The sequence below is a fragment of the Rhodamnia argentea genome, chromosome 5 (assembly GCF_020921035.1).
Source record: "Rhodamnia argentea isolate NSW1041297 chromosome 5, ASM2092103v1, whole genome shotgun sequence".
Taxonomy (NCBI): Eukaryota; Viridiplantae; Streptophyta; class Magnoliopsida; order Myrtales; family Myrtaceae; genus Rhodamnia; species Rhodamnia argentea.
Window position 1 is genome coordinate 21048081 of NC_063154.1, and position 72089 is coordinate 21120169.

The 72089-nt window shown below is 39.5% G+C and overlaps 4 protein-coding genes and 1 pseudogene across 5 annotated transcripts; 2 read left to right on the top strand and 3 right to left on the bottom strand.

The window, feature by feature from the left end:
• Positions 1-3710: 3710 nt before the first annotated feature.
• LOC115737248 (ras-related protein Rab7) lies at positions 3711-7748 on the top strand. Of its 2 annotated transcripts, XM_030669289.2 has the most exons (7): positions 3712-3906; positions 4522-4548; positions 4718-4817; positions 6191-6337; positions 6449-6529; positions 6626-6771; positions 7422-7748. In XM_030669289.2, exons 1-7 carry the CDS (start codon positions 3854-3856, stop codon positions 7486-7488), a joined length of 621 nt encoding a protein of 206 aa, XP_030525149.1. In that variant the 5' UTR covers positions 3712-3853; the 3' UTR covers positions 7489-7748. The 2 variants fall into 2 exon arrangements, with proteins under 2 accessions (XP_048135514.1, XP_030525149.1); XM_048279557.1 differs by lacking the exon at positions 6449-6529 and having other exon boundaries at positions 3711-3906.
• Positions 7749-9262: 1514 nt separating this feature from the next.
• Positions 9263-10460, bottom strand: LOC115737192 (organ-specific protein S2-like). The gene is made up of 2 exons (XM_030669195.2): positions 10373-10460; positions 9263-10174 (listed from the first exon to the last, which is right to left on the bottom strand). The coding sequence occupies exons 1-2, from the start codon at positions 10415-10417 to the stop codon at positions 9500-9502; spliced, it is 720 nt and encodes a 239-aa protein (XP_030525055.2). The 5' UTR covers positions 10418-10460; the 3' UTR covers positions 9263-9499.
• Positions 10461-26883: 16423 nt separating this feature from the next.
• Positions 26884-27781, bottom strand: LOC115737210 (annotated as a pseudogene).
• A 14833-nt stretch (positions 27782-42614) lies between these two features.
• On the bottom strand, positions 42615-59328 carry LOC115737228 (ATP-dependent Clp protease proteolytic subunit 6, chloroplastic). The gene is made up of 10 exons (XM_048279253.1): positions 59301-59328; positions 51912-52117; positions 51665-51729; positions 51183-51252; positions 49588-49789; positions 49435-49500; positions 48491-48631; positions 44585-44638; positions 44162-44254; positions 42615-43087 (listed from the first exon to the last, which is right to left on the bottom strand). The coding sequence occupies exons 2-10, from the start codon at positions 52076-52078 to the stop codon at positions 43040-43042; spliced, it is 906 nt and encodes a 301-aa protein (XP_048135210.1). The 5' UTR covers positions 52079-52117; positions 59301-59328; the 3' UTR covers positions 42615-43039.
• A 9063-nt stretch (positions 59329-68391) lies between these two features.
• Positions 68392-71797, top strand: LOC115737259 (50S ribosomal protein L27-like). Its single transcript, XM_030669304.2, has 4 exons — positions 68392-68549; positions 70901-71023; positions 71115-71239; positions 71436-71797. Exons 2-4 carry the CDS (start codon positions 70942-70944, stop codon positions 71670-71672), a joined length of 444 nt encoding a protein of 147 aa, XP_030525164.1. The 5' UTR covers positions 68392-68549; positions 70901-70941; the 3' UTR covers positions 71673-71797.
• The last annotated feature ends 292 nt before the right edge of the window (positions 71798-72089 follow it).

Consider the following 72089-nt stretch of genomic DNA (forward strand, 5'->3'; position numbering starts at 1 on the left):
TTTAACAGCAGCAAACCAGAGCGGTAAGGGGAGACTGCATGAGTCATAAATTTATCGTACTCGTGCCAATTCAATTATAAATATTTTAATTTTATTAATTAATTTATAAATCTTTTGATAATTTATCAATTGAACTGTTCTGACCTAAAATTGACTTGAAACCGTTGATGTAGACACTAATCGTCTTACGTGACATGACTCGTGCTGACGTTGACATTTTTATAATATTTTAATATATTTTTTAGTTATTCATATTTTTATTATTTTTATTTTATTTCTTTGTGGCTGGCAAGGGTGCGAAGTCCAGACCTAGGCAATGGCATGCAGCAGCCCTTGCCAGTTCGGGGGAGGGCCTTCGCACTCTATTCTGAGGCTGTAATGGCCTCTCCTAGGGCCATTGCGGCCTCACTAACTGCAGATGAGGGTTGCCAGCGACTCACTTGGCCAATGAAAAAAAAAAGAAAAAGGCAATACAAAAATTTTAAAAAAAGTTAAAAATTTCATTTTGTTGGAAAAAATTACAAAAAACGCCGACGTCGGTCTTGGCCATGCCACGTGTGACGAGTGACCGGCCACATATGAAGTCGGCGTCCATGTCGGTAATTTTCGGTCAAATTTAGATGGAAAAGACTCAATTGGCATATTATCAAAAGTTTTAGAACTCAATTAACAAAATTGAAAGGTTTAGAATTAAATTGGCACAAGTGTAATAGATTTGAGTTTTTTTTTTTATAATTTTAAAAAGAATCAGATAATTCTCCAAATTTATACAACTTGCTAATGCCATGTTGTTTGATGTATCTGAAAATTTTGAAGGGACTTCAATGTGATCGAATGTAGTACTCTATTTTTCCAAGTATTAAAAGGCCGTCGTTTCCTCCAATCTAGGTTCCAAGATAACGTGAATCTATCTTGAATGCTAGTCTCTCTCAATTCCATACTAATCGCAACTTGAAATTAAAAGCATAATGCATCTTACCTTTTTGGAGCCGGTACTAATCGATTATGGATTGATTAAACACCCAAGTAAAATGCGGGAGTATATTTTACTTTTGTGAACCAGAGGTTCATGGATATGGAGTGATTACACTAGATTAATTTGACTCCATTTCAATACATTTTCTCTCTATTACACAAACGTTTAGCAAATAGCCTTTTTCAATTTTAATCTTAAACCATTAACATGTGATGGATAATCAGGCGGGTATGCAAATAGTATTCTAACACTCAATAATTGAAAGCGGCAAATAAATTATTTTAAAAAGTGAGATCGAAGAACTTGGATGAAATAAATAAAATCAAACCTTCCTTCACCATCGTCTAATGCAACGGGGATTCTACAAATTTCGACTAGAAAGCAAGCAATGATGCAATTTGTGCTTGTGCTAATTATGACTTCTAAATGTAATTATGCAAGGACAACTGTACATTAAAATATTAACCTAACATGCATGTTAATCTAATGTTTTTATGAAGACCCTATATAAACATGATTTTCGTATAATTTAAGCCATGTGGAAAAACTTAGATTGACTCTTGGAATGTAATGCTAACTAATTCTTTTTGGGTTTTCTTGTTTAGACGGGGATTTATTTAAATGCTACGATTATATGAGTTCTTATTTGACACAAATAATTGGATTAGCATGTAATCTGAATGACATGTATATTATGGCTTTCTTTTTGGATTTTCCTATTAAAGTATTTATATACTTTTCCAATGCATGCCTGGAGCTGTAATCTCGTATACAAAATACTATAAGAAGCAGCGATGATATCATTTAATTATTTTAAATTTGCATTAAAGCGCTATGGCATTGACTAGGGGTGTGCATAGGAATCGGGAACTGCCCGGAACTGGACTATACCGGCCTAGAACCGCCGTTCTCATGGGGGCCAATTCGATTCCCGGGTCCAATCTACTTGAGCCAGTGAGTACTGGTCCGATTCTCAGTTCCAGCGTGAAACTGCTGACCTGCCCACTATTTCAACTTACTTTCAGTGATTCTTCCTCGCCTACTTTTTGCCCTTTATCCTACAGTCTTACTCGCATCTTGTGGTCCTCAAAATAGAACACACATCAAGATACTGCCATTTACCCTACGGTCTTTCTCGTCCCCATCACAGGTGTCTTTGTCAAGATTAGTGTCTCCCACTTGAATGCTGCTTTTCTCAATGTGAGCCTCTATTTATTTCTCTCTCCTGCCACTTACTCACAAATTCATCTCTTAGAACATCTAGTCACAAGTACTGAACATTGATGTGTATATTCTATTTTGGTTGACTCAATCTGATATTTGAAGCAAGAATATGCACATCACTTGAGATTGTGATGACAGATTTAAGCTGAAACAAATGTTTCTTCAAAGTCTGTTTGGGTTTCTATCAAATGATAAGCAAGAGACGGAACCAAATGTCCAAATGAGATCATTCATCCTAAAATTACAACATCATTTCGTGTTTGATAAGCAAGACTCTCATGCATATTTCTTTATTATTCTTACCTTTTCCCTTGCAAAAAAGTATCCACATAGAAACTGGGTTCACCATAATATTAATTGATGAATGTAATTTTGTAAAGATTGGGGACCGATCCGGTTCCTAGGTGAATCCATGCAACCAATGGCAATTTTCGATTTCAATTTTTCGTAATCATTTTGAGTGGACTGTTCCCGATTCCAAAGTGAGAATCGCCCACTTGAGCCATAGTCACCATTGGCATTGACTTTACAAAACATAATCAATAAAAAGGACAAGTGTGCAGTCTTGCACACTTGTTATCTTCCATTTTTATCTTTTAAATGTTTGGAGTCTTCATCCATGCATTATTTAAAAGGGAAGCGTCGTTTTCCAAGTGAAGTCTACGATGGGTAAGTCTAAGAAAACTTCTTTGTTTTATAATATACATTTTTTCCTTATTCCTTTTGTTCTTTGACAATTTTGTTTTTTTTTTTTGGGGGTCAGATTCTTTGACAATGACTAGGTAGTTAATAGTTATAAGTACTAATTTCTTCGTATACACAATAAGCATGCCCGATTCGAGACGAATTAAAATGTAGCAAAATATGATAAGTACAAATTTCAAAAGTAAGAATGAGTGCTCCATAAAATAAGAAGATCTATCGAGGAACTGCTCAGAAATTTCAAATTTTAATGATTAATGATATCTAATGCTCCTTTTACTTTTCACTTATTGAGAACAGAAAAGATTCAAATTAGATGCTTTATATATGCGTGTGTGTATGTATACATAGAAGGTAATTAGTTAAACCATATACGAGGTTTTTTTTTTTTTTTTGGGTCAAATTATACGAGGTTTGTTTACTCTGGCTTTCACTTGAAAAATTATTTATTGGACTTTCGTGTTAAAAATAAAAACATTTTTAAAAGGACAAGAAGGAAAGGAAAAAAAAAAAGGGGATTTCCTATAGTTGTACAATCCATGGAATATTCCAGGTTTGATGCATTATTAAAAGTCAAATCGAGTCAATCTAACTTTAAAAAAAATATTAATGAAATTGGGGGAAGCCCCTAAATAAAATCTTTTTTTTTTTTTTTGGGTCCAATAAAATAGAACTTGGATTGCCGCAAAATCACGACATTTTTACAGGTGTGCCCCAGCCGGGAACCTTCCGCTAAATTCCACATGCGGCTACTAGAAAGATCCGAGGACCAGTTAGTTAGAGCCTAGAGGAACCGACAAGCCTGCTCCTCTCTCTCTCTCTCTCTCTCTCTCTCTCTCTCTGCCTCCTCGTCGCGAGAAGTTCGAGGTGGTGTCTCTCTCCGACCGCGAAGCTCACAACTCTCTCTCTCTCTCTCTCTCTCTCTCTCTCTCTCTCGTGTGATACCGTACGATGCCATCCCGCAGAAGAACGCTCCTCAAGGTCATCATCCTCGGGGACAGCGGGTGAGTCCGTCGCTCGCTTCTGTCTTGCACCCTGTTGCTCCGCATTGCGGAACTGTCTGATGGGTGTCTTTGGGTGCTCGCACTCGTGTTTGCTTGCGCGATCGATGTCTGTGGTTGTTGGGGGGCACCGCAGGTGCTGTGCTGGTCTGTATCTCGAGAATGTAGCAAGGGGCTGTTGATTTGTCGAGGTGGGTCTTGGACTCCGAGGTGACATAAACTGGGATCTGCTTAGACAATCGTCGCGGGGAGAGAGAGGGGGGGGTGGGGTGTTTGAATTGTGTATGTTGCATTTTGATGTAGTCCAGGCGTCGCAGTGTGTAGGGAGGATGAGAATTGCGTTGGGGAAGCTCTGTTTGTCGGAGCTTTTATGGATGGACGCTGTAGCTAAGGAATTGACAAACAATTCCCTTCTCTGGTTCTTTTAGCGGGAACTTCTCCGTGGAAAGTGTCGTTCTTGATAAGAACTATGTTTATGTTAGTTTACATCAGCCAGATTTTCTAGGTGAATGTGCTCTGCCAATTAAAGTGTTTTTTTTTTTTTTTCATTTTTTTGGCCAATTACACCTTGAGTTCATGTGAAACCAACTTTGAGTTTGGTTTTCCTGTGATTTGCAGGGTCGGGAAGACCTCTTTGATGAACCAGTATCCTGTTCGTCCTGCTCCAGTTGGGTGTCAAAACGTTGGTTTTCTTTTATTTTCTTCATCTGGATCACCCTATTGTGTATTTAAGGAGTAGTTGTTACTTTATGGTAGCCAGCTATCCCGGTCTCATTTCTTTTTGATGATGTTTGCCTTAATCTGTGATTTTAAGATATGTAAATAAGAAGTTCAGTAATCAGTACAAAGCAACTATTGGAGCTGATTTCTTGACCAAGGAAGTTCAGCTCGAAGATAGGCTCTTCACCTTACAGGTCGGTGACAGGCAGCTGCTATACCTCGATAACATGCTCAATTTCATTTTGACTACAAACGATTTTGCGCATTGTTTGTCATGTTCGCATCGTTTATTGTGATTTTTGCCGAAGACATTTGATAAGTGTTGCCTTTTAAATTAGGCATGTTAGTGAGCGTGCGTGAAACTTTGGAGAGAAGAGAGAGAGTGGGGCAGGAGAAGAGAAGAGGGGTAGGGCGGGAGGCAGTCATTTTCAGCCAAACACTGTTTATCCATTAATTTAAAACTATGGATAAAATATTATCCTCGAGGAGTTTTGCTTTCTTCTTTTGTATAAACAAGTTCAAGTTCAGTACCATGCACATGAGAGAAGATATGTGCTTGAGAAAATTGATGTTCCTATGCACTGCATCTACTTAGCGAGAAGTGTCATCCCTGGGCATGTGTCCTCTTGTCCTTTTCTTTCAAAAAATGTGGAGGACAAGTTTAATTGGAGAGATTTAATCCCCAAGTTTCCGCGACGAAGTTAGTCGAAGAGATCTTATCATCAGTTTCTTTTGAGCAAGGATGCAAGGAAACAAGTGCGCAAAGAGTAAGGATGGAACCATAAACTTGAACCTCTTTGTTGGCAAAAGACATGTTAGAGCCTCTTATTGAGGTTTTATTTATTTATTTATTTTTTCATCTGATGCAGTCTGCAGAGGTAGTTTGTACACTTTGCACAAGCACCTGTGCGTGTAGAATTCGTGCATGAGAAATATCATATGTTACTAGAATGCTGCTGAGTTTCTCAGTAGTAAGTGCTGTCCCATTCCCAACCTATTGTGGTGTGGCTAAGCAGCAAAAGGTGAGAGCACCATAAGCCTGAAAGGCAAGTATATGCCCTATTTAGGAATTGCATCTTTAGAATTCCGTAGCTCGAGGTGTTATCCCAAATGCTTTGGAGTTTTGTGTTGGACCCACCTAATGTCACTTGGACACTTGCCAGTTCCCACAACTACAATGGGATGAATAGGCCAATGGTACATAAGAATTTGTGCATAAGGTTTCTGCTGCAGCATAGTCCATTAGTGCTATTTATATGCACAAATGCATGCAAACATGAATTTGGTGTGTGTTTGTTCCTTTTTCTTTCATTTCCATTTTTGTGGTTAATATGAATTTGGAGATTCATATCAGAGGGATTGAGAGAGAGAGCAATTTTTGTTTGATTGTTGAGCACTAGAATAGATCTGCATTGTGGCTTCTGCCAATCAGCAATTGTTTGTATTGCAACCGATTATTCTTGACATAATCAGTTGTTTTTCTGTTCAACACTGTGATTATATTATTTTTCTTGCCAATTTTGCGCATTCACTGATTGGTGTCATGTGTCTTCTTTTGTCTGAGAAGATTTGGGATACAGCTGGTCAAGAAAGATTCCAAAGTCTTGGAGTGGCTTTCTATCGAGGTGCTGACTGCTGTGTTCTTGTGTATGATGTTAACGTTATGAAGTCATTTGACAATCTTAACAATTGGAGAGAGGAGTTCCTTATCCAGGTTTTTCTTTAAGCTAAAATTTGATTGAGATTTGCTTTTCTTTCACTTCCCTAATAATTGTCTGCAGACCTTACGACCTTGAAATTGAAACAAGCCTCAAACCTTGTGCAGGCAAGCCCATCAGATCCAGAGAATTTCCCATTTGTAGTCATAGGAAACAAAATTGATGTGGATGGTGGAAACAGCAGAGTGGTACTTTCTAAGTTTGCTTTTTTACCTTCTCTCTTTAGCTTAAGTAACTGTGTATGGAAGTTGGGTTGACATAAGCATTCTGATGGGTGATTTCAGGTGTCGGAGAAAAAAGCTCGAGCTTGGTGTGCCTCAAAGGGGAATATACCATATTTTGAGACCTCTGCAAAGGAAGGCGTCAACGTGGAGGAAGCTTTTCAGTGCATAGCTAAGAATGCCTTGAAAAGTGGTGAGGAAGAAGAGTTGTAAGTTCCTACATGAACCTTGCTCCCTGTTGACAAGCATATTGATAATCTCATGAGCTGGGTTTGTGTCTGCCAGCGGATCCTTTGACACATTATCCTTATTTTGTCAGTTCTCTTATAAAACTGAACACAATTAATATTATTTTGGTTGGCCTTAGGGTATGTTCTTGTCTGGTCACGACACCTAGTTGCTCCACTATTATGGTAGAGTTGGCTGTCATCTATAACTATGCATCTTTCAGTAGCTGAGCTGTAACTCAAACTTAGAATTTTTGTCTATAATTCTAAGCCTGTTGATAAATGTGTCGTGCTTCCTTGATTGTCCTGACCTGCACGAATAATCTGGCACACTAAAATCTATCTCTCTAGTGTACTGTCTCATTTGCTGTCTAGTTCTAAGAGATTTCTCATAAAGTTTTTGTACCTTGTAACATGGATGAATTTCTTTAATTTGTTGTCTACTGCAAGATGGCTAGATATCAAATGGATGAATTTCTTTGATTTGTTGTTTACTGCAAGATGGCTAGATATCGAAAGGATGAAGCCATGGATGTGGATATTTTTCGATGTGTCTGCGTCAGTTGATTCCCGATGATAATGCTAACATAGTCTTGTTTGTATTGCTGTTCGAATGCTCTGCAAATTCGCAGATACTTGCCAGACACCATCGACGTTGTAAACAGCAGTCAGCGGAGGTCAACAGGATGCGAGTGTTAAGCACCGCAAGATGCTTCTTCCCAATACATGAACCCATGAAGGACTGCACAGATAATAGCAGGTTCTGCCTGTACTAAGATTGCTGGGTTGGACATTGCTTTTGCCAGAGAAAATGGTTGCCGACAGATTCTTTGTCTGGTTCCTTCTATTTACTGCCGTACGAAACGTGTTCTTGAGTGATGTCCTATCTTGATTTTGCTTTCATGACGCAGCTTTTGTCTTCGTTAGTGTTGGTTTTTGTCGGTGTTTTGGTCTTTTTTCTGTGATCTAAGCACAAATATGCCGAATCCTCTTCCTGTTTCAGACAGTTGATGGAACAAGCTTTCTCACTACTCATCAACACGTTAGGGTAGCCAAATTAAAACGTCACCAAGAAATAACTGAGACAAACGTATCTCATCTTGCAGCAGAGACTGGTTTACTCGTTATAGAGGATGGAAGTGAGAATTCAACATTTGAATTGTATCCCTTTTTGGTTTCAAACAAAGTCTCTCTCTCCTCCCATATTTTCACCAACCATCGAAGCTTTGGTTAAAACCAGTGGAGTTTTTCCTCTTCACTTGTTAAAGACATCTTCGATTTCGAAACCCCGAGCCAGCTTTGCCAAAGCTCAATCTCTTCCAGTTCTTTGCCGTGGCCATTTGTGTTCCAAGCTTTGCAGCCATCGTTGCTTATTTGGACTCTCGTGGCCATGGACACTCGATAGTCTCATGATCGCCATTGGCCTCTAGATCCAAAGTCCTGTGGTCATGGATGGTCGATCTAGAGTCCACCATTGCCACCATTGCCATGGTTGCGGACGAGCTCAGGGTAGCCATATCTCGAGCTCCAGCTCGAGGCAAACATGGCCCCTAGATCCAAGAATCTTGTTTCCTCTCATCTAGTTTCACATACAAAACAGAGCTTCTTCGATTTCTAGAGGTTAGTGGCGAGGGAAAATATGTGCAGGTTGTGTATGAAGTCGTCACCTTTTGATTGTCATATAACTCTGTTCCCTTACAGAATTTTCACAAGCTTGAAGAGTGCCACTGTCATAGAGCCCATGCAGCCTTAAAAATTGTGGCGACTTGCCTTTTTTTTTTTTTCTTAGTGTCTTTTCCTATTTTCCTGTTGTTTCTGTTGGAGTGTTAGGCGCAATTTCAGCTCTTATATATAATTTACTCCCTGTATCTTTATGGATATTAATTAGGGGTGATTGTTTCCCGGTCCCTAGTTTCGGGGTGGGACCAGACCGGACCGAAGGTGCCTAGAACCGGTCCAGTTCCCAAGCGATTTAGTGAAACTGGTTGCATGTGTTTGAAATACATATTCACATTTTAAAAGTGCAAAAGTACCCCTAATAATTAAGTATGATTTCTTTCAAGATATTTTAGAAAAAATTTAAAATTTAAAAAAGGTCGGTGCGGTTTCGGCATTGGGCCGTTTCACCTCTTGATCCGGAAACTGGACCGATAATTACCAGTTCCATAAAATTGGAAGCGGGAAACAAACAGGCCCAAATTGGTCCGGTCACCTTAACATTAATAGCGTGCATGTTGTTTATTGCTAATTACCCCTTCATCCTTTTCTTCTATTGGATTTAGTCTAGTTCAATAGCATGGTCAATTGAGATTGGATTGAATGAGCATTGAATATTTTGCCTGTAGGTTTGTTTTTCCAAATCCGTGTCAGCCTTTGGGATTTCATCTTTCTTTGATTCTTTTCTCTTTGGCGATTTGGTCCTGCATCAGTAGTCCGTACGAGCAACTTATCAACCAGAAACACAGGCCCTTTTAAAACCACGTATTATTTTCACCATATAACTCAACTTGCGCAATAGCTCAGGCCATGAGAATTTGCAAGAAGATGAAAGAGACACAACCGGAACACGCCACACTATATGTGACCGCCGCCATCGCCGTATGTCGGAATCGACAGCTTTGTTCGACACACACATTCACATTACTGCACAGAAATATTAATACATCACATAAAGCCGCCGAAACAACCTCGTTGTTGTCTCTCTTCACCATCAGTCCTGACCATAAGACGACACGTTGGGTCTCGGCTCGAAGTCTTCCGCAAACTTCTGCTCCTTGAGCCTTGTTTCATCCCCGTAAGCTGAGACATCGGGTCTCGGCTCGAAATCACCCGCGAACTTCTTCTCTTTGGGCTTAGCATCATTCCCATACGATGTGATGTCGGGCCTTGGCTCGAAATCCTCTGTGAACTTCTTCACTTTGGGCTGAGCATCATTCCCATATGCTGAGACGTCGGGCCTCGGTTCGAAGTCACCTGTGAACTTCTTTTTGAGCTTAGCATCATTCCCATATGCTGACACGTCGGGCCTCGGTTCGAAATCACCTGTGAACTTCTTCTCTTTGAGCTTAGCATCATTCCCATATGCTGACACGTCGGGCCTCGGCTCGAAATTCTCCGTGAACTTCTCCTCTTTGAGCATAGCATCATTCCCATACGCTGTGACATCGGGCTTGAAATCACCAGCGTTTCGTTTGTGGTCCTCTACCTTGTTGTCTCCGTGGCAGTCGGCCTCCTTCTTCCTGGGGAGAGACGTGAGATGCGGCTGATCTGCTGCAGGGTTGATCACGTGGAGGAGCCCTTCAATTGCTTCAGGCATGGGCTCTTCTTTCATGATGCTCACCCAGTACTCCCCTGGGTCTGTTCTTGCATCTGTTGTGGCAGTGAACTGCAAAGGCAAACAATAGAAATTTAATAGGTCATAAAAGGGTCAATCATCCATTCATCTGGAACCCCATTTTTCTGTACACATTCTTTCTCATCTTTAACAGGAAACTTCTATGGTTAGAGAGTCACTAGTTGGTTTGACAGTATTCGAGGATGTGTGATCTAAAGGAGAAGGATGAGAGAGCATGAGAATGTTTACGATCAGAACGACGACGACTATCGCGAAAGATACTTGAGAATTCATCTCTCCTTGTGTGTTTGAGCTTCTCTGTTTGAAGATGAGAATGCTGCTATGTGGGTGCTATTTATAGGAGATGTTCCAAACGATACAAGGGCATCTAGACATTACGCAAGTAATGAACTCAGGGCTATTCGCGCTGTGTTTTTTGGTCGGGAAGCTATTCGTGCTGTTAAAAGTGCTCTTTTAGAACTGGAATTAATTTGGAGGGCCCCTTTGTAATTATACTTCTTTAAAAGGGTGAGATCGTGGGTTGACAAGCCATAATCATAAAATTACAAGGACTTGGACTCTCCTTGGCGATCTCTCTAGATGAGATATCGTGCTTCTCGTTAAAGAGTTTGTAATACAAATATACAAGGAAAAAAACAAAAAAAGACCCACATAAGAAAAATGGAAGGAAAAAGTTTGGTTTAACTATAAAAACAAATATAAGGATTGTTTGAAGCGGCGGAATCTCAAATAGAGATGTCAAACGGGTGGATCGGAACGCATCGAATATAGTCCAACCTATATTGATCTATTTAATCAGTTTTAATCCATTTTCATATAGTATAAATTTCCCAACCCGTACTCAACCGATAACCGATCCGATCCGTATTACTTAAATACTTATATATTTAAACAAATAATGAAATATTTATTTATTATAATTTATTAAGAAAAATGATATTGCTAAAACACTTTCATGCCATTCAATTTTTTTTATTATTAAAACATTGTTCTTTACTTTTTAGAAAAGTATTTTTTATTTAATTTATTTTCTATTTTCTTTTCCTTTTTTTCCAGTGGCTTGGGATGGCAACCTGGTGGTGGGCGGTAGTGGCGTTCCAAAACAATTTTTACATTTTTAAGATTTATTTTTTTTCTTTTACTTATTAAAACTAAAAAATTATAAATTATAAACTAATATGCTTGAGATCCATTTACAAGTAGTGCTTGGACAGCTGCAGGCCATGGGCTAAAAATAGGTTGAAAATGGATTGAAAATAGGTTGGGTTAATACCTCTATTTGAATAGGCTTTATAAGCATAAATCCATGTTTGACCCACTTTTTTACATTTACTGAATTCATATATGACCCAAGTGAATAAAAGTGGATTAAAAAAATGAGTCAAAGACCCATATTGACACCTCTACTCTCAAGTGGACATTGCGCATTGGGAAAATCTCAAATAAGGACTTGAAGTAGACTTTGTTTCAAAGAGGGTCCGGTCAAAGGCATTTTTGTCATTTAATTTATTTTATATATTTTTTGCCTTTTTTTTTTTTTTTTTCCTTTGTTTGTCCTCTTGATCTCTCCGAATGGCCGGGCCACTAGCAAGGGCTGGGTGACCTCACTTGGGAATGTTGAGGCGAAGCCGCCCTCAATAGCCACAAGGGACGGTCTCCCCTTGCCCATGCATAATGGGTGAGGCGACCCTCGCCCGTCACAACGAGGTGAACCCTCACCCAAAGTGAGGCTGTCCCTAGTGTCTGTCGAGGGCATCAATGAAGCAAAAGCAGGCCGCGGAGAGGTTGAGGGAGGCAAGAGGAGGGAACAAGGAAGTGAAAGAGGAGGAGAAAGTCGAGGAAGAATGAGAGTTGAGAGATGGGGTTGGAGGGATGGTGAGTGGGAGAGGGACTATCTTTCCTAAAGATCGAGCGAGAGCAATGGCGAAGGAGGCCGATCATGGAGGAGGACGAGGATGACAAATTTGGGTGAGGACTCGTCTCATTGCAACCAACAAGGGTTGCCTTGTCCGCAATGCTAAAGGTAGGGCGAGGTGGTCCCTCGCCGCCATCGATGGTCGCCTCGTCTTGACGGCCCCACAAGAGGCTGCCCAGCCCTTGTTGGTGGCCCGTCAACCAGCGAAATCAAGGGGGAAAAAAGGGAAAAAAAGAAAGAAAAAAAATCAAATGACAAAGATACCCTTGATCAGGCCATTTTTTGAAATAAAGAGGGCATTTTATGCTCTTATTTGAAATAAAGTTCACTTGAGATCCTTATTTAAGAAAATGAGGACACTTCTTGCACTTATTTGATATTTTTCCTTACGCATTGGATAGGTTTAATTATATTAATCTTGACTGGACATTTAGAATTTAACTGTTCTGTCCAATTTATTGTTTGTGTAGTTCTTATTTAAAGTATTCCTTATTAAAAAAAGTAGTATTTTTGGGCATTTTCGCATTGGGAAAGTCATTTCACACGCCTCTTGGCCAAACAACTCTCTTTTATGTACTAGCATTATATTTGACATCAAGGCTGAAATTATATGAAACATGCCCTTGTTAACTAATGAACTAAAAGAAGGGATGTAGGAGCTAAGTGAAACTTTTTGGATTTACAAACGAGTCATAAACTTATTGCAATAGTATCAATTCAATCCTAAATATTTTTTTATGCTAATTAAGTGTTAAACTTTTTGCATTGGTGCCAATTCAGTCCATCCGGCCAACTTTGGCCAACCGGTGATGACGGGGATAATTTTTAATAATTTTTTTTTATAGTTATTTATTTTCCTTTTTTTTTTTCTTTTTCCTTCCTTCTTCCTTCCTTCTTCCTTCAGCCTTGCCAAGGCTAGGTGAGGCTCGACCTCGCCAATGGCCGATAGAGGTGAACTTCACTAGAGGCCGGTGAGATCGATCTCGCCGGCCCTCACTTGTAGCCGGCCTCAGGCGGCAACCGGCTGGAGGAAGAAGAAAGGAAAAAAAAAAAAAAGGAAAGAAGAAAAAAAAAGGAAAAAAAATTTATTAAAAAAATTAAAATATTAAAAATTGTCCACATCGGCGGGGAAAAGTTAGTCGGATAGATTGAATTGACAGAAATGCAAAAGGTTTAGAACTCAATTGACACAAAAAAGTTTAAGACTAAATTGACATAATTGCAACAAACTTATGACTTTTTTAGTAATTCTCCCCAAGAACTAATATACTCATAATCTTAGGGGACAAGGACACAATTAGTGCCCGATTTTGATAGACGTTCACTTTGGTACAATAATTTTTTAAGCGGGGATCTAAATGTCTCAAATTTTAGAAGCAGATCACTTAAAATTTTGTTACTTCCTATATTATAGGATCGACAACTCATGATTCACGTGAGAAAGCATAAACCCATAAGTAGGTTATTTTTAGCTTTGTCTTTTTAGATAGGAGCAAGAAAATCCCACTTGACCAATAAGGGTTAGGTTAACAAAGTGTCGATGAGATATGGTTTTAGCGATGATGAGAAGCCAGGTAATTTATAAAAATCTGTCATTTGTCATGTACAATATAAAACAATATAAATAGATATGTACATGCTGTCAAGTTTATATAACGTGAAACATGCGAGGTCCAGGTGGTATGAATTGATGAAGTATAATGGAGCCTAGTAAATCTGATCCACACGTACTTCAATTGTTATGCCTAAAATGAATGTTCCACCCGACATAAGTCGGTACTGTGAAAGCAGTTGCTAGAGTTCTTCGCCGAAACACCCTTATTACAATCCGATCTAGATCGCTAAGAAACCAAACTGAAACCATAACTCTAGTCCCAACCAAAATTCTCTACCATCTTTGCTCTGTTGCCATAGTTGGATACGATCGTTGCCCCTGGCATTAGCGCATTCGATTGACTACTCATAGTGATTGTTGTTTTCATCGCTGTTTAATGAAGTGTTCCATGAGCGATGTGCTTAGGCTTCGAGTATTCCGAAACTCAAACTCGATGACTAAAGAAATCGTATTCATTTTCCCTAAGATAGTCTACATAATCTAAGTTATTGTGTAAGTCATTTCTACATAAATGATATTTCATCCAAAATAAACAAAAAAACTGATTAATTGAGATTTTAATTTCTCGTGTTCTCATAGAATGGATTTGGTACTTTAATAAAATTTAGAAAACTATCTCAAGGTTTGGGACGGGTTCACATTCTTTTTGGGACTATTAGGTGTTTCAGTTTGAGATATAGAAGAATGATATAAATGGCCCTTGAAGGAACCGCTTCAAAGAAGGAAGCTATATCTCTATTCTCGATAGCCTGTGACGCCTTTGGCTGAATGTGCAATGTGATCATTGAACTTTTATATCGTTCAACGTGGTTCCTGAACTTATATCAGTATGCAACGTGGTCACTGAAGTTTTAATTTGTTCAAAGTAGTCCTAAATTTTTGGTACATGTTTAATTTAATCTGTTTAAGGTGTGATCAATCATTTCTAATCTGTTCGGCTGCGGTTCCTATCTCTCTTTCCTTTTCGGTTTCCCTCATGGTTTTTGGACAAGATTACAAAAGGCCCCTTCTATAAGTATGAACTACTTGACAATAACATATTGAAGCATATAACCCCTTTTTTTATATTAGAGATGAAAATGTGAAAATTCCGGACCTATGTTTATCCACAGATAAAGGACTTCGCTATGAATTTTTTTTTTTTTCCTTTTCAATTTATCAGAACTCCAGCAAACCTATCAATTACCCCGATAAGTCAACAAGATAAAGTTTCCCGACCTTACGATATTACGCCAATAGTGACTGATAAGTTGCCTTAGTGGAGCATCTCTTCAAAACCCTAATCTTGATACCCTTTTTTTTTTTGTTTTTGTTTATAGACACAATACCTAATTCTGTAGGATCAATATTGTAGGGTCGTTTGTCTGTAAAAGACAGACATGTATAATTATTAAGTAGCATGAAGTACATGCTTGATTTACCCACTTAATCAAGGGCAAACGGTTTTCCAATTGTATGACTTCTTCTAACTTTTGCTCCAACCTTAGTCTATGGAGGTATAATATGTTTCATTGGCCCAAAATTTTTAGCAGCATAGTAAATATTACCAAATCTAGAACTCATGATTCATGTGGGGAGGCATAATTAGCGACGAAAACAATCACCATCTTTTGATATGAGTTCAATTGGTTATAATAGCTACATTTTTTCCTAACTGAAAATCGATCACTTCTTCGATATTCTTCATCAAATATAAATGGTTCACCATGGCAAGTCCAATTATAATAGTTCGAAATGAATCCAAGTCTACAAAGATGTTCTCGAACTTTGTCAGACACATGAAATTTACTATTACTGCACCTTTTACACGAACACCTTAACTTATTTACATCCATGAATTTAAATTTACTACTAGCAAATTTCAAAAGTTGTTCCAACCCAGATCGAAACTCATCAGTCAATCCTCGATGTCCAAGTAAGTTCTTATTATACATCCAAGCCATGTCTTTTTGCATTGTGTTTGAATAAATATTAAAAATCTCATCAAATATTAAAACTACCATATCTACTATTTAATATTCTTAATTAAAACCATAAAATCGTAAAAATTAAAATTCTATCCATGACGCAATAATTACTTTGAAGTTGAAAAAAAAAATACCATATGAAGAAGACTTACCCAAGTATTTCACTGAAATATTTATAGTATAAAGTGGTCAATTTGATGAGAATTGCAATGTTCACTTGGATTGCGAGACCTTCAAATGAACATGTACCTTAAAAAAAAAATTACATAAGATTCATGAAGCTTATGGCAATTGATAGAAGAAAATGGTGAAATAAACGGCTAATAATTTATTCTAATTAGCGACGAAAACAAGACATTCATCGCTAATTAGCGACGAACGTGGACTTTCGACGCTAATCGACGGCATCTCCCCTTCCCCAACTAACGACGAAATTCACCGCAACCCTATATGAACAATCCAACGGAATAATGTCGCAAATATTGTCGCTAATTATGCATTACTACACTTTTTTACATAGACACCATAACTTATTTCAATCCACGAGCTCAACTTTACTTTGAAATTGAAAAAAAAAAAAGTTATAATGTCAAGAAGACTTACCCAAGTATCTAATTGTATTTTTTGTAGGAGAAAGTGGTCAATTTGATAAAAATTGCAAGGTTCACTTGGATTGCAAGACATTCAAATGGACATGTACCTAAAAAAAGAGAAATTAGTTAAGATTCATGTAGCTTGTGGCAATTGATAGAAGAAATAGTGAAATAAACAACAATTTATTCTATGATTACCATAAGGCACAAATAAGAATAGAAAAGAGAGAAGACAGAAAGCAAAATAGAAGGAAGAAGAGAGAAGAGAGAAGAGAGCAGGCGAAAGAGAAGAGTGCGGAGAGAGAAGGTAATGTCATTTTAAAGGGCGAAATTTTACTCAGCCACGAATTTCGCGACAAAAATATGTTGTACGAATTTAGCGACGACATTAGTGACGCAATTTGAAATTAGCATCATAAAACTGTCGGTAGCTTTAGAGACGAAAACGGTCGTTCGTCGCAAATTAGCGATGAACGACAATTTTCGTCGTTAAATTTTTAAGAAGAGAATTTCCGACGACAAACGTAGTTCATCGCTAAAATAGGGTTTCGTCTCTAAATGCTTAGCAACAAATTTGCGACAAAATTCGGTTTTTGTCGCTAAATGCTCAATAAGACGTTAGTGACGAAAAACACTATTCGTCACTAATTAGTTTTTTATTTTTATTTTTATTTGAATCGTGTTAGCGATGAATAATACATTTCGTCGCTAAATTAGCAACGAAAATAGTGATTCGTCACTAAATTTAACATTTTCTTTGTTATTTTTATTCATAGTTCTACTATTGCGACGAAAATAACATTTCGTCGCTAAATTGAATATTTTATTTTTTATTTATATTTCCATCATATTAGCAATGAAAACCATGATTCGTCGCTACATAGTGATAAATTTGCGATGAAATCAATGTTCGTCGCTAAATGCTTCGCAACAAATTTGCGACGAACTTTGGTTTTCATCGCTAATTGCTCAATAGGAGGTTAGCGACAAAAAACATTGTTCGTTGCTAATTATTTTTTCATATTTATTTTTATTTTTATTTATATTTGTCGCTAAATAGCGACAAATAATTTATTTCGTCTCTAAATATAGACAAATAATATATTTTGTCGCTAAATAGCGACGAATAATATATTTCATCTCTAAATTAGCGATGAAAATATTTATTTGTCTCTAAATTTAATTTTTTCTTTGTTATTTTTATTAATAGTGCTAGTTTTGTGACGAAAATAACATTTCGTCGAAAATATTTTGCGACGAAAAAAGACGTTTGTTGCTAATTAGCGACGAAACGTTGCATTTCGTCGCTAATTGGCAACAAATCCTATTTTCGTCGCAATGTTATAGCGACGAATAATATTTTCATGGCCGTTTTCATTGCTAATGTGCGACGAAATTTTTTTTGTGGCCATTTTCGTCGTAATGTAGCGATGAAATTGTTTTCGTGGCTATTTTCGTTGCACATTAGCGATGAAAAATAGTTTGTGTCTATTTTCGTCTCAAATTAGCGACGAAATTTATTTCCGTCGCTAATGAGTGACGAATGGTTTCGTCGCTAATTGCGACGCAAATAGCGACGAATATTTATTTTGTCGCTATTTTCGTTGGAAATTAGCAACAAATTTTTTTCGTCGCAAATTGTTCGTGGCTCAATCCATGTTTTTTTTGTAGTGCAAATTTACCTATTGTCAATAAATAAACTACATTTGATGGGTGTCCGATAAATCTGGGTAGTAGTGGTTGTGGTACTGTTATACAGATCGGGAAGGTGTTCAACTCAAGATGAAGTTGCAACTAAAAACTGTTAAGGTAGCAGGTGCTTGCGAGGTAATCGACACAAATGGTTCTCATAACGATATGGAGCCTATAGAGGCCACAGTTGTTTGCCAGTGAATTAAACAAGGTGTGTGTTCGATATATGTACAACGGTGTTTTTTCTTTATCAGCGATAAACGAGATTGTGTCTAAGAAATCTTGTGGAGCAATTATAGGTGTAAGTGGAGTTGATGTGTTGATGAGGTCCATGGCTATGGTGAAGTTTATGCATGGCTTGAACTTGGAAGACCTCTATGATTGGTTGAGTCCATGAGGGGCCGTGGGAAGTAGCAATTAACTTCAGATTCCAGCGAAGCTATTATAACCTAGCTCAAACATTGAGCCAATGAAGAATAAACGTTAGTTCCTATATGAACCTACCTCTTGCTGACCAGCATATTGAGAACCTCATAAGCTGTGCTTGCGTTTGCCCGTGGATTCTTTTGTACATCGTCCTTGTTTTGTTAGTTCTCTTATGAACAGGAAAATAATGAATTTTATTTTGGCTGGACATGAGGAATATTATGTTCTTGTCCTGTCATGACACCTGGTTGCACCACTATCATAACGTATTTGGCATGTCATCTACGTAGAGAAAACCTCCTAATATATTTTTAAGTTAACAAAACTATTCGTAATTTATTTCGATCTGCGAGAAGTGTTCATGTTTTAAGATAATATTCATGTTGAAAGAATTGTTATAGAGAGACGTACAGCTTGACAGAATCATTGCACGCAATAACTTGAATATGACCTAAACCTGCTTATATTCCTACTCCTACTCATATTTATCTTGACATCTTTTATTCAGTGATATTTTGTCAAAGAGTTTCGGAAGTCAACTATTCACTCTCTCTAGGTGATATTGCGGGCTTTTTTTCAAATTGCATAAAAAGATATTTACCAAATTAGGGAAAAAAAACATATTTACCGTTTTGGGGTCCGCTTGGCGGTTTTAGTGCCGAGCATGACCCGCTCGGCGCTTATACCACCGAGCGGGTACCCGCTCGGCATTTATGATGCCGAGCAAGTCAGCGAGCAGAGAGCACCTTTGCTTTCTGCTCGCTGGTCATGCGTTGGGCCCCTACGTCTACTAGCGCCTTTAATCAGGCGCTGGTAGACGACGTGAAAGGTGCTTGCAGCACCTTTCACAAGCACTACTGAGCCTTCGGCTCTGCTTAAAGCAAAGCCGAAGGCTCTCTACTCAGAAATCATGTAGAGAACCTCCCTCCTCCGCAGAAACTCATCCCTCCTCTACAGAAGTCTCCTCCACGAAGAATCTTTTGTTCTTTTTGCCCCTCCCTCCTCTGCAGAAGCCTCCTCCACGGAGAACCTTTTGTTCTTTTCGCCCCTCCCTCCTCTCGCGAAGCCTCCTCCACATAACCTCTCGTTCTTTTCGCCCCTCCTCTACCGAAGCTCTTCCTCCGTTCGCATTGCACTTCCCTCCTCTGCAGAAGCTCTTTTGATTTTAAGTGATCTGGATATTAAGTGAACAGAGTGTGGAGTCCGTTGGGAGCCCTCCCTTGCTTTGATTAACTTCGGCGAGATTTGTTCTTAATATCCCAACCAAATTTTAATCAGACTCTCTAATACCTCATTTCTTGTTTTCTTCTACATACTTTCAGCATTCTCCTCTTCAATTTTGGTTTCTATTTTATGCAACGGTTTATCGATCACACCCCCTCTCCTCTTGTACTCTTCCTCACATAGCTCACGACGATTTTCTCATATCCCCTTCTCCTCAAGTGCCTTTATTGATGTTAGTGTTTTTATTTTATTGCAAATATTTTCGTCATGTTTAAATTAAATTGGGACGTTTTTATTTTTGCAGAAGTTGAAACAAAAGCAAAGCCGACCTTCTTACTCGGTGCTTCCTCTTGATAGTTTGAGCTCTACATTCAGTGCATGATTACCCTCAATAGTTTGAGGTAAACCTCGTTATAGTTATTTTTTGCAGTTTCATAAGTATTGTTTTATTTATTTGATTATTATTTGTACCTTGAATAGTTATAATGTTTACAAATTGCGGTAAATAAAAAAAATTACCATAATCTTGTAAAAAAAAATTTTTAGGACTCATTTTTGCAACTATGTCCATATTTATTTTGACGAATTTCAAAATTAAAAAAAAGAAATTTAGGAGTGCAAAATGATTTTTTGGGAAAAAAAATTTGATCGGATGGCCCGAGAAGCGGGGGCGGGGTTTGACCCGGTCCGAAAAAATGTTTTTAATAATTTCAAAATTCGAATAATAGAAAATTAGAAAATAAAAAATTGATTAAAAATAAAGAAAAATCATAGAGACTTTCAAAAAAATGAAGGAAAAATATTAAGAAATTCGAAAAAATAGGAAAATAGCCACAATGAACTAGCCATGGCCGATTCAGGGTATTTTGGCCAACGAATTTTAAAAAATGACGATTTTGCCCTTATGGCAAATTGTCTTCCAAATTTTTTAAAAAAAATCCCAAAAATTAGGAAATGGCCACAATCAACTGGCCATGGCCGATTCAGGGTATTTTGGCCAACGAATTTTAAAAAATGATGATTTTGTCCTTCCGCAAATTGTCTTCCAAAAAAATTGTAAAAAATCTCAAAAATTAGGAAATGGCCACAATCAATTGGCCATGGCCGATTTAGGGTATTTTGGCCGACGACTTTAAAAAATGACTATTTTGCCCTTCTGGCAAATTGTCTTCCAAAATAATTGTAAAAAATCCCAAAATGTCGCCTAAGCCCTTAGGGCTATACTAGGACATTTATTTCATTTGATATATTGATAGTGGTAATATTAATTTGATAACGTATACGGGACAATGTTTACGAAATTGTAGTCTAGAAATAATTTCTAATTTATTTATTTAGCAGAATATCGTCTACATCTTTTGCAATTGTGCACTCGGGAGGTACAATAGTACGAACCGAATATGGAATTGATTATGAAGGCGGACAATCTACCATGTTCGGGATTGCAAACATATCAACATTTGATGAGTTACGTGTATCGATTGAGAGCGCATTGAATATAACAGGAAACCAGTATATTAAAACAACGGTGTATATATATCCGATTGTAACACGCAATTGTGTTACATATGACATTACGGAGGTGCATGATGATGCTACGGTTATGATGATCAAGCAATTTGCACTTCAGGTTGGTGCTACGGGGTTTTTGCGGTTTTATACAAGCGTAGCGGAACACCAAATGAGAGATGATTTCGCAGAGGAAGGTTTGAATGTTGGTGAAGATGACATTGGTCCGCATAATCAGGACGTGCAATCCGATGATAATGATGATAATGCTAATAATGCTGTTGTTGCTGATGATGATGATGATGATGATGGTGATGAAGAAGATGATCCTTGGATGGACTCCGATGATAATGATGAAGAAGATGTTGGATGTAATAATATGGAGGCTTACTATAATACACAGTGCAGCAATCCCATTTTGCAATTGGTACATCCACCGCCTTATTCGGAGATCGACTTTAATATGATGCAAGACGATACAAGAGCCAAGCCGGGCCGTATGTTATTTTATCTATCAAAAGAATTTGATGTTGGCATGTTGTTTCCATCACGGGACGCGGAGCGATTGGCTACAAAAGAGTACTCCCTTATGAGACATCAAAATTTTCACGGTTGTTTGACAAAGAAAGATGAATATGTGATAAGGTGTGGCAATCCAAACGGACCGTGTGGTTGGAGGCTCCGCGCGATTGCTAAATCGGGTGGCATATTTTGAAAAATAAGTAAGTATAATGGGCCACATACATGTAGTTTTCCGCAAACGTCACGGGATCATCAACACCTTGACCAAAAGTACCTCTGCAGCTAAATAGAAGCAATGGTCGCCGCCCAACTAGATATCAAAATCAAGCCACCGATGGCGGAGATTCAAGATAAGCTGCACTTCGAACCTACTTACCGTAAAGCCTGGAAGGCCAAACAAATGGCGATCGCCGGATAATTTGGAGATTGTGATGAATCATACGGTAAGTTGAGGACGTGGATGATCAAAATGAAGAGCCGGAATCTAGATTCATATTTTGTGATTGATGATCATATCAACCTAGATCGGGGCTGCACGGTTTTCAACCGAATGTTTTGGACTTTCAAGCGGACGGTTGAATGCTTCACAAGTTGTCGTCCCGTGATATTTCTTGATGGTACATTTTTGTACGGAAAATACTAGGGAACCCTCCTTTGTGCGGCCTCACTTGATGGAAATAATCATATTTTCCCGCTAGCATTTGTTGTAGTCCATCGGGAAAATATTGACAATTGGACTTGGTTTATGAATGCATTGCGGAGATATGCACTAGGAGAGATAATATTTATGTAATATCGGACAGACATATCGGTATTCAACGAGCAATGGAGACAAGACGGGGGCTTCATCCACATGACCACCATAGATATTGCATTCAACACATTGCCAGCAACTACAATAAACATTTCAAAAATGCCGAAGGGAAAAAACTTGTTCGGATGACAGGTAAATTCTCGGATTTGTAAATTTTAGGAAAATACGTATGCAAAAATTTGAGTACGAAGTACTAATTAATGTTGTAATGTACAGCTTACGCGAGCCAACGGCGGAAGTTTTCGATCTAGCCACAACCGCATGGTGCGATCAGATTCCAAGAGAAAAATGGACAAAGGCTTATGATGAAGGGAGGAGATATGGATCGATGATGACAAATTTAGTCGAATCGGTCAACGGGATGCTGAATGGTTTCCGTGGTCTACCAATAGCAGTCATGGTCGACAAGATATTCTATTAGTTGGTGCACTATTTTGATACGAGAAGAACGATGTACGGGATGCAGAAAGACAATCAATGGAAATATACGGAATTTGCCGGTGCCACACTCCAACACAATAGTCAAAAAGCAAATAGGCATGCCGTCACATGTTTCGACTACGATAGAGGCGTTTCCGAAGTGACAACTGGACGTGACGGATCTAGAGGTTCGGGGGGCCACAAACAAAAAGTGCACCTAGACTTGCGAACGTGCACATGTGGGAAATTTCAAGGGCTGAAAATCTCATGTTCACACGTAATTGCAACATGTCAAGCGTATGGCATTGATTACGAACCGTACGTAGATGAATATTCTTAATTAATTACACTAATAAAATAAGCTTCAAAAGAAATAATTTATAAATAAAATAATAATTATTAAAAAGGTAACAAAAATAATGATTTAAAAAAAAACGCCGAGCGTAACAAAATACCCCGAATTGTTCATGGCCAGTTGATTGTGGCTATTTACTAATTTTTTAGATTTTTTACAATTTTTTTGAGAGATAATTTGCCAGAAGGGTAAAATTATCATTTTTTAAAAGTCGTCGGTAAAAATACCCCGGATCGTCTATGGCCACTTGATTATGGCCATTTACTAATTTTTTGGATTTTTTACAATTTTTTTTAGCAAACAATTTCCCGGAAGGGCAAAACCTTCATTTTCTAAAAGTCATCGGCCAAAATACCCTGAATCGTCCATGGCCAATTGATTATGACCATTTACTAATTTTTTAGATTTTTTACAATTTTTTTGGAAAATAATTTGCCAAAAGGGCAAAATCGTCATTTTCTAAAAGTCGTCAGCCAAAATACCCTGAATCGTTCATGACTAGTTGATTGTGGCTATTTACTAATTTTTGGGATTTTTTACAATTTTTTTGGGAGACAATTTGTCATAAGGGTAAAATCGTCATTTTTTAAAAGTCGTTGACAAAAATATCCCGGATCGTCCATTGCCAGTTGATTGTGGCCATTTATTAATTTTTGAGATTTTTTACAAATTTTTTGGGAGACAATTTGCCATAAGGAAAAACCGTCATTTTCTAAAAGTCGTCGGTCAAAATATCATGAATAGTCCATGGCCAGTTGATTATGGCCATTTACTAATTTTTGAGATTTTTTACAATTTTTTTGGAAGATAATTTGACAGAAGGGCAAAATCGTCATTTTTAAAAGTCGTCGCCCAAAATACCCTTAATCGTCCATGGCCGATTGATTGTGGCCATTTACTAATTTTTGGGATTTTTTTAAAAAATTTTGGGAGACAATTTGCCATAAGGGCAAAATCGTCATTTTTTAACGATCGTCGGCAAAAGTACCCTGGATCGTCCATGGCCGGTTGATTGTGGCCATTTACTAATTTTTGGGATTTTTTACAATTTTTTTGGCGTAAAATTTGCTAGAAGGGCAAAACTGTCATTTTGTAAAATTCGTCGGTCAAAATATCATGAATCGTCCATGGCCGGTTGAATATGGCCATTTACTAATTTTTTAGATTTTTTACAATTTTTTTGGAAGACAATTTGCCGGAAGGGTAAAATCGTCATTTTTAAAAGTTGTCGGCCAAAATATCCTAAATCGTCCATGGCTAGTTGATTGTGGCCATTTTTTAATTTTTGAGATTTTTTACAATTTGTTTAGGAGATAATTTGCCAGAAGGACAAAATCGTTGGGGCGGGGTCGACGGTGGCGGAGAAGCCCACCCGCTCGGCGGTTGGTCGGCCGAGCGGGCGGCGGCTTCGGCAGTGTGACTGCCGAGCGGCACCCGCTCGCCAGTAAGACTACCGAGCGGGTCCTGCTCGGCACTCAGACTGTCGAGTAGACCCCAAAACGGTAAATATGTTTTTTTCTCCTAATTTGGTAAATATTTTTTTATGCAATTTTTAAAAAAGCCCTGATATTGCTAGCCAATATAAATCTATTACTCTTGCATCTTTCGGTAGCGGAGCTGTAACATAAACTTCGAATTTTTGTCTGCAATTCTTAGCCTGTCCATAAATTTGTTGGGCTTCCTCGGTGCGCCGGCGGTTACACCTGCACAAATATATCTTGCACACTAAAATCGATCTCCGTACTGTACCCTTTCATTTGCTTGATCATTTTGAAAGATTTCCCATAATTTCTGTGTCCAATCAGGTGGATGGATTTCTTTGAATTTGATTACTCCGAGATGGCTACATATCAAATGGATGAAGCCACGGATGTTGATATGTTCAATATACCTGGATCAGTTGAGAATGAATGATAATTTTAACAGTCTTATTTGTATTGCTCTTCGAATCCTCTGCACAATGCAGATATTTGCCGGACACCATCGACATTGTATATGTTGGAGCGTGGTTCATACTCTCTATCGACAGAAATGCACAGGATCCCGCTCCTCGGTTTTGGGGGGGCGGCTGCCCCTTGCAGAAGTGAACCAAGATATACATAGTGTCTTGATTTCTTTTTCTCGTCTCAATTTACTCTCTATTCGTTATGTTTGTGTACCTAATCATAATGGGAAACAGCAGTTAGCCGAGGTCAACAGGATGCAAGTGAGTGTCAAAGCGCTAGAAGATGCTTCTTCCCAATAACTGAATCCACGGGGGACTGCGCAGATATTAGCAGGTTCTGCTTGTACTTAAATCATGCTGGGTTGTAAATTGCCTTTGCCAGATAAAATGGTTGCCGGTGGATTTCTTTATCTGGTTCATTCTGTTTATGTCGTATCAAATGTACTCTCGAGGAATGTCCTGCTTGATTTTGCTTTAACGACGCTTTTGGCCAAAATCAGTGAGGTCTTCCTCTTCACCTCTCAAAGAAATCTTCAATTCCAAAACCCTGAGCCAACCTTGCAAAAGCTCAATCTCTTCTCCTCCGCCGCTATGGCCAGTTGAGTTTCGAGCTTGACACCACTGTCACTAGATCCAGAGACTGTGGCCATGGACACTGGAATTCGGGAATCTCCTGGCTGCTATGGCCGCTAGACACGCAGTCTCTTGGCCACGGACGCTCTATCTAGAGTCTTGTGATTGCCATGGCCGGGGAGCTTGACCTTGAGCTCGTGGCGGCCACAGTCGCCATATCTCGAGCTGAAGCACGCGGCAACCATGGCAGCGAATTTCTAGAGATAGTGGAGAAGAAAAAAAGAAGTTCTGGAGGTCGTAGATGAAGTCCGTCACCTTATGATATTTGTGATATGGCGCTCTCCTCATGCAGATTTTTCAAAAGCTTGCAGAGTGCCATTGTCATGAGCCAATAAAAAGAAACGCTTCCTAAGTTTAGTCTAAAATTTTTGCGACCTGCCATTTTTTTTTTTTTCTAAACTTTTGTCTTCTTTCCCTATTTTCCTATCGTTTCAGTCGGAGTATTACGTAATTCATGCAGGTGGAATTCAGCTAGTATAAGTTAATTTTGTCCTTGTAATTTCTTATGAATATTAATGCAATGCATGGTGTTTATGTTTATTGGGATAATTACCAAAAAAAGGTCCTAAATCTATTGCAATTACGACAATTCAATTTTAAACCTTTTTTTAGCCAATTTAACTATGAACCTTTTGTATTTATAACAATTCAGTTCATTTGGCCGGCCGGTACTAACATGGATTTTTATTTTTGTACAAAAATCATTTATAATATCAAGTTCATTTAAATTAAATTCAAAAAATAAGGTAAAAAAAGAAGAGACTAAAGCAAGCCCTCTCCGCCGTTGCCCCACCATCGCCAGGAAGGGCCCGTAGGGGTGGGGGCTTGGCGACCCTCGCCGACTGCAGGTGTAGGCCTGACCTGGCCGAGGACCGCCACTGGCAAGGGTCGGCCGCCAGTGATTTATTCCTGGTTAGTTGGTGTCCGAGTCGACCGCGCATCCAAGCAAGTATCAACTGGAAACACAGACCTTTCAAACCAAATGTTATTTTCATCATAGAGCTCGACAGCAGCCACAGAGCAGACCAGGAGAATTTGCAAGACAAACGACAGACAGACCACCGGAACTTGCCACACACCATACGATCGACATTGCCGTACATCCGTTCTTTTCGGAGAAAATCCTGGCTTTGTTGACACACACATTCACATTACTGCCCCAACATAAAATACATCACGCGAATCACCAACACTCCATTGTCGTCTCTCTTCACCTTTACTACTGACCATACGCCGACACGTTGGGCCTCGGCTCAAAATCTTCCGCAAACTTCTTCTCTTTGAGCTTGGCATCATCCCCGTAAGCCGATACATTGGGTCTGGGCTCGAAATCTTCCACGAACTTCTTCTCTTTGAGCTTCGCATCATCCCCGTATGCCGATACGTTGGGTCTGGGCTCGAAATCTTCGGCAAACTTCCTCTCTTTGAGCTTCGCGTCATCTCCATAAGCCGATACGTTGGGTCTGGGCTCAAAATCCTCTGCAAACTTCTTCTGCTTGAGCTTGGCATCATTCCCATAAGCCGTGATGTCGGGCCTCAGCTCGGAATCACCGGCAAGTCATTTATGGTCCTCTAGTTTGTTGTCTCCATGGCAGTCGGCCTCCACCTTCTCAGGGAGTGAAGTGAGATGAGGCTGATCTGATGCAGGGTTGATCACGCGGAGGAGGCCTTCGATTGCTTTTGGAATGGGCTCTTCTTTCATGATGCTCACCCAGTACTCACCTGGGTCCGTTCTTGCATCTGTTGTAGCAGAGAACTGCAAAAGTAAACATAGCCATTTAATAGGTCGTAAAAAGGCCAATCATCCATTCATCTGGACCTCCATTTTTCTGTACAAATTCTTTCTCATTTTAACTGGACACTTCTATGGTTAAAGAGTTATTAGTTGGTTTGTCAGTGTTCAACAAGGTGTGATCTAAAGGAGAAGGATGAGAGTGCACGGGACGCATACGATCAGAACGGTGATGACGACCACCGTGACAGATACTTTAGAACTCATCTCTCTCTGTGCGTTTGAGCTTCTCACTTTGACGATGAGAAGAATGCTGCTCTAACTCGGTTCTATTTATAGGAGATGTTCCACAAATTAAGAGGGCATCAAGACATTGTGCAAGCAATAAACTCAAGCGAATTGGTGTTGTTGCAACTGTTTTTTTAGTATGGAATTAATTTGGAGGGACACTATCTTATGATTCTTACGTAAGAGGATAAGATCATGGGTCGACCCATGATGACCATTACACAAATCTTGTACATCAAAGCCTTCAACTCTCCCTTGGTGATCTCCTCGTGCGAGGCATTGGCCATCTTGTTAGATAGTTTGTGTGGTAAGTGCACTAAAAGTCCTAAAACTTATCACGAAAGTACAATCGAGTCCTAAAATTTTCAAAAAGTACAATCAAATTCCAAAACTTATTATGAAAATGCAATTGGGTCCCAAAATTTTTAAGGAATGCAATCAAGTCCTAAAATTTGTCACAAAAGTCCAATCGAGTCTTAAAAAGTGCAATCAACGGAAGGACTTAATTGAACCAATTTGATAAGCTTTAGGACTTGTTCGCACTTTTTGAAAGTTTTAGTACTCAATTATACTTTTATGATAAGTTTTAAGATTTAAATGCACTTTCGTGACAAGTTTTGAGGCTTTTAATATATTTATCGCATAGTTTGTAATGAGGTTGTGAAAAATAAAGAGTTCCATTTGGGAAAAAATAGACGGAAACTATCTGGTTAAGACATGAGAACACTCGTGCAAGGTTGTTTGGGAAACTACAGGATCTCAGAACTCATGATTCATGTGGGAAGGCATAATCCCATGAGTACATTATTTTAACCTTTACTCTTTTTCAGATAGCAACAGGAGAGTCGCGCTTGACCAATAAGGGTCAGCGAAGATCCAATTATGCGATTGAACAGATCTAGGTTGTTGTGATATGGTTTTAAAGATGATGAGAAGCTAGCCAATTAATAAAATCTGTCATTTGACGCGTAACATATAATTTCACATGCACGTTATGTCTAAGTTCATATGACGCGAAACCTGTGAGGTCCATGATGCAGAGTTGCATCATGCAATAATAATCAACTTTCGCCCAATACCAAAAAAAACCCTTCAACTTTATCATGTTCCAATTATATTAAAAAAAAATTGTCTCATAAAAAACCTCAAACTTTTACTTTTATCCCAATTCTACCGGACTAATACAAAAAAATAAAAATAAAAAAACCTCAGCTTTAGCATATATCCTAATTTTACTGGCCTAATACCCAAAAACAAACCTTCAACTTTATCATTTGACTCAATTATATCCAAAAAAAATTTCATCTCCTAATAAACCCCAAACTTTGATTGTTGTCACAATTTTACCACCGTCAACCTTATGTCCATTATTACTGTTAGTTAATCTTACGTGGTATTTTCACGTCGTTAATGAATAACATATCAACAAAGCTGCACGAAAAAATCCTCAACTTCTATTTTGTTATCTGATTCTCCTACACATTACCGAGTGATATAGAGCCACTCAAAACAGCACAAATTCTCTCCAATACTCAACAACCAAAAAATAGCTAGACGTGAAGATCCGATTATTTGAACGAACGATATCAAATCTCTTGTCCATGGCTAGATGTGAAAATCTAATTATTTGGGGAACGATCTCGGATTCTGTCATCCCTAAAACCTACTGTTTTCGAATTTCAAAAATTCATTAATAAGTTCGGCAAGAAAATTTGAGACACGTAGGATTAACAAAAGATGATTAAGGATGAAAGGTTGATGGTGGTAGAAATGTGACAAAAGTAAAAGTTAGAGATTTTTTATGAGACAAAAAATAATTTTGGTTATAAACGGGCCGGATGCTAAAGTTGAGAGTTTTTGGGTATTAGGCCGGTTGAATTATGATAAAAGTAAAAGCTGGGGATTTTTTATGAGATAAAAAAAAAGTTTTGGATATAATTCGGATAGATGCCAAAGTTGAATTTTTTTTTCTTTTTGGGTATTAGGCAGTTTATTTTCAAATTTTAGATTTTCTCTTGGGGTTCGAACTCGATACATATCCTAGCAATTTGTAATGTGATCGTGAAAAATAAAAAGTCCCATTTAGGAAAAGTAGATGGAAACTATTTGGTTATGTCAGGAGAACACTTATGCAAGGGTTGTTTGAAAAATTAGAGGATCCAGAACTCATGATTCATGTGGGGAGGCATAATCCTATAACTACCTTATATTAACCTTTCCTCTTTTTTAGATAGCAACCGAAGAGCCCCACTTGACCAATAGGGGTCAGTGAAGATCCAATTATGCGATTGAACAGATCTAGGTTGTTGTGATATGGTTTTAAAGATGGTGAGAAGCTAGCCAATTAATAAAATCTGTCATTTGTCACGTACCGTATAATTTCACATGCACATTATGCCTACGTTCATTAAACACGAAACCTGGGAGGTCCAAGACGCAGAGTTGCATCATGCAAAAAATAACCAACGGGATATATTTTGTGAGAACTGATGTCGTTCCATCGTAAGGGAACCCAGTTAATCCGATTTGCACGGACACTGAGAAACCTAAATGAAACCCTTGGTCTAATCGGCCGTCTTTGCCCTGCTGCATCAATTGGACATGACTGTTGCCTCCGACATTGGCCCATTTGAAGGAATAATCACAATGCTTGTCACATTCACCATTGTTTAAGTGTTTCCAAGAGCAATGTGCTTTATCGCACATGCCACGTATGAGAAAGGACTTCGCGTCACAATGACTCAGTTTGCCTCCTAATTATATTTTCTTCGGAAAAATTGTCTAAAAAATTCTAAATTTATTATACAATGGCCAATTCGATCATAAATCTTTCAATTGTGTCAATTTAATCCCAAACCTTTCAATTGTACCAATTTAAAGATTTGCTAATTTAGTCATTTTGGCCAATTTTCGTTAAAAATCGCTGACATGATGATCTAGTCGGTATCGACCGTCCTACGTGGCACGGACGGCTCTGATGTGGATAATTTTTTTTTTCTAAAATTTTTTTTTTCCTTTTTCCCTCCGCCGGCCATCATCGGACCTCATCCGTGGATGAGGGCCTCAATGCCTGCATCAGCGCAAGAAAAAAGGAAAAAGTAAATAAAGAAAAAGAAATAGAAAAGGCAAAAAATTAAAAAGTTATCCATGTAGCGTCAACCATGCCACATAGGATAACTAATGCCGACTAGACCACTATGTCAGCCACTTCTAACAAAAATTAGTCGAAAGGACTAAATTGGTAAACTGTCAAAAGATTTAGGACTAACTTGATACAATTCAAAGGTTTAAGATTGAATTGACCGCCGTCCAATAGGTTTTGGACTTTTGGACACTTTTCTCTACTTTTTTTAGCTCGTGTCTTTGAATCTGGTCTACTCTATCATCAAAGGTAGGAGCAAAAGCTCTCCCTTAGGCTGCATTTAGTAGTCCGGATTTCTAGTCGGGATTTGACTAGATAGGATATGATAATAAATCCAATGATTTTTTTCATATCCTGTTTATTGTTTTGTGAACTACGGATAAAAAGTCGAATAAGGATAGACAAGGTACGACTGAAATCGATTTTGTTTTGCTGACACATCAAAATGCTTAAGATCAATGAAATGGCCCACTGATTTTGCTCGTTGTCTTATCGAGTGAGTAACTAAGTGATAAACAATGGAATTATTCAGCCTATTTCACAAGTTGAAGATGCACTCATGCAAATCATCTAAGAGAGCTACCATGAAAGTCGATGATCAATCTTAAGTTCTTCATAACATGTTGAGATCCCTTTCAAATATTGGAAAGGTTTAAACGATTAAAGAATGAGGGACATAATATCATATCATGCCAAACAATCGTTTAAAGAGTGAGTCGTGGAGATGCCCGGCTTTGCGGTCGGAATGGCATTGGCGGAGAGGCGATGGTTGTGAAAAAAATCTAATTCTCCTTGTATCTGCTCTATTGAGAAATTCTTTTCGGGTCTATCCCAACCCACCCCTAGGATCCTTTTTTTCGGGCTGTATCTCCCATATATCCCCCTTTACAGCTACCAAACAAAGAATATGATAAAATATATTGTATTCTGATTTTTAGCCCGACGATCGAACGCAGCCCTAGAGAATATAATAGGTTGGGTTAAATCAAACTTTGCCGACCCATCCAAACCCTAACATATTTGGATTGCAGGCCATGGTTCGGATTCGGGTTTCATTTTTATTTATACGGGTTGGCATTTAGGTGATGAGTATCCTGCAACTCAAACTCAGCTAATAATATCACTAAAGAAACCATGCTCTTTTTTTTTATTAAAATAGACTACATAATTTCAGTCATTGCATTCTGACCAAAAAAGAATTTCAGTCATTGCATAACCATTAATAATTACTTATGCAAAATAAACAGAATACTTATTAACCAAGTTTTCAATTAAATGTTTACGACTTTATTGAAATTTAAATGCCTTTTTTTGGGGGGGGAACTAGTCGGTGTTTGATTTTGACGTGACCAAGCAATCCCTAACCTGCCCCGTTGCCATTCCTGTCACTCTAATCTTTTCACTTTGGCTCACAGTTTTAAGTGGAAATCACAAGGTGCTCGTTCTATAAGATTGAAATACATGACAATATTCGATCAAAAAAATACATGACAATAACGAAATAAAGCATATAAACTGTCTTTTAATAGAGATGGAAATGCAAAAATTGCTTCATCGATGTTTATCTACAAATTCGACATATGGTTGACTTGCCAGTATTAGACTTCGAGCACTTGAAACCTATACCGCACACTACGGATAAAACTGTAACTACAATAGTTATTGTGATTATGAGAGAACGAAATTGCCGTAGCTTTTACATTTCTTGATTTATGTAATGAATTGTAATTGATAGTCTATAACAATACTAGTAACAATTTGAGTAGAGATATAACATCCAAATGCATTACCATAAAAAAAAGTTATAACACTCTAATGAGTGTTCTACAAAAATTATAACACTTGTGCTGTTTTTATTCCGAAAATATCTTTATTCCAAATATAGATATTACACATGCTACAAGAGTAGCGTGCATTGAAAACAATGAAATTTCTTCATATTAGTGTTATAATGTAAGATAGTATTCATATAGGTTGATGAACCTCTTATTAACGTGTAATTATATGTATATCGGGGTTTTTCTATAATTGTGTTTATTTATACCATTATTGTAATTAGTTACTCATATAAATGTATATTATACAACCCTAGTTTGGGTTGAGCCACCATAAACGATCAGTCGTTATTTCTCTCTGACTCTAAATATCAACATGGTATCAAAGTAGGAAAACGCATCACATTCTTCAACATCTTTGCCCCAAATCAACACTTCCTTTGCTCTAATTACTGCATCAACAATGTTCAATACATCTACGAATTTTTCTTCTTCTCTACCATCTCTTTGGCCATCATCTTCTCTTTCTGTTAATTCCAATTTCCCATCACCTCTCAATAATATACTGTCCACTTTCACCTCTTCTTCTCTTTTCTCTACTACTTCAATCTCTACTCCTGCTCAAATTACCGCCATGCAATCAGCCTCGCCTTCTCTTGTTCTTCCCAACATCACTAATCCCGTCTCCATCAAACTTGATGCAGATAATTATCGTTTGTGGAAATCTCAATTTGAACCTATTTTAATTTGTAACAATTGCTGGGATATTTTGATGGATCTTTTCCGTGTCTGCAGAGGCTTATCAATGCTCGGAATGGTACTTTGGTGGCCAATACCTCTTATTCCATCTGAGTCAAGATAGATCAATGCAATTTGATTAACGCAACTAGAGGTGTCAAATGGGTGGGTAGGGTCGAGTTTGGGTCGAGTCAAATATGGTCCGACCCACATTAACCCATCTAACCCGTTTTGACCCATACTTAATGACTCATACCCAACTCGCCGCAATCGACCCATATCCAACCCAACCCATTTTGGCCCATATCACCAATACACGGTAATATTTTAGGAAAACATATACAAGTCATTTAACTTATTTTAAGCTTTCACATATATATGTTACTTAGATAAAAAAAAAATTAACATCAAATAAAAAAAAGAGAATTGAACAATAAAAATTGTCGCGACCTAAAAAATTAATTTTTAGGTTAATGGATTATTAGGTTAATTAGATGAATTAACTAACCTAATACGGACTCTCCCAAGCCCTACCAATTCGCAACTTAGGTTTGATTTTTTTTCTTTTGTAGGAGCCGCCACTAATCTTTTTTGGTAGGTAGATTAGGTACCTAAATAAAGTATGGGAGGATACTTTATTTTCTGCTAACCGGAGGTTTAGGGTTCGGGGATTTGATTATGTTAATTTTTAATTAACACCCTTTCGGTACCAAATTTCATGAAAATGCCTTTTCTTGATTGATGATTTGTGATGTTGATTTCCCTTTTTTATATTTTCGGATTTTTGAATTGAAACAGATGAATTTGAACAAGATTAAACAAAAATGCCCATAATATACCTTTAAATATGATTTTCCGGTAAATCTTCTCATTCCCGAAGATCCGGGCCGGATCGAGATTTTATCCGCTACATCCTCCAAGATTCGAGCCAATATGCGGATAATATATAGAAATACAACATCCCTTTTCGCCAAAGGGCGAATCACGAATTTCTATATTTAAATCACCATCCCATTCCACGAGATCGTGGCTAAGGCGTGTGATTTAATTTTCCGACGGGACAAGGCACAATGGGAGCATATATTATAGGCATGTTTGTTTAAAGATGTGCAAATATTTATTGAATTTTTTAAAATCCTTAAGGGATTCTGAAATTTTCAAGGAGATAAGCTCCTATCCACAAAGGATTTCATATCTTTTAAAATTTGGAAAGATTATCTTCTGAAATTTTTCAAAGTATATCGGATAATTTCCCGAATTTTAAAGATGCGCTCAATATCTAAAAAAATTAGATTGGATCTTGAGTTATTTGAATATTCCGAAAATATATCAATATTTTACAAGATATGATTGCCTCAAAATCCAATGTGATCTTATTCTGCAAGATTTTATTTTTTCGAATTTTCGAATTTTCCAAATCAGATTAGGGACAAATCCGAAAAACAAGGGATATACTTCAATTCGGCATCTATCAATCCAAACAAACAGATATCCGAAAATTCCCCTCGTCCACAAACATTCAAATCAAACAAATAATTTCCAGCCCAAGCATGGCAATTTGCACGAATTTGATGAACAATTTCAAAGCAATCCGACTGAATCTATGCATAATAACATAACAAAACGCTTGAGCTCCGTCTAGAGGACATGGAACATGCAAAACAACTAAAAAAACGTGCAAACAATGCATGACAACAACACAAAGCAGCAATTTCGATTCTATCAAAAACGTGACAGATTAGCGATCATGAAAACAACGAACGCAGGCGTTTTTTTTTTTTTTTTTGCCTTGAATCAAACGTGCACATGGAAACATCATCAAAAACAGCATGAATCACGTGTAGAACAGCATCTAAAAACAATCAAAGACTCGCCTTTTAGCTCCCGCAAATTCCTACATGAATTAGTTGTCACAGAGCATGCGAAAGCAAATATTTTCAAACCAAACAGCATGCCATAGTAACAGAAACAGCATTAAAACAGCAAACAAATCACCCAGAAAACATGCTTATTTCAACCCTAAAAGTGCGCGAGAGTTACCTTGATTCGTTGGACGAAACTCGAGCTAATTTGATGCGAAAAACTCCACCGGACAGCAGCGAAATAAACCCAAATAGCAGCGTATTATCCTTGGACAGCAGCAGATATTTTTGAATTGAACAGCCGCACGTCGTGAGGTTGAGCAGAAACCAGCAGAGCAACAAGATCGGACTCACAACAACGTCGTTTTAGCCTTTTGGAATTGTTGAGCTCCTTCTCTTTCTCTAGCCTACCTCACGTGAATTCTAAGTATGTGAGAAGAAAAAATTTTGCCGACCCCCCATAACCCTAGGCATAAAGATATATTTATAGAGAAAACTAGGGCTTTGAGTTGTAGGATTTAAACCGTTAGATCAAAAGCTCCAATTAGATATCGATCGTTAGATCGAAAATTCTGATCATGAGGAGTCCTATTGGACTTAGTCTCTTACAATTTTCGGTCAAATGAATGAGGAGGGAGAAATGGGCTATTTTTCAATGTTTTATGGGCTCGTTTTATGATTCCGGACTCACCTAGACCTTAACTAATAAAATGGGTAATTAATTAAGGCCTTTTTGCAATTTTAAGATCTCAAACGGGCTATTTTGAGTCCAAAATCATAGTAAAAGAAATTCCGCACCCTCCCTAATAACTTTCGGGTCGATTTTAACTCGGTCGTCCATTGGAATCATGCTCAATTGACTCATGACGAAAATTAAATATGCAATGCATGAAAATTTATTTTTTGTGAGAATTATGAATAACTCTCATTTTTATGAATGATTTTCTAAAAATCAAAATTTAGGTGTCAACAAAAATTAGTAAATAAAATAAAAATGTTATTACTAAGATATTTTCATATAGGGCAAGACCCATCTTGTGACTCATTTTTAAGAGGCCCAGAGCTATATGGGTGACTAGTTTTTTATTAAATGTGCCTAAGTGGGTTAAGAAGAAAATGAAAGCATGAAAAACAGGTCGATTATGGGTTTGTTTATAACCTATATTTGACCCATTTAGCCCAGTGAAATAGGTCTCTCTCCTCGTCTCTTTCATCTCTCAAAATCGTCCCTCTCTCTCCTCGGTCCGCTCTCTCATCACGATTAAATTTGCCGCCGCAAAACCCTAACGCCACCCTTTTCCCCCTGCCCACATTCCTCTCGATCGTTTACACGATCAACCTCGACCTCCCCATCGAGGATCCCGAGAACCAGGTCTTCACTTCGGGAGCCGAAGGAAGCAGCACCATGGTCGACCAACACTCTGCATTATCAAACCACCGGAAGATGGCCGTCAATCTGCCATCTCAGCACTCTTGCCTCCTATCTAATTAAATTAGTATGCTATTACGAGTTGCAACTTCGGGCACTTGTCGCGGCTCCGATGGATGAGCGATGAGATGGTGAGACGGGTCGAGAGCTGGGAAGGGGATGGAAGTCGGGGTGACGGATGTGGGCACCGGCCATTGAGCACCGACTTGTGTTTCGCTACTAGCCATTTTCAAAGAGCTTCTTGCTAAACGGGGAGTGGAACAAGCTAGGCATCAAGGGACGAGGGGTTGGAGATGAGCTTTTTCAGGCTTGATATGTTCCAATTTCTTCTTTGATTGCCAATGTTGGATGGGGATTATAGCTCCTCTGTTGTGAATTTCCTCCATGTTAGTCATCGAGTTAGGAGCAATAGCTTCTTATTAATGATCCGCTTTGGTATATGCTTTCATTGGGAGAGTTCCGATCTTCTTCAATGGCAATCCTTCAATCCTTTTTAGGATTAGGATTAGGATTAGGATGAACTGAAGACAATCGACGGCAATGGTGGTGGGTAGCGACCATCACCAGGAGATGGGTGGCAGTGGGCGACCGGCGGCAGCGGTTGGGTGGTGGTGGTCGCCGGGCGACCGGGACGACGGGCGATGGTCAATTGCCAAAGGTGGTTGGTGGTGGCGGCGGGCGGTGCTCGGCAGCCCAAGTACAAGATGACTTTACCTTTTGAGGGGTCGAAAATGGGTTCTATGTGTAACCCATTTTTTACCCATCAAATTTAGCTTCAATTTTTTTGACCCATTTTTATTGGATCCTCCAAAAATTAACAACCCATATAGAACCTATTTATTCAAAATATGGGTCAAAAATGGGTCATGGACTCATATTAACAACTCTAACTCAACCCTCAAAGTTGAGATTTTCCGTGAATTCATGATCTTCGGACATTTCGGGAGACTTGGTTCACTCTAGGGCGATGCTTTATTGACCGATGTGTGACCAAGAAAATTGGATTAAAACTTGATTTTCAGAACACCATTAAGAAACTCGATTAGTTAATGTCTAATTATCTTCAACATCTGAAGTCAATTGCGGACTCTCTCACCGCAATCAATTGCTCCATCTCTAATAAGGACTTAGTGATTCAAGCCCTCCATGGGCTCCCATCAAAGCATGATCCTTTTGTCACAATGGTCACCAATGGCCCTACCATTCTTTCCTTCGGTGATTTGCGGTCACGCCTCCTCATACAAGAAGAACAATTTCTCCGAAAATCAAATGCCTCATCTTCATATGATATTTATCATACTTTGATTGATCATGCAACTTCACCCAATCCACCATTTCAAGGGAGTCGTGGTGGACGTAATTTTAGGGGCCAAAGATCTGGTCGAGGACAACATGGACGGTTCTAGCGTGATCAACCGATTTGGAAAGCCTCTAATGATCAATTTAATTTACAGTCATTCTTTGCCCCCTATGTTGATCGATACTCCCCTTTCTTTAGTCGGCCTCATGGTGGTTTGAGGCCCTATGTTCCCCCATTCACTTGGGGAGGCATTATTGGATCTAGGTCTCATCTTTTTTGTCGGATCTATAATGGAGCCGAACACACTGCGCTACAATGTCGGTAAAGATTTAACCATGCCTTCACTACCATTAATCTATCTGACTCTTTCTCGGCTCTCTCGGTTGGTGAGACTTCTGATTCAATGTGACATATTAACAGCAAAGCGTCGGCACACATTACTAGTGACATTGGTAAAATTCTAAATCCTAGATCCTTTTATGATTCGACAACAATTTCAGTTGTTGTTTCCTATTAAGCAAGTCGTTAAAGCCTTTTTCCATACTAATTCTCGATCATTGCTGTTATCACCTAATCTTGCTCAAGATCTTCGCTGTCACTCAACTTTGCCTTAAAAACTCTTGTACTATTGATTTTAATGGTTCATCCTTTTCTTTGAAGGACCAACGAACCGGGAAAGTTCTCTTCCAAGCTGATTCTTCTCATGGTCTTTATCTGATTTCCAATTCCTTGGTGTCGTCTCACTTGCATCCTATCATGGCTTCTTCTGGTTCACTCATTTCTCGGCATGCTCATCTTGTTCATCCAAATAAACAAGTTTTAAGTCATGTTTGCAATTCTAGTTCTAGGTCGGTTTCATGTGAATCTTGTCTTGTTGTCAAATCTCATCGATTGCCTTTTGAGTATGTTAGTTATCGTGCTTCTTTTCCTTTAGTTGTAATTCATTCTGATGTATGGACGATTTCTATTTTATCTAATTCTGGTTTTAAGTATTTTGGCTGCGTTTGGTCGTTCGTATAAAACTCGGGATAGGATATGTTTGATCATATCCCGTGTTTGGTAGGTGTCCCGGATAGTATAATGTCGGATACAGAGAGGATATAACCCGGATAAAAAAATTCAAGAGGAGGGGGTAGGATAAGGTGGGATAGGATTTCTCTTATCCGTTATATAAAAGGTAACTTTTAGAAGATGACAACTTTCTTGTCTCATTTGTTTCTATTTTCATTTTATTTACTTATTTTTTTGCAAAGAGGTTTGAAAATCTAATAAAATGTGTATATTTTCAAGTTTTTTTGTGTATAAGAACGTTATTTTTATAGTAATAAGATCGGAATATTTCATAAGCATCACGTAGGAGCATATATGTCCTTTATATTGATATACGGTTTCTACCAAATGCATGATAGGATAGGATATGAGAATATTCGACTTTAAATCCATGATTCACCAAACAGTGGATAGGATATGGTCAAATCCCTAGATTTCTTATCCTATCATATCCAATTATATCCCGATCAGAAATCCCGACGACCAAACGCAGCCTTTGTGTTATTCGTTGATGACTACTCTCGTTTTACTTGGACTTTTCCGATGAAAAATAAATCTGAAGTGCCTATTCACTTTCACCGCTTCTGTTGTTTTATTGAAAATCTATGCAATGCCAAAATTAAATTCCCACAAATTGATGGGGGAGGTGAATATACCAGTAATTCGTTCCAAACATATTTACATGAAAATGGTATTATTCAACACTTTTCTTTTCCGGATACCTCATCGTCAGAGCACAAAATCAGACATTTAGTCAAAATATCTCGAACCTTATTAATCCATGCTCATATGCCTCCTTCATATTGGATCGATGCTTTTCTCGCTACTGTTTACACTATTAATCGGCTTCCCACTCCTGTCTTATCTAATATTTTCCCTTTTTATTGTTTATTTGGGTTCCAGTTTGATTATTCGCTCTTTCGAATTTTTGGTTGTGCTTGTTATCCTTTTCTTCCGTCTCGTGTCTCCCGTAAACTTGCACCTTAATCTATGCCATGTGTATTTCTTGGGTATGCATCGAATCACAAAGGTTATCGTTGCCTTGATCGGTCAAGTGGTCATCTTGGGTTTGATGAAGAGAATTTTCCCATTTCACAAAGTCTTTCAACTCTTAGTTCCGTAAATAATTCTTCCAATTCAATTCCTTTACTTATTGTTTTCTCCAATCAATCTATTCCTTCTGCTATCTCTTTTGAGTATCAAGCTCTTCTTCCACTTCTTTCAACTTCTCTAGCCTAACCTCTTAATATGCATCTTTCCTCCTCTCAACCTACCCAATCCGGTTCCAATTCTTTTTCACCTCCACCGCCTCTCCTTTCGAACTCACTCACTATGTCCCAACCTAACTCTGCTTCTAACCCAATTCCTCTTACATCAGATTCGTAAATCCTCTTTACATTTCTACCTAGCTCCTCCAGTTTTGTATCTTCTTTTCCCACTCATCCTATGCAAACTCGTGCTAAATCTAAAATTTCTAAATCTAGAAAGATTTTTAATCTCTCTAATTCTTTTCATGAAGAGACACCGACTTGCTATTCTAAGGACATTCTTGACTCACTTTGAAAAGCGGTCATAGCAGATGAGTTTAATGCCTTATCACTAATCACACATGGGATCTTGTACCTCCAAATCCTTTTAAGAATTTAATCGGTTGTAAATGTGTTTTTAAGATTAAGGAAAAACCCGATGAAGCTATCGAACGCTTCAAAGCTCGTCTAGTTGCACAAGAATTTAAGCAACAGATAAGATTGGATTATGGCAAGACTTTTAGCCTGATCATTAAACCCGCTACAATTCGGGTTGTTCTCTCTATTGTTATTTCATCGGGATGGGCCGTACATCAACTTGATGTTAAGAATGCCTTCTTGCACGGTGTCCTTTGGGAAGAAGTTTACATGCGCCAACTTTCTGGTTTCTCTAATACTGAATAATCGAATCACGTGCCGTCTCTGGAAAGCCATTTATGTTTTAAAGGAAGCTCCACGTGTGTGGTTCCTTCACTTCAGCAGTTTTTTATTATCATTGGGTTTCATGGCGAGTAAGGCTAATCCCTCGTTATTTGTCCATGTTCCTTCTCATGGTCATCTATATCTTCTTATGTATGTTGATGATAATCCTTGTTACCGGTGATACTCCTCATTTATTATGGTCTTGATTACTCGACTCTCGCAAGCATTTGCTATAAAGGATCTTGGATCACTTCACTATTTTCTTGGCATTGAGGCTCATCACCGATCTAACGCTACGCTTTTGTCTCAAGCTAAGTATCTTGATAGCCTTTTGCGCAAGTTTGACCTTGTTAAGGTATAGCCCGTATCTACTCACTTGGCATCGAAGACTCTGTTGTCTATTGATGATGGCGAGCTTCTCGCTTCTCCAATGCTATATCAACAGATGGTTGGTGCTTTACAATGTGTCCATGACTAGACCTAATATTAATTTTGCTATGAACGTGGTTAGCCAATTCAAGTATCAACCCAAATTACCTCATCTACAAGTCGTCAAGCGTATATACCGGTATTTAGCTGCACATCCACCCATGGATTACTCATTGAGCAGTGTTCTCTCACTTCATTAACAGCTTATGCGGATGCGGATCGGGGTGGATGCTCCAATACTCAACGTCCCACATCAGGTTTATGTGTATTTCTAGGCACAAATTTTGTTTAATGGAGTGCCAAGAAGCAACCCACTATGCTCATTCTAGTACAGAGGTTGAGTATCGTGCTATCGCTTATTGTGTTGCGAAGACCATTTGGATTCAGCATTTACTTCGTGAGCTTGAAGTCTCACTTTTTACGCCTCTCATTATTTATTATGACAATATCTCCGCCACATATCTTGCTCTCGATCCCATATTTCATGCTCGCACCAAATACATTGAGTTGGACTTCACTTTGTTCGAGAGCGTGTTGCTTCCAGTAATCTATGTGTTTGCTTCATGCTTACTACGGATCAACTGCAGACATATTTACAAAGAGGTTACCTAACTTGCCTCATGCGCTATTGAGATCCAATCTCTCGGTTGTTACGCCTACTTCGGATTGAGAGGGAGTATTAACGTGTAATTATATGTATATTTGGGTATTTTGCAATTGTGTTTATTTATACCCTCATTGTAATTAGTCACTCATATAAATACATATTATGCAATCCTAATTTAGGTTGAGCTACCATAAACACTAAAATGCCAAAAAAATTAATATTAAATATTAATAAATTTTGTCCACATCGAGCCGATCGATAGTGCCATGTTGAATATCTAGCGTCACATCAACGATTTTTAGACAAAATTGGCTAAACGATTTATATTGGCAAACCATAAAAAAAAAAAAAATTAAGACTGAATTGACACAAATTAAAAGGTTAAAAACTAAATTGACACAAATACAATAAATTTTTTACTTTTATAGCAATTTTTGCCTATTTTAGGCAAGGTATAAAAGCTTCACAATATTACTTGTCGACCCAATGGTGAAATGCATTGAGACCATAGTCATGATTCGCCAAAGTTACCGTGATAATAAAACCTCTATATGGCCAATGAAAGATATCTGACACATTCATATGTGCTCATTCTGCAAGATATCTCATAGACATTCCAAATAGGATCCTCTATACTTCACAAAAACTTCCATAACAAAGATTATCGAAATGAATGACATCGAACTGTAACTACCAAGAAGCATCCCCATGGCGGAATGAACAGCGGATGGAGGAAAAGAACACAAAAGGATACAAAAACCGGTGAGAGTGTGTCGTCTCACGCTTTGTAGGATCAAATGTATGACCGTATGAATAACAAAAACATCCGAAAATAATCTACAGTGTACTTCTACAGGCAGCAATCAATTCCTCCTGCTTCACTACCACTAATCTACTATTTTCGCCACAAATGCTTGGATAAACTTCTGAAGTTCGAAGATAATGGCCAGGCCTCACTGTCAGACTAGTATTCCGTCTCCAGAACTCCATCAATGAGTCCAAATTCCATGGCCTGCAATACAAAATAATGAGTTTAATACTACTTCTATCTGTACAGACTAGAGCTATGAATATTTAATGGTGATAATATCAAAATCATCAGTTGCCAGAAAGATAATTGGAAAATCACCAGAGAAATGATCTAGTGAAGGTATTGTGTGTGAGAAAATCTAATCTAAAAGATTAAGACTGACAATTGGAGGGCAACCACGTGAATATAAAGTCCGTTGAAACCCCATAAAAAAGTAATATGGATACTTCTGCAAACCGGACTAAAAATGCCCCATGAAATTTACAAATCGGGAGGCAGCTCACAAATGAAATTACCTGGGGTGAAACCTAACTCCTATGTGTTATAAACTCCAACCTAAAAAAAAAAAATGGAGAGGTGGAGCGAGACTACATGAATATAAAGCCCATTGAAACCCATAATTAGGTGATGTGGGCTACTTCATCGGTGTGAACAAAGGACAGTGATGCAAAAGTTAAATAATGTAATTGGTGCTTCAAGATTCACTAAGGCATTACTGCATTACATTTGAATAACTCAAACACAGGTCAAGAATCCACCATGATAAAGTCAGTGGATATTAGCTGGTTGAATAAGTTTAACACTACTTTTTACCTATTTCCTCTGTGCTATGTATACGTAAGACTCCTAGGAAATATATCTGGCATGAATAGTGATTGGCTGCTTGCTGCCTCCTACTTCGTCATCCATACTATCCTAATAAACAGTCCTCTAAATAAATTCGTAATGAAAAAAAATGTCCAATCTTTTCCCCTATAGTATTGAATCAACTAAAAAAGAGGTCAGTCCCAAGTGCCCCTTTTGTGTGATCCAACTGACCAGCCCAACTTTTATAGGTCCTTCATTTGACCTCCTGCAGTGGTCCTCGCTTTTAATAAAGTGGAGCACTAGTTTTCCCATTTATTAAAATATACAAAACGATCTAATCATGCCACCTTGAAAAACGTGCAAAGTGCCAGTGATTTTAAAGGAAAATTTAGAAAAAACTAATCATGCCACCTGAAAGAATGTGCAAAGTGCTGGTGATAATCGAGGAACAGGATTCAGCAAAATTACCTCAGAAACAGATAAGAAACGATCCCTCTCCGTGTACTGCTGCACTTTCTCAAGGGGTTGACCAGTAAAAGCAGCATACATTTTGTCAATTTTCTGCAACAGATTATCCGCAAAAGATCAAGTTGTTGAGATTGCAACAAACACCTCAATATTGAGCCGACACAACAAAAAGTCATAAAAAGGACAACTTGATATTTGTGAAAATGAAATATGATGGCATTGCATGACATAAATCTAACTTTCTCATAGTCTGCTAATGTTCTGTACATGTTTTCCAAGAAGCTAGACAATAATTAACGAGCTAACCAAAATAAGTTTGCATCTTCCACTCAAACATCCCGAGAAGAGAAAAAAAGAGGTTCGTTTTCCCTCAAGAAACTGCAGAATACAAGAACTGAGAAGATTTGAGAAAGGGATACAAACATGGCGAGATTGAACTGCTTCATTCACTTGGCGCCTAACATCCTCAACATGGCCCTACAAGAAGAATAATGTGGAATCAGCCCCATGATGACCAATATGTACTCACTTAAAACTATGCAACCATGTCTCGGCTATATCATAGTTTTTCAAGTAAAATTACCCTCCTCCATGTACATAAGCTGCCTATCTGAAACAAATTAAACTGGAGATCAAGCGAAGCGTCAAAAACAAGGTAACTAAGCCTGGTCATTGCAGCTAAAGGATATGGCAACCAGCTCAACATTAAAGCGCTACCACAAAACTGTAACACAGATACAGCAAGTAGGTATTCCCATGTAAAGCAATATAAGACTAACAGAAATTAAACTAGCAACCAAACTGTATGATGTGACCAGAGAAAACTTAGGCATCCTCAACCTTTAAATCCCTACAACCAAACCTTTTGATGTGTACGGAAAATGTAGCTAGTCCCATCCAAAGCAATATAAGGTACAGAAATCGAATGAGCAACCAATCTCACTGGCTGAGGCTGTTGCAGTGAAGGCTCCAACAGATGCCACGTTACATTCAATCATAATAAGGGGAAACAAATTCAAGGATATTTAAGCAGCAGAGGTACACTGAATTTAACAAATATGTCCTCATATATATAATACATATCATCGGAATAGGTCAGGCAATCAAAGTCTGACTGCTGCTATGCGACTAACCTGCCTCCAGGCATCAACAAAGTTAATCTTTGATTAATAATTAGCTTTGTCTTTTGGTTTCCTCGATGAGGAGTGGCACAGGGAATGTCAATAGATAAGAGAAAAATTACTTTTAAAGGGTGGAAAAAACATAGGAATTTGACATATGAAATAAGCATGCAAAACTTCAGTTTCGATTCAGCCAGGGACGATGGAAGTTCGGAGATGAATTGACTATGATCAAGTTTCCTTAAGGGAACTAGAACATAGGAAAAAGACAATCTGACACATTTTAAAAGAAGAGAAATAAAAAGGGAACACTTTTGGATGAAACAGAAAGTTAGATGTAAAACAAGAACAGTTAATGAAACTTAACTGTCTACTGGTATGCGACCAACCTTCAAATTTTGGTTTTTAATTTGTTTCCATTCCTGAGTTATCATTCTGTGGTCCCCACCCAAAGGCAAGTTTCCCCACTGCTTCTTCCTTCTTCAAATGCAACCAAGCTCAGCAATGTCTCCTGATCTATTTTCTTGTTTTTTCCACATTTTATGAAGAAAGAGAGTTTCATTGTTGATAAAGATCAACTCCATGGATGAAGTGTAATGGAGCTTCACAAGCCTGGATGAGGCTTTGTGGAGGTCACAAAGCATCACATAGCCTCAGTTGTGGCTTGGTGAGGAATCGCTCAAAACTGTGAAGCTTCACGGAGCTTACAGCCCAACTCTCTGAAGAGCTGTGGAGTTTTTCTTAATGAGTTGAGTATTTTTAATTGCAAACAAGGTCAAATGTAGTCATATAAAATATGGTAGTTTTGATGCTATTGCAACAGGAGGTTCGGGACCACCTTTACTGGCCAATGGAGAAAAATTGAAATATCCTGAATTCAAGGGGGGGAGATGAGTTCAGAATCAGTCTTACCTATCCTGAATTCAAGGGGGGGAGATGAGTTCAGAATCAGTCTTACCTATTTGATGTGATAAAACTTAAGCTTCACATTTCAAATTTAAAATGTTCAACTCACATGCAAGTTGATTATTGGGAAACATAAGTGGCATACATATGACACGGACCGGTTGTTCCATGTCCCAGGTGGGCAAGTTCTCCGGTGATTGTGCACTCTTATGAGTGGAGCTTGTGGTGTCATCATGGTGAGTGAGCGATATAGAGGGAAAAGAAGCAACAAGGTTGTAGGGGTGGCGTCAACGTGGGTTGTACTTGGGAGTTCGGGATAGAAAGATTATATCTCTAGGGAGCTCTTAAGGTGGTGTTGGCCTCCCGTGTACAAACCGGTCGGGAGCTAATGCCGTTCTCTTGATGAGGCCATGACAGGCCGAAACCAATTACGGTGCTGAATGTGTTCTACTCATCTCGCACGATGTACGGATACCCGAGCTAAGCTGGGCGTGATATGATCCAATATAGGAAAGTTATTCACCTAACTGTTCTTTGGGACAACTAAAGAAGGAAGGCTGGCTTGGCTTGGCTTGGCTTGCCAAGCGCCGCACAAGCTAATTCCGCGATTGAAATTTGTTGGCCCGTGACACATACATGTTGGACTTGAATCTTGACAGCATTAACTTTCGGCATACTTTTTTTTTTTTTTTTTTTTTATGATCCAGGATCCGCCAGTCGTAATCGAGTTTCGCCATTTCCGACGGCGACTATATCTGGAGGGAGGCTAGCCCCTGCATCCACCAGCAAGGGCCCCCCACTTAAGTCCGAGAAACGTGTTGGGAGAGTTTCGAACCCCCGACCGTGGCTTACGCCGGCGCCAAAGGGTTCGATTCTCACCAAACACGCCATGCTCGTTGTGGGTAACTTTCGGCATACTTTGATCATGCTTGCTTCACGAAATGTGGAAACGGGGAATAATTAAAGAGATTACCAAAAGGAAATTACCCTTAACTACATACGTTGATTATTTAAATAATAGATTGAAATGAACTTAAATTAGCTGCCATTGCTTCATGATGGCAGTGATCTTCCCTTGGATTAAACCTGTTCATTAGCTACCAACTCTATGGTCCCATCCATCATTCATGCAGCAGACTTGGGCACGGCTTTTAGCTCATCAGACCCCACTAAGCCCAGCTAACAGTTGGACAGGCTTGCACATAGCGTCTCGTTGAAATATCCTTGCCCGTGCAATTCTATTCTAGCCTCAAAAAAATTTAGGTCGGGCCCATGCATTCTTTTCTTTTCATTTTTTTTTTCTATCGGTGGGCTCAGACAACACTTTGTGAGCCCAAAGTTGGCCCCATGCAGCCCAGCCTGACCAATGGACCTTGGAATTTCCCCCAAGTCCCACCTAGCCGACCCATTTATCACCTTTGCTCTCGGACAATGTCAATTGTCAATGCCCCTTTGCACATCATTGGCAAAAGAGTGACCTTATGGTCGGTTTTTACCAACAAATGGCTAGCCATATTATCATTGGCTATTCCAGCGAGACTACCCATCAAAGACATTGAGTGAAACAAGTGGCATGAGTTGAAAGAACAATCCAATCATGCTTGCACACATTAAAACTAACTCATCTTATGTCGAACATGTATAAGATTAAAACACTGTGCTTTACAGAGTTACATGGGCTAAAGCATACACATCACAGAACAGTACTTGCAAAGTAACCTTTAATCCTATTCACAAGGACACAGAGCGTCTACTTCTGGTCTCAAAAGGATCCAAACTTTGTTTCTCACTCATGTCTATAATCTTTGTAAGGATCACAAATAGCATCTAAAGTGCAATCTAAGCAAGAGCGGTAGCTAAGCAAAAAAGACTGTAGATGAAAATTTCCCATGATTGCTAAAATAGCCTACAAACAAGAGATTATAATGCTGAGACTGAAATAACATATCTTTCAGACTCATTACGAGAACCAAGCTAGAATGATCAGCTTTGCTGTCAAAGGGACTTCAATTAGTTGATTGAAAGCCAAAAGTAGGTTCCAAGACCAACAGGCACTTGTCAAAGGAATATCAGATCAATCAAAGCAGGCAAGCTCAAACAGAAAGATATTTTAGACTCCAAAAGTTTGAAGGTTCTAGTGCATGCTCTGCTCTTCATAAGCACTACCTCTTTAAGTAAGTTTGCTGTGTTTGGTGAGAGGTGAAACAGAGGTTCATATGCTTTAGGTTAGATTATCTCATACTCACAAAAACATGCTTCCTCAAGGGGGAGAGAGAGAGAGAGAGAGAGATTGAAACCATACCCCACATCCACTTTGAGGCTGATGTATCATGATCCGTGCATTTGGCATCGAATAACGCATTCCCTTCTCTCCACCAGCAAGAAGAAGTGCTCCTTGGCTTGCTGCCACTCCAAAACAAACTGTACCAACCTTTGGCTTTATCTGGAAACATGTAGAATGTCTATAAATGCTTTGGGCATAGAAATCAAAGGTGATTTCTATGAAGGGTGTTAAGAGGTTGTTGATTCACAGCTCTACAGACTTGTCAATGCAGAGAAGACCAATAAGTTTGCCCAAGTTTGTCATATAGGCCATGTAAATGTAACTAACACAGCACTATAGGATGCTCTGCAACAGTTGCGTCATTAACCTTAGATCGTGAACATGCAAATAATTAGCTTAGTGCCACTCACTTCCATTCTTATGATCTCATCATAAGTAGAATTGAATTTTTAGGAGCCAATGTTCCCAGAAGACATGGGCCGCCCTTATATGTCATAAAAGTTACATTGTCGTCCCAGAAAAGTGTACCTCCTTCTTCAGCCATATATTCCCACTAAAAAAAAACATAAAAAAGAAAAAGAAAAAAAGGGAGTGGGAAGCACAAGGGATGATAAGAGATCGGTTTCCCTCCTTAGCACAACCAACATATTTCTCAGACATGCCCTTTAACTCTCCCCTCTTAAACTTCCAATAAAGACTTCCATCAAAAACTGCAACACTCAAGCAACAGTTTGACTTTCTTAACTAACCTAATCTGTCCCCATACTTAGAAGCATCTCCCTTTAATTATCTGGATCAAGCGGCACAGCGTGAACAATTGTATTGACTTATAACTTAGAAAGGATTGCTGTGAAGGTCTTCAAACTATGTTGGGAAGTCATATGATCTAAGAATTGTGTCATTATGCATATGGCCTGAGGATATGTTATCACAAAGGATAACCATATGCAGAAAACTCTTACCCAAGACATGCAATCATAAATTGCCAACACTGAGTATGTGCTTCCACCGGGGCAATTCAGATACATCTGAAAAAGCAAATTGACGCATCAAAAAACTAGTTACAAATAAAGTTTTGCAAGGGGTTCTTACAATTATCGATAGGAGTACAGCACCAGTATATCTGCATCCTCGTCAATGGTCGCAAGAGTCACAAGCTGTGATATAACCTGCTGAGCCACCTGTGAGTTGACTGGCTGCCCAACGAAAATTATGCGGTTTCTAAATAACACAGATGAGAGGTCCAGTGGTCCTCCAGGAGTCATTACTGCAGGCATTACAGGAGGGTTACCCTTTTTGGCTTCTATTGCACCACGACTGTCCATGACAAAATGCAATAAACTCATACTCATACTTCTAGTACATAGTAGTGCAAATTTAGTGGGAAGTATTGAATCTGCTGTTATACCAATAGCTGAATTCAAAAATTGATGAGGAAAATGGATGAAAGAGACGCATGTTCAATAATGATGCAGGAGCATCTGGTTCTATGAAACAACTATCGAACCCAACTCAGGTTTCATCGATTAACGGCCGAATCAGTACTCAAGCAAGCAAAGGCAAATTTCGGCCACAACTTAACTCAATGGGTCCAAGGTTGAAGATGCCAACTATGAATGGTAGGCATCGAAGCACAAGATTTGTTGCTGAAGTGAGCTAGTGGACAACCTAGTATGCTGATGTGCTACCAGGTGTCTGCAGGTTGATTCCCATGGATGTTTATTGATCTTCCAAGATGGTTGTTTGACTACCAAGACTGGTGCACAATTTGGAGAATCAAGTCCAAGGTACTATGTATCTAGTCCTAGTAATTATGAATCTCAAGTGTGTTGTCAGTTTCAAGCCATAGTTTTATAAGTCTTAAGTGTGTTGTTAATTTCCATAAGTCATAATAGTATGCAACTAATCCCAGAGTCATTATTGTCTGCTAAATGTCAGAGTCATAGATTCCAAGAGTCATTTAGGTTTTGTTTAGTCCCTAAGCAAAGTGTCTATACAAATAGGGAGTGATCTCCCATGTCACAGTAGACTTGAATTTTGATGAATCCATGACATTTCCTCAAGTAAGTGAATTTATACATTCGGTTCTTTATCCAATTTCTTAGGTGGTGAACCTTGAGTTCGTTATCCTTGACTGGCGGCGTGCTCCTTTATGCCTAAGTGGCGAATTTCTTTATCCTCGGCTGGTGCCATGTGCCTTTATGCCTAGGTGGTGAATTGGGTTCTTTATCCTTGGCTGAGGTGTGATCCTTTAAGTCTTAGTGGTGAACTTCATCTATCCCAACTTCATTTTCCGCTCACGCATGCCCATTTAAAACCCTTCCATCTACCATTTCCAAAAAACGCTTACCATACACTTATCCCTAAAAATGAATTTCCTTATCTCTAAATTCCATCACGAATCAAATAAACATGATAGTCAAAAAATCTCATCCCTACAACACACACCATAAGGAGTCATGCTATCTGGGCAAACTATAGGTTTCACAGATACAAAAGCTTCACCTTCAACAGATTGAGCAAGCATATGCATGGTTCCCAACGAATTCACACAAAATGTTATCATTAATTTAAGTGAAGGCAAAACTTTTCGACTCCGAAGAACACAATACAACATGCTTCATCTTCGAGAAGAAAAGAGAGGCAACAACATAGTGTAGCATCTATTAACTCTAACCATATCATAGAAAGAAAGGTTAGCATAGTTTACCTCAAATTGGAATCATATAAATCTGTCGTGTCCAACTGTTGAGGCACTCCATAACTTCTACTGGACAATCCTGGAACAAGCACATTCAGTAGCAAGGTTCGTTAACGTCAAAACATAAACATGCAATCAACCCCCCCCAAAAAAAAAGCACATTTTTCCTTGCCCTGAGTAGAACAAAAACTTAAATATTATAACAGGAATGAAAGCAGCCCCAGATTTAGCACAGAATAAATCTGAATTTATCCAGCGAATGCATCTGTCATGAACTAGCACATGGACCACAAAGCATTCGTGTGGAGATTTAGATAATATTTTTGCAAACATCCATACACCCACAAAAAAATACCAAGTGAAAAAGAGGGTAGCCAAATTAAGTTGAGGCAACGACCAATTGCTGTATGTGGACGTTGCAAAAAGTGCGAAAGCCAACGAAACTCGACAGTATGCAATTAACCAAAAACAAATGGCGAATCGAAGCCCACCTGAGGCCGCGGCGCCGTAAGGCGCCGGCATCCCCATCTCCATGCTCCCCGACACCGCAACGATCCTGGGAAACGAAAGCAACAGGCTGCAGTCATTACTAACACAATCCACAAGCACAAGAGCTGAAGCCCAACTATCTCCATCTCCCCAGTGACGAGCGCACATGAATGCCTCTCTAACTCCGTCCCCGGGAAACCCAAGATGACTGAATGAATCGAGAGCTCAATTAGCCGAGTCCCGTCGTACCTCGAACTCGAAGCAGCGCGAGGAGCGGCATTCGCGGCGGAGCAGGAAAGAGAGGATGCGGGCCTCGAGGCGGAGAAGGGTGCTGGAGCTAGGAGGGCTTGCGATTTGGAAGAGAAACAGCTTGAGCCTGCTGATAGGAAGGCTGATCCTCCATACATGGAAGACATGGTTTCTCTCGGGTTTGGATGATTTCTTTCGACACTGCGAGCACGGTGAGAGAGAGAGCGAACTCGGCGAGAGAGATCTTTTCACTATCTGTTTAATCAATTTTATCTGAATTTTTTTTTTTTTTTTTGGTTGAAATTTTTATCTGAATTGAGAAAACATAAAGTAAACAAAGTTTTAGATAAAACGGGATAACAACATATTCATGAATTTTGATTTAATATACAATATAGTTTATGAACTTTCAATTCATTAAATATGACCTCGGACCTTTATTCAAATGTGCAATATCGTCACTAAACTTTTAATTTATTGAATGAGGATCATAAACTTTATTTCAATATGTAATGCGGTTCTTGAACTTTAAATTTTGTTTAACATGAATCATAAACTTTCGATTTATATTCAATATAATTCATAGACTATATGAAAATATTCAATATAATCCCTAAACTTGAATTATTTGTTCAAGGATTACATTAAATAAATTTAAAGTTAAGGGACGACGTTGCTTGTTGGGCTAAAGTTCAAAGAACGCATTGAAAAAATTAAAAGTTCGTAAACCATATTATACATTACAATAAAGTTCATGAATCATTTGTATCATTTTTCCTAAATAAATCCAACGTTGCAATAAGTTAACTATAAAATGCACTCAATAAATAAATTTACTTAACCCCAAACATAAAATGCTATCTTTCGATTTAAACAAAAAAAAAACATAAAATGCTATCCAAGATACATCCATTTTTAGTTCGACCTATTTATAATTTATGATTTCTCTTTTTTCTCGCCCTAATATAAATGGGCATGACTCTAGGAGGTAATGAGTGAATAATGAAGAAAATTAAAAAAAAAAATGAGAGAAATTCGAAGATCATATAATGAAGTGGTTACGAGGGTAGCATGCTGTGAAATAGAAGACACTTTCTGAGTTAGATAAACACGATATTATAGACATATTGACGAATTGAAATAATTTAGCTAATTATTTATTTCCATTAGTGCATAGATTATCTATATTTCAATTTTTCACTACAAATTATGCACCCTATTAGTGTTGAAAAACGTTTATATATTCATCTTCAAATGAATGACGGTAATTGCCCTTAGTTTGATAATTGACTTTTTCACGTGTTGACTTGTCGGCATTGTTGGCGTTAAAATCCTTCGACCAGGCCCAAGCGGACTTTTGAGTTTTGGCCCAAAAGGATTGCTAACGTGGAAATCTTTTATCGAACTCAAGCCGTTCGTTTTCCAATACGGAATTCCGAGTCGATTTTGGACAGAGAATGTCAAATGCAATTGATGTTTATATTAACACCGGAAGCGTAATACGTACACTTGATAATTCGATAATTAACACGTTCGATGGTCCATTGTGTATGACAACCTTCCACGCGTTAAAACTTAGGACACGACACCGGAATTAAATTGACAGGGTTGAACCAGACGGTAGAACACAATGCCGGAATTTAATCGACGGCACCGGACGAGGGAATGTAGAACACAATATCAGAATTTAATCGATGATACTAGATAGGATGGATGAAGGGTACAACATCGAAATTGAATTGATGGTACTGGATCCGATGAGCGGACGCTAAAATCTAATCGATGACACCTAACTCTGGATATGTAACTCGCTGGAATCGAATCAATGATAGGAATCCGAAAGCTACGACTAGGCTAAAGGGCTAAAAGTTAATTGAAAAGATAATGATTTGTTTGTTGTGTTGTGTTTTTTTTTTTTTTTTTGGTCATGTTTGATGTAGAGTATTTATAGAACGGCTCAAGTAACCGTCGAACCGTTATATCCTTTGGCTCTCCACTTTCTGCTCCACTTTCAACACGTCTTCTTATCTTTCGACGGTTTATGCCGATGCCATCATCGACGATTGCCTACTTTGCGCGCCATCTTCCGAGGTTTATCTCCTTTTCACACGTTTTCTTTCTTGCTCTGAAACGAATGGCGCTAGAATTTACCATGACACGTGGTGTCTTTCCAACTAATCCGTATCTAGTTCCAGTACACCTCTCCATAGCCGATCATGACTCCCTCACGTGCTCGCCATGCGTCTCCTTGGATAATTTTTTGATGTCAGCATGTGCCTCCTTTTAAAAGAGGTAAATCGAAGGTTTATCTTTTTTAAAGATGTCCTTTGATTTTGACGACTATTAATGGTAGATTAATGATTACGCCTTTTCTGCCTTCCGATTTCTTTTCCCGAAGCGCAATTATACCAAATTTTATACGACGCGTTGGCCTTTTGATCCACCTTTTAATCCCCGGGTAAAGGTTCATATCATCGTCTTCTTTCTTTCGAAACCTCCCTTAAACCCTAAACCCTCTCGAGCTTTCTGAGTTTACACATGATGACCCAGGCTTCTGAGCTCGATCCTAGCCAACTCGTTGGTCGCCTCGACAAGCCGATTAACGGTGTAGATGCCTGCAACTATTTCTTCGGATTGCTGAATACTCATCAGGAATACGCTGGGTTTGTCCTTGGACCGAGCCTTCAAGATCACAATCGTGTACCAGCATCTCTTCAATCATGTTTTCCAATGCAGCAAGACGAAAAGCTTCCTATCCAAGTCTCTCCTCTGAAGGACATTTGGTCCTCCCCATCTCAACGGTTCGGGAGTTTCCCGCTAAAATGATAAATTTGGTTTTATCGACTCCAAAATGATATGTCGACCATTTCCCTTTGGGCGACGGTGCACGTAAGGTCGGCGCTTGAGGTTAGCTTGCTGTCTCATGACTTGAATAGGGATTTGCTAGGGTCTGTTATAAGTTTCTGGTCCTCCTCGACCAATTGTTTCTTCTTCCTGTGGGGTCCTATGTCCGTAACCCTTCTTGACACTTTTACTATTGTCGGCCTCACTCCTTATGGGACCCCTATTAACAATCTCGAAAAGACCAAAGATTGTTCCATCCTTGACGACACTTTTGCTTATGGGAAGTTTTTGGACACTCATTGTAAAACCTCCGGAGTCGTTACACATGATGAGCGAATGGTCTTCCTTCTTTTCTGTCTGTCAAAGTATCTGTTCTTCGATCCAATTGTTAAAGTATACAAAGATTACTTTGAACTTGCCTCTCATTTAGCAAAAGGGAAGAATGTTGCTCTCGCCCCTCTCGTCTTAGCATCTTTATATAGAAGCATTTCCCGCGTCGCTTTTTTTTTTTTTTTTTTTGGTAAGGTAAGTATGTATTGATCTTCCAAAAAGCTACGTACAAGGAAACCGGACACAAAAACCATGAACTCAATCTGGCACATCAAGTGACATAGGAAGTTCAACGGTGAACCGGCCGCAAGATACAACCGAAAAATGGCGAGCAAGGGACCTAGAGACAAGAACACAAAGAGCAAAGCTAAATGGAAACAAAGAAGAAAGGCGTCCAACCTCAAACAGCACTAAACAAAAGCTGAATAATGGAGGGGGCATCAAAGCCCATGCATAGGGTAGCGTCAGCAAGTCACCAACAGCAAAAGAGGTCCACAAAGTAACTCCGGAAGGGAGAGCCAGCAGCAGATTGTTGTAGGAGCGCGAGAAGGGTGAGTGCAAAGCACGCGACCGCACGAGAAGAGAACCATAGCTGCATCAAAGTTGATAAGGCAAGAGGAGAGGAGGAAGCTTGGTGAAGTAGCAGCCGTTGCGGAGACAAGACCCGAGGTGTTGCACCAGAAGAAGCAACCGAGAGCAGCACCGGGGGAGGTCGGCGGGCTCAAAGCGGCGGCGCCTCGTAACAGCCAACCGTAACAAAGCACAACCGGTGCAAGAACAGGAGAAAGGGAGGGGGGAAGAGGAAAACACGAAAAGAAGGCCAAACAGAAGGCCGGAGAAAAGGAGAAGACGAACGGGACCAACGGGGAGGAGGTAAAACAGAAGCATCCATCTGCGTAGGACCCCGGTGTGTTCTGAACAGCAGCGAATCGGTGGTGCTGCGACTTGTGCAGCAAGAACATTGCTAAGAAGGTTCATCAAAAATAGTGGCCGAGAGACCCCGGTTATTTTGGATGCGTCCGTTACGGGAATGATCTCGAATATGCCCCAAAGATGCAACTTTATCCTTGACGAGTTTAGTAAGGTGGAAGAGCATTGCCGGGGGAAATAGTTGCTTGTTGCGAAAGAGGATGTCATTCCTAGTGGTCCAAATAATGTGACAGAGGGTACCTAGGGCGAATCTCGCAATCCTATGGGAGAAGGAGGTGCCACCCAAGTGTGCCTTTACCCATTTGATGAAGTCACCCCAAGGTCGGTTCCGCCAATGTAATAGGCAGTTGGAGGCCCAAGTTGTGGCTAATTGACTAGTAATAGGACATCCAAAGAAGAGATTATTTACCGAGTCCGGTGTGTTGTGACAAAAAGCACATGAACCATCCTCTATTCTGCAATATTGAAGGAGTATAGTTTGGGTTGGGAGACGATCATGCGAAGCTAACCACATAATAAAGGAATCCCACTGGGCAAAAGCCTTATCCCATACAAATGAATGCCGGTGAACAATTAGGCCTCTCGGCCTCATGAGATCCCAGGCTGAAGAGACCGAGAAGTGTTCCGAAGGGTGTCCACTCCAATTGAATCTGTCTTCCCTATTCTCTATAAATGAGGGCACCGGAACCAACCAAGCTTGCAATGCCGAGAGTGTAGTGGAAGGTGGGAAGGCAGATCAAAAAAAGGCCCGAACGGTGATCGTGCGAGGAATCCTAGCCCTATAAATGTCCCCTGTTGTGAAGAACCTATGAAGAGGGCCTTGGTCATGCCGGTGATCAAACCGTAAGGAAATTGAACGTCCATTTCCCACCCACCACTAGAAGTTTCCAGCGTCGCTTTGTTGATGTCAATTTCTAAGAACGATGGTGTATTATCGAGTCCGCTTTGGATTCTCCAAGCCTGGGTGGCATTCTATCTTCCTTTTATGTTTGAAAGCATACCTAAATACGAATCAACTGGAGCGCCTTCTAGTATGAGCACATGACTGCTTCGAGTTACTCCATCACCAATTTAGACTCACGTAAGGCATTCCAATGCTCGTGGTGTATTTGATGAATTACCTTTTCTCCAAAGGCCAAGCCATGAAGATAGACATGATTTGTCACATTGAGATCGTGCAGGCCATCTTTAATCGTTCATTCTTCACCAGCTTTTCAAGTCATCCATGTAGCTTACTATTCTTCGACAAATGGTAGGCAAACTATTGCCTTTCCCTTTTCCCTAACGATATTAGCGATATCCTTTCGAGAGTCCGTCGTATTCCATTGGGCCTACTACATCCTCCGAGGATGCATGCTCTTATGTCGAATATTGACCCCGAACAATCAACCGACGAAGGTAGCCACCTTTCTTGTCGTATACACCCGCTAACCCCAGCTTCTGATGCGGGTGATTCACTAGCTTCGGATGGTCATACCGAAAGGACTCCCGACAATCCATGGGTCGTTCACACCAATATGATAAGTATCTCCAGTGGTCCCTCGAATTGGCTTCCCGATAACTACCACTTTATCCGCGCCAAGTGGTCACGATTGCATGATCTGTTGAAAGGAGGATACACCGACATATATAACAATATGGTTATCGAAGACAAAATTAAGATTCTTCTTACCTTCCCGGCTCATGTGCCCTATCTCATTCAATGTCGAGCTCTTGAGTTTGTTGTTAATGAACTTTTCCTCACGTTTGGCTCGACTCTGAGATCATATAGGGTGCGACAAAAAGACCTAGAAGTCATTGACAAGGTGGAAGAAGACGCTCTCCTTGCCGACAAAGAGTTGGCGCATCGGTGAGATATTTTTGATACTCCGGAAAATGACGGGAATACTCTCTGCAAACCCTATCTACTCAATTAAAGGTGGTCAACAAGCGGGAGGCAATCTGCGAGCCTCTACATCTTGAACTCGTTAAGGGCTAATTTCGGAAAGAGGCAATTATTGACTCTAATTGTAACAATAACATGCAGCTTCATAGTTTTGTCTTAAGCATCCAAAGGCATGTATTGTAATTCACTATTACCGGTCTCATGTCAATGCCACCTTTCTTTGATTTCATTGCCCATGTTCAGCCAACCTTTTTGGTCTTAGTGCCAAAATCCACACGGCTCATCATGACATGATTTTAAAAGATCATCTTTTTCCTTCGCGGCATTTAATTATAGACGTCGTTACGTGTCCCTTCCTCGAATCCGAATAGTCACGACACTTTGATGAAACCGGAAAATACCGGGGAAGCTGCCGTCCACGTCACTATGGTTACTTGCACACTTCCACTCTCCACGATACACCTCATTGCCTCGTAACTCGATAACTGTCCACTAACTTTATTGCCTTGGTTATCGGAAGGTCGTGGGCGTATACTCGGCATCATGGGCGAATTGTTCCTAATTTCTGTTTATAAATAACACAGCTCATCCGAAGTGGGTCATCATTCAAACCTCTAACCTTGCATGCTCAAATCATCTCTTCCGAAGCCACCATGACACATACATCTTCCTCTTCATCCTCATCTTCATCCATGTCCTCTAATCGTGAGTTTGCTGCTCGTTGGAAAGAGATCATCTCGCTTCCGGGCTACACCTACACTATGATGATGGTGAGGCCCAAGGCTCTTGAGAAACTCACCGCCCTGTTTCCACGTGCTGTGCCCCAAAACCTTCCTAATGATCACCCGTTTAGATGGACTACGATGAGTTCGTGACCTTCTTTAATTATAGGCTCAAAAGATTTCGACTGAACACGGCGGAGATCTCCAAGCACGACCTTGCCGAGCACCAATTGTGGTGTAAGATCGAAGAGGTTGAAAACGGAGAGATGGTCTACAAAGAGCTCTGCACTTCCTAGGAGACTCTTCATGCCTCTTACTCCAGCGTCCTTCACCTTCGGGACATCATCTCGGATTGCCCGAAGGCTAGTCAACAACGCCTAACGAGGTCATTGACGGACCTAGAGAGGCAAGAGCATGAACTAGCCGAAAGTCGTGAGGTCCGATCTTTAGCTTCTATCGAGGCTAATGTCGAAGCTTTGAAGACCATAGTGGAAACCATCGACGGCCACATGCGGGACGGGGTGGCACACCTTAAAAAACTGGAGCAAGAACGAGATGGCCTGGAAGCCTCCGTGGACGAACCGACCTAAGCCAAGTACCATGCTAGACGGGAGAACGTCAAGTTGGAGGATCGGCCGCACCACTTCGTCGTTCGCTCCGGGGAGCATCTCAAGCAGAAGTGAAAGTGAGCCGGAGAGAGAGAGAGAGAGAGAGAGAGAGAGAGAGAGAGAGAGAGAGAGAGAAATGGAAAAGATGCACTTGGAAAATGAATGAACCGACTTTTCTCATTCTATGCTCTTTGGTTCCTCTTGTATTTTCCATATAGATGGGTAGAACTTCTTCAAATATTTTCCATTGATTGACCGTTGTAGTTCCTTTCCATTAATCTCCTTCATTCGATACGTATTTTCAAGGAGAATGTTAATTATCCGGTACAATCCTTCCCACTTCGACATCCATTTGCCATACTTTTCATTATCTAGACTTGTGGGTAAGATGATTTTCCACAATAGATCACCAACATCGAAACGCTTGATCTTAACATGTTTGTTATAAGCCTTGGCAACTCTTCATTTCCGAGTAATTAACTTCTCCAGAGCCGAGGCCCGACTTTCTCCTAACTCATCGATGTTGGCATACATCATTTTATCTTATTGCTCTTTTACCATGCCATCTTGGAGTTTTACTCTTAATGACTGCACGGTAATTTCAAGGGGTAGTACAGTTTCTTGTACATATGTCAACATGTAAGGGCTAACTATAGTGCTTGATCTCTTAGACGTTTGATAAGCCCATAACACTGTCGAAAGCAGTGAATCTCATTCCCTTGGGTTATCTTCTAAATGTTTTTTTATCAACACAATAATCACCTTATTGGAAGCTTCAGCTTAACCATTAGCTTAGGCATAGTAAGGCGTCGAATGGATCATCTTGATTCCTCTTAATCTGGTGAAGTCCAAGATTTCTCACTTTGTGAAGATTATCCCTTGGTCGGCGGTTATGGTTTCTAGAATTCTAAATCGATGAATAATCCGTTCTTCGATGAACTCCCCGATCGTTTTTCGTGTTACGTTCTTATATGAAACTGTTTCGATCCATTTTGTGAAATAGTTTGTGGCCACTAAGATGAAACTATGTTTCTTCGACGAAGGAGGATAAATTTTTCCTATTATATCCATCGTCCACCCCAAAAAGGCTATGGCTTGACGATTATGTTCATTAATGCGGCAGGCACATACCGAATGTGTTCATGTTTTCGGCATGACCGGTATCCCTTAGCATAATTGATGCAATCTTTAGTGATTGTTGGCGAAAAATATCCGTGTCACCTTAACAACCACTTCGCCTTCAAACTAGCCTAATGTGCCTTGCAAATTCCTTCATGGACCTCTATCATAGCCAAGATCGCTTCTTCTTATCCCAAGCACTTTAAAAGTAGCCCATCAACTATCTTGCGATATAACTCGTCATCAATTAGTGGATACTTCGTGGCTTTTCTCTTAAAATCCTTGCTACAAAGGTCCGGGTTCCTTAAGTAGCTCACTAAGGGGGTCCTCCAATCTTGTCGGCTAGGGACTTGGTTTGAGCTTTCAACTATCTCACTTTCGACCATCATCACCCAAGTGTTTATCGAAGGTAAAATTCTCGTTTGGGTAATAATATGGTCCGCCAATTCTTTCAATATTCTATATCCGGATGCCACTTGAGCTAATTCATTGGCTTCTGAATTCTCATTTCTCTTGACATGGATCGGTTCATATTCAACAAAGTTCGATAGTAATTTCTTCGCTAAACTATGATGCCTCACGATGTTCTCGCTAAGACATTGGTACTATCCATTGAGTTGTCTTATCACCAATTACGAATCGCCCTTAATCTTGACTGCTCTAACTTTCATGTCGATTAAAACATTCAACCCCACAATCAGAGCCTTATATTCGGCCCGATTATTTGAACATTCAAAATCAAGCTTGAACATAAGATTAGTCTTTTGTCGATAGGGTGATATGATCTCCAAGACTCGATGACCCGGATTCTACCGATCCATAGACATATAATACCCAATACGTAATACAAAGATAATTTTCATCATCCTCTATTTTTAAGCCCGACAAGTATTCAGCAATGAAGTCAGGTACTGCCCGCCCTTTTACCGCTTGAGTGGCACGTAAATTAAGTTGATCTTTATCAGAGTAAATGCCTATTTTGCAATCCGGCCTCTTATTATCGGCATGGACAACATGTACTTAATTACATCTGTTTTGCAAATTACATGCACCATAGTCGGCAACATATAATGCCGTAATTTCATACAGGCATAGTACAATGATAAACATAGCTTTTCGATTGGAGTATATCTTGTTTCGGCATCGTTCAGCATCCTACTCAGATAGTACAAGACCTGTTCTTTGGGTACATCATTTTCTTGAGTCGGCGTACTCCCCGATCGTTGTATTAGCCGCTAACAAATATAGCTTTAAGGGCTTTCCGACCTTCGACGGCATCAAAACTAGTGGCTTGATCAAATACTCTTTTAATTTATCGAAAGCCATCTTATGTTTTTTCTCCCATACGAACTCTTATTCATTCTTCAGCTTAAGCAATGGAGAGAACACCTCGATTTTTCCTAACATGTTAGCTATAAAACGTCGCAGGAAGTTTAACTTCCCAATCAACACATGAAGTTGCTTTCTATTAACAGGGGATGGCAAGTCTAAAATAACCATAGCTTTATTCCCGTCTATCTATATGCCTCTTCGATAGACTAAAAAACCTAGGAAATTACCAGCCCTTATTCCAAAAGCACACTTCAAAGGATTTATCTTTAATTTAAACTTGCGCATTCTCACAAAAGCTTGCTCTAATTGATCTAGATAACTTACATGGTTTGTCTTGATAATGACGTTGTCAATGTAGACTTTCACGAACTCCACAATCATATCATGGAAAATGAAGTTCATCGCCCTTTGATAAGTAGCGTCGGCGTTCTTCAAACCGAAAGGCATGACGATCCATTCGAACGTACCAATGGCCCTATGACACCCGAAAGCTGTTTTGTGAACGTCCTCTATTGCTATGAATATCCGATTGTACCCTGAATATCCATACATTAGGGACATAATCTCATTATTAGAAGCCGAATCAATCAGCATATCGGCCATAGGTATCTGATATTCATATTTTGGCGTAGTCGCATTGAGATCGCAAAAGTCAATGCATACTCTTAGTTTACCATTCTTCTTTTTAACTTGCACGATATTCGACATACCTTGCCGTTCTTATAAACATAATAGAAAGGAGCCACTCAATATCTTCCTTAATCTTGAGGATCACTTCCGGGGCGAACCTCCTCGGGGACTATTAGTGCGGTCAAAATCCTCTCTTGATTGGTAATCGATGCTCGACCACATTCCTTGCGAGGCCGAGCATTTCATGATAGTTCCAAGCGAAATAGTCTTCATATTTCCTCAATAAACTCACCAATTGAGTTTTGTACTCGCGATCTAGCAACTTGCTCACATAGGTTGGTTGTGGACAAGCTTCATTCCCAAGATTCGCTTCATTCCCAAGATTCACTTCTTCCAATGGGTCTTGAGCTTGAATCACTTTATCATCTTTCTTAATTGGAGACTCTTCGAAGTCCAGGATACCATCAACCACCTCATTAGCTTGCTCATCTTGTTCGGCCTTATAGGCCGCATACTTCCTAGTGAGATCTTGTACCAATGGCCGATCTTCCATCGCCAGAATAGTCGAGTGGTTCCACCGGTTCCTTCTTAGGGACCCATTCGGTGTTTTTCTTGTCGGAACGACGGAATGCAATATCTCTTGGATCAGCCTCGGAGGGTTTAGATATGCGAAGACAAATATCCGACATAACTTTGTCTCGGCCGGATATGTGAGTCCAAGTAACGCAAGTTTGCAGATTAGCTTTCACATATTCCACCTTATCCTCATTCCAAAATGCTAACATTTGGTGTAATGTTGAGGGGACACATTGATTCCCATGTATCCAATCTCTTCCCAAGAGTAGATTATACGATCCGTCAGCATCTACAACACAAAAAGATGTCATTGATGTTTTCGATCCAACAATCAGATTTGCAAAATATATACCATTTACTTAAGTGATCTCACCGGTAAAATCAGACAGTTGAATATTCAACGGGATGATCTCATCGTCACTCCTTTTTATTTTTTTGAAGAATCAGTACGGGATAAGATTTAATGTCGAGCCTAGGTCAACCAACACCTTCATTACTAGCCGCCCATTTATCTTGGCGCTTATATTAAGCGACCTTAAATGATTTGAGATATCCTCTAGTGATTTATTGAATTCCATGGTTTCCTCATTGTCGAAACAAAATTGGGCATCCTCTTTTTCTTGTATTGTTCCCTCATCATGACCAGTTGAAGATGACTCTAGTCGAAACTCATGCGGTAATTTTACTTGAACCATATAAGAGCTTAAGGGTGAGACCGACCCTCCGATACGGGTTCTGAACCGAGATTTAGGTGTGGACAACTCTTGAAGCTCGGTGCCCCCACGACCTTCTTCCCGAGTAGGTTATATTTCTTCCGGTCCATTCCTCCAAACCAAATTTCTTGCCTTTCGATAACTATAGCAATTAGCGATCATTGATGCTGGTTTAGGATTGATTAAGTTATCCTGCCATTGCAATATACAAACTCTCTTTTTCCTTTGCACCCTTATTTTCTAGGTGCGAATCATAACCTCTTCTTTCTTTTAAGCCTCTATTACTTCGTACCGGGATCCCTTTATGGGGTTATTCGGTATCTTGAGAGTTCACCGACGACGTGGTCTAATCGAAGCGTAGTCATCCAAACAAATGTCTCCGTCAAACTCTACTCCCCATCCATAAGGGAACCCTTTTGGAAGATACCTAGGTGGTGGGGGGTAGCTCACATAATAATCGAACTTGTCACTTGGCTCTCCTAGCGTGCCAATCGAAAGATGTCCTTCCTTGTACCTTTGCTTAAATGATTGATCAGTCTTCCGCCGGTTAGGAATTCTCCGGGGTATTATAACCTTGATTTGGGGCGATTTCTTATTCTTTTGATTAGCTCAATTATCCCTCGGGTATTCTTCTTTGTGTCTATCTACACTTCCCAATCTTTGTTAGCAACGAGCGCATAGGTTCGAGAGCTTTTATCCTTTACCTAATTGCTTTAGGGAAACCATTCCAATCATTACCAGAGAAAGGATCGGTGTCTATATCCATGGAAGATTTTTCTTTGTCGTCAGCAAACTTAATCTTTCCTTGTCGAATCGCTTCTTGGATGTTCTTCTTGAGAACCAAACAATTCAAGGTGTTATGGTTCCACAAATGATGCCATTTACAATACTTCTTTCCAACTAACTCTTCTTTGGACTATATCTTCTGACCCTTTGTTAGTCTTATTTGTCCATCGCCTAACAACATGTCGAAAATCTCTTCCGTCCGATTTGCATCAAACAAGTAATACACTACTTCCTTAGCTTGAGCCATGACAGTCGATTTTTCTTTCATCTTTGCAGGTCTTAGCGCTTGGTAGGTGTATGATTTATCTATGATTAATTGGGCAACAACCACTTATATAAGGTCTACTAGTTTCTCATCAAAATCATATGGTTCAACAAAACTTACGTCTCCCCTTTGGGTATGCCTTTTGTCTTTTTCCTTGAGCAGACTTTCATGTTTAACGGCCATTGTAGATAGCTTGAATAAATCTACACATGAATGTCCCACCATTATGTCTCGTATTTCGAACTTCAATCCGTTGGAGGTGAATTCCGCGAATGTTTTCTTGGGCAAGGGAACTAACAGTTGTTCCTAGCTCGCTTGAACCTTGTGATGAACCGGTCAACAATTTCATTTGTTATCCGCTTCATTGTTGGCAAGTCAAGAATCGACAAATTCAACACTGCTCGTTGGAACCGCCCATGAAACAATCGCTCCATTTGTTCCCATGTTAGCATCGAATTTGGTGGTAACATAGTGTACCATGTAAAGGCTATTCTCTACAAGAAGAGTGGAAAGAGCCTTAACTTCCAATGATCCGCATGAGTAGCATCTTCACATAGTGCTAAGAAGTGATTGATGTGTTCGTATGTAGATTGATCATCTTCACTAATAAACAACATAAACTCTAATATCTTAAATCATCTTGGATATGAGATTGTATACATCCAATCAAAGTATGGCTTTCGATAGACATTAATTCAGTATCTCACCATCGGATTATTGTACTCGGCAACCTGCTCAACCACCGGCTGATTTTGGTATTGTAGCTGGTATGGTATCCGATAACTTGATAAACCGGTTGTAGAAAGGGTTGAAAAGCATGCAACATGGGGTGAGGACCTGGTGATCGCAAAACTTGATTCACCTGTTGATACCCTGGCTATACAACTTATCGTTGAACCCGATGCCCAGTATGCACAGGTTGATCTAGGCCTCTAACCCGAGGGAACCGGTCATGCCCCCTAGCTCGCCACCGCCCCTAGGGGAAACCGGCATCGCCCCTTGGTTTTTGACGATCATGGGTACCGGTTGCTCATTTATAGGAATGGGGTTTAGTTGGGCAACAGTGCTATATCGTGCAACAGGTATATCTTGTCGAACAGGATAACAAGGAAATGTACCTAGATCCGCATTTGCTAGAGGATTGGGCTCATTGGTTGGTAATATCTCTCCTTACTACGGGATCCTAGTAGGTACAAGCAACTGCATATCTCGACCAACAGAGCCTATGTTTGTTGATGAAGGTACTGGCAACGCAGTATTCATTGCCGGTATGAAGACATTCCCAACATGAGACGGGGGGGATTTCTTTGTGACTCCGTATTGCCCCGATGCACACTCATGATAGGTAGTGATGATCAATGGTTCGACAACATCGGTCGTCCATTGGACCATGTGATCAACAAACTCGTTACGAACTTCTTCAATCATATGTTTTATTGAGAACAACATAATAGGTGTTATTTCCGTATTCCTTCTTGGCTCTTCGGCGTGCGATCGAGGAACCTCAGTATCTTCACCTTAGACTTGATTTGGCAAACCATGATCCATTGATGACTATGCTCGCAGCATCTCTTCCATGGGTTTGTCTCCAACGCCGTCTAAATTGTTACGACCTCTTATACGCGGCATAATACTCTCTTAAATTGACACCTTGGGCGTGCCAAAAAAGATTGTTGGCGTTAAAATTCTTCGACTAGGCCCAAGCAGACTTTTGATTTTTGGCTCAAAAGGATTGCTATCGTGGAAATATTTTATCGAACTCAAGTCGTTCGTTTTCCAATAAGGAGTTTCGAGTCGGTTTTGGACAAAGAATGTCGAATGCAAGGGATATTTATATTAACACCAGGGGCGTAATACGGACTCTTGATAATTCGATAATTAACACGTTCGATAGTCCACCGTGTATGACAACCTTCAACACGTTAAAACTTAGGACACCACACCGGAATTGAATTGATGGGGCCGAACCAGACTGTAGGACACAATGCCGTAATTTAATCAACGGAATCGGATGGGAGAATGTAGGACACAATTTCGAAATTTAATTGACGATCTTCGACGGGATGGATGAAGGGTACAACACCGGAATTGAATCGACGGTATTGGACCCGATGAGCGTGCCCTTAAATCTAATCGACGACACCTAACTCTGGATATGAAACTCATTGGAATCGAATCAACGACGGGAATCTGAAAGTTCCGGCTAGGCTAAAGGGCTAAAAGTTAATTGAAAAGATAAGAATTTGTTTGTTGTGTTGTGTTTTTTTTTTTTTTTCATGTCTGACGTAGAGTATTTATAGAATGGCTCGGGTAACCGTCGAACGGTTATTTCATTTGGTTCTCCACTTTCTACTCCACTTTCGGCACGTCTTCTTGTCTTTCAACGGTTTATGCCGATGTCATCATCGACGGTTGCCTACTTTGCGTGCCATATTTTGAGGTTTATCTCATTTTCGCATGTTTTCTTTCTTACTCTGAAAGAAATAGCGCCGTAATTTACCATGACACATGGCGTCTTTCCGATTGATCCGTATCTAGCTCCAGTACACCTCTCCATAGCCGATCATGATTCCCTCACGTGCTCGCCACGTATCTCCTTGGATAATTTTCTGGCATCAATAGGTATTAAATATTTTCGCATTATGTAATCCATACAAATCCTAATTTTCCTTTTTTCCATTAATTATCTTGTGATATTATGATTGTCTTTTTTTTCTTTTTATTGTTCAAAAGATTTGCTCAATTTATAGAAATTTTTTGGGAAAATTCCAAAGAAAGGGCCGAAGTCCGCACATTTTCTCAAATAAGGATCTCAAGTGAATCTTGCTTCAAATAAAGGCATAAACCGCCCTTACTTTCTCAAAAAAGAGCCCGAGATGAACATTGTTTCAAATAAGGGTCTAAAGTGGTCATGAAATCTCAAAAAAGGACCCGATTTCAAGAGCATTTTTATCTTTTTTCTTATTTGATTTTTTTATTAGACTTTTCTTTTTTCTATTTCTTTAAAAATTAACAAAAAAAAAAATAAAGACAAGATACAGAGGCGGGAGGATTGCTCTTCCTACCTAGGGCCGCCGACACACCATCAGTGGAGGTTCGGCGAAGGCCGACAGTGCCGCGCGCGCCTCTAGCCCTCGCCAAAACAAGGAGATGGTTGAGCCCTCTTCTGGATCTGGACGGGGGTCGCCGGCCCCCGCCGTGACTAAGGGAGGGCTTACGACCATCGCCCTGGTCAAGGTGAGGGTTGGCGACTCGCGCTCGATGCTGGGCGTAGGCCGACGACCCCCGCCCAAACTTGGAAGGGGGTCGCCGGCCTTCACCGCCCCCGAGGACCTCGGTGGGCCGATGACCACAGGTGGGAGGGGCATCCCTCCCATCTATGTGGCTGCTTTTCATTTTTTTTTAATTTTTAAAAAAATGGAAAAAGGAAAAATAAACAAAAAATAGAAATGAAAAATGACGAAAATATCCTTTAGTCATGCTTTTTTTGAAATTTTATGACTACCTCAGACTCTTATTTAAAACAAGATTTACTTGATGCGTTTATTTGAGAAAAATAAAAGGATTTTCCACCCTTATGGGGAATTTTCCCAAAAAAGAATTTTTTATTATCTCTTACTTTCTTTTTTTGTACTTTTTTTTATTTTTCTTCCTTTCTTCTTATTTTACCAAATCGTCAGTCACAGAGCAGCTGATCGACTGTCCCTCCTCTGAAGCTAAGAACCCTAGACCCTCCCTTCTGCGATCGCTTCCAGGCGCGAATTTTGAAGGTGGACGGTCGGGGCCGGGCCGGAGCACCTCACGGCGGTTGCGAGAACGGCTCCCTGAAGTGCCCGTCTGCTGCGCCACGGATCAAGCGTGCGACGACCAACTCCCTAACGGCGAAGCTCGTCACCAGGTGCGTCGAGCTCATCAGCTTCTCTCAATTCGCCTTAGCAAAAGTAGCTGTAGTTGTATGCGTAGGGAGATTCGGTATGATGTGCCTTTTGTTCGGAGCAGCGTTGTCTGTAATCCGGGGATGCACTCGGTGTTTCATTTGTCTCCGAGGATATCTGGGTATTGTCGAAACTGCTCAATATGCATTCTACACTGAGGAACTTGCTTCCATTGAACATTTCTCCATTTCCATTGGCCTTTTGTTGCGATACTTAGGGCTAGAGGAATTATAGTCAGACGGGGTTTGTGATTCTGTGTACTGTTGCGAAGTGGGTTTGGGATTCTGTGTACTGTAGAATTTGCTTGAGTTTCAGCTGGGTCCCGGAGTGGGGGTGGGAGTTGTGGGTTCAGGATTGGGATAGGGTCAACCATCACCATGCGTAGCAAACTCATTTGGCTGGTGTTGCTGCTCTAGCTTAAATTTACCGTTCTTTATAATTGGGACAAAGTTTATTCCCCCTTTGAATGTTGAATGTATTTGGGCCCAAAAACAGATGAAGGAGGGAACCTTCAAACCCGACCTTTCGATTTTCAAGACCCTAGCTCACGGTTCTCCTCCTTCATTTTTTCAGCCATTCTTCTCCTTCCCTCCGTTACAAACTACTAGTTATCTTTGTGTTGGAAACTTCGTCACATGAACGAGATCATGGAGGCAAGATGAGTGAGCACTTTCTCTATGTTGGTTTCTTGCACCTGCAGTCAATTTCATTCCTTTTGTTGCTCCTCCCCGTTAGAGATTGATGGTTAGGCTTTCTTCCCTGTGGTTCGAAGTGATGATCTTTTGTTTGATTGTGAGATAGTATTGGAAGATGTCTCCATGTCTTGCACTGTCTAAGTTCGTTTGGCCAGTGAATTACAAGTGTAGTTGGTGATTTCGTACAAGTCTTAGTTGTTAATGTGAATATTCAATTGATATGTGTGTCTTCCTTTCGTTAAGGTCCTTTTGGAAGATATGAACCTGGTGAAGAATCCACTTGAGTTGTAGCTTGATTTGGAATCTATTGCTTTGAAGGTCTACCATGAATCTTGAACTAATGATTTGTGTTCCATATTGAACTATGTTCTTCACTGGATGAAAAGATTGTTTCATACTTAAACAATAATATATGGTATACTTGTTTTGTTTAAATACTTATCTTCTTCTATTAATAGCTGCTTGTATGTGTTCCTTGGGTTGCAGACTCTATTTACTAGATTTCTATGCTAGAACACGAGTCGTGTGTGTGTAGTACGTTTAATTACTTACTCCTTTAGACTAATAGCCACTGATTCAGTAGTAATTCTCACCAATAGCAAAGCGCACAGCACAGGTGGTCTGTTTGCATAAACTGAAACTATGAATGTCCACAAATATGAATTTTTTTTTTTCATTTATGTTGTAGAGAAAAAGCTTTACTGCGACAATTAATGGATTTTGAATCAGCATAGAGCAACAGAAATCAGGAAAGACATAAGAGGGTTACATATTATTCTGTCTTGACAAATCTGATCATGTATTTTGGAGAGAGCGAGATGGATTGTGTGTGTAGGATAGCAAAAGCTTTTCGCAAATTTGTTGTTTGTCCAATAATGAGTCATTGGACATGCTTTTATTTTTTATAAGTATGGTGAATTTTCTTAGGGAGGCTAAAATAAGTAAAAGTTGATAAATGGAGTTAGAAGGCAAGCTGCAAATACTTATATAATTTCGAAAAATATAACCGTCTTGTCAATTGCTGATTGGATGTATTTTAAGAGCCATTTTAGCCAAAATGTGCACACACTGATGAAAGTCAAGATCGCTTAAAAAGTAATCAAAAAGTGGTATCTCCCCTTATATGTGGGTGGGTCTTCTTGTTGTTATTGTTGGGGATTGGAGGTAATTAAAAAAATTATCACATGGGGGAGAAAATTCGCGATTCCTCCCGATACGAGGTATTCACTCCGTAAAGGACAGAGTGGAGGAGATTTATTAGCTAATGTCCTTCTTATCCCCTGACAATAGAAAAAGGAACAGGGACCTGGTCTCTCTCTCAGTAAAGAAGTGATTAGCTCTTGCAATGGTGATTGGGTGATCTGTTATTTATTGCTAGTCGAGTATGCATCCGTTTTATTCGCATCTTTGTCTTACTATATAGTTCTTTTGCATAGTGAAGAAAAACTAATGTTGTCCTTAGTAAATTCTACAATTTATTTCGTCTTTCAATCGTTTAGGAAGATTGTTTATCAATAAAGAGTGAAATCATAGGCAACTTCTCTGTTGTTTGTATTTTTCACTTGGGGCCATATTTTGTTAATTGACATTTGTAAGCTAATATGTTCATGCTGTTGTAGGAACTTCTGGGTTGAATTGGAACTGTGTGAGGATCGAGAGTATGAATTTCGCAGCATCATTTTGTAGGAGAGTTAATATCAAGGAGCTTACTACCAGCATCCCTGTTTATAACAGTGCCAGTGGTAGATATCTCTCTCTCTCTCTCTCTCAAACACGCACACACACAGAGTTCTTGCGATCTGCTAATGCAATAATTGCTTCCATTGTCTTAAGATGCATCTGGCAGAGGATTGAGTTTGCTCTTCAGGCGTTGGGCCACTAAGAAGTCGGCTGGATCAACAAAGAACGGAAGAGACTCAAAACCGAAGAATCTTGGAGTGAAGAAGTTTGGTGGAGAGGTAAGTGACTAGCGATTCAGCAACTGCAGGACCACCATAAGAAATGGAAGGAACACGTTGCCTTTAAAAGGCTAGTGGTGAAAAAGTGATTCTAGCCCATCACTCTTTCTCATTCTTTTGATTTTTTTTTTTTTTTGGTGGCTAAAATCTTTCTTTTTCTTTAGTTGATGACATTTTCCTATTGATAACTCTGCAGAGAGTCATACCCGGAAACATAATTGTTCGACAGCGGGGCACTCGATTTCACCCTGGTAACTACGTTGGAATAGGGAAAGATCACACCCTCTTTGCAATGAAAGAGGGGTCGGTGCAGTTTGAGAAGCACAAGCTCAGCGGACGTAAGTGGGTGCACGTTGTTCCAAAGGATGGCCACATGCTTCACCCCGTGTATGGAGAGGCTGCAGCTGCACCTGAGCTGAAGACAGCTACTTGAACGACCCACTTTTGCTATTTCATGGATGAATTCTCAGCGTAACTCCACATTTCACCTCTTTCCAGGTCCTCAGTCTCGTGGCCAACTCAAATGTTATAACAATCGTCTTCTACTACTAGCGAGAAGATTTCTCTTAAATTAAAAGTTTGTATCTTCAGAATTTTTCCAATTAACATCAAAGATTTTTCTTAAACATTCGCACTTCCTATCTCTATTAACAAATGCATGGGCGTAGAGAATTTTTGAATTCTTACACGTGGGATACTACAGGAGTTCAAAAAATCGCTTGTTTGAAATGATGATCACTTGAAAAATTTTTAAAGTACATGGATGATCCGAAAGGCACAGAATGAGCGAAAGTCAACTATATATACACACACGTTAATGTCACCAACTCTGTTGATCTTATCATTAGAT

Coding starts and splice junctions, on each gene's coding strand:
- LOC115737248 (XM_030669289.2), top strand. CDS start 3,854: ATGCCATCCCGCAGAAGAACGCTCCTCAAGGTCATCATCCTCGGGGAC. Junction 3,907..4,521: donor ATCATCCTCGGGGACAGCGG/GTGAGTCCGTCG, acceptor TGTGATTTGCAG/GGTCGGGAAGACCTCTTTGA. Junction 6,530..6,625: donor ATGGTGGAAACAGCAGAGTG/GTACTTTCTAAG, acceptor GGGTGATTTCAG/GTGTCGGAGAAAAAAGCTCG.
- LOC115737192 (XM_030669195.2), bottom strand. CDS start 10,417: ATGAATTCTCAAGTATCTTTCGCGATAGTCGTCGTCGTTCTGATC. Junction 10,175..10,372: donor TAGTCGTCGTCGTTCTGATC/GTAAACATTCTC, acceptor TTGCCTTTGCAG/TTCACTGCCACAACAGATGC.
- LOC115737228 (XM_048279253.1), bottom strand. CDS start 52,078: ATGTCTTCCATGTATGGAGGATCAGCCTTCCTATCAGCAGGCTCAAGC. Junction 51,730..51,911: donor CGCGCTGCTTCGAGTTCGAG/GTACGACGGGAC, acceptor TTCGTTTCCCAG/GATCGTTGCGGTGTCGGGGA. Junction 51,253..51,664: donor TTACGGCGCCGCGGCCTCAG/GTGGGCTTCGAT, acceptor TGCTTGTTCCAG/GATTGTCCAGTAGAAGTTAT.
- LOC115737259 (XM_030669304.2), top strand. CDS start 70,942: ATGAATTTCGCAGCATCATTTTGTAGGAGAGTTAATATCAAGGAGCTT. Junction 71,024..71,114: donor TGTTTATAACAGTGCCAGTG/GTAGATATCTCT, acceptor CATTGTCTTAAG/ATGCATCTGGCAGAGGATTG. Junction 71,240..71,435: donor TGAAGAAGTTTGGTGGAGAG/GTAAGTGACTAG, acceptor ATAACTCTGCAG/AGAGTCATACCCGGAAACAT.